We start from the raw sequence: 72,089 nt of genomic DNA, 5'->3' as shown, positions 1-72,089 counted from the left end.
TCAAGGACCGAATTTACGTACCTCCCGCTTTCAGAAATAAAATACTCAAATTTATTCATGATTCCCCTCTGGGAGGTCATCCAGGTATAAAAAAGACCCTTGAATTGTCCAAGAGGTATTATTGGTGGCCTCGCCAAGACAAAACCATTGAATCATATGTTAAAACTTGTTCAACCTGCCAAAGATCCAAATATGAACATCATCAACCATTTGGTCAGTTATTGAACCTACCGATTCCTGAAAGGCCTTGGCAATCCATTTCTATGGATTTCTTGGTGGAACTTCCCCCTTCTCAACATCATACCACCATTTTGGTGGTAGTGGACCGTTTCACGAAAATGTCCCATTATATCCCTTTAAAGAAGTTACCCTCATCCTCTGAACTTTCAAAAGTATTTCTTAACAATATTGTAAAACTTCATGGACTGCCTGACGAAATCATTTCGGACCGAGGGACTCAGTTTACCTCCAAATTCTGGAACGCATTATGCGCTTCTCTTCATATCCAACGTAAACTGTCATCCGCATATCATCCCCAAACTGATGGACAAACTGAAAGAGTCAATCAATGCTTAGAGCAATATCTACGATGTTATTGTTCTCATTTACAAGATGATTGGATAACATGGTTACCCATGGCAGAATTCGCATATAACAACTCCTATCATACTAGTAGCAAAATGACTCCATTTTTCTCCAACTATGGATTTCACCCCTCCTCGTTTCCTGCTCAGACGATTCCTTCGTCTAACCCCTCCGTTTCGAATCAAATCTCTCACATGTCCTCTCTATTTAAAAAATTACATGAAAATCTAGAATTGGCCTCATCCAATCAAAAGAAGTTTTTTGATGCTAAAAGGCAACCTCCTCCCACCTATAAGATTGGTGATCTTGTCTGGCTTTCCTCGAAAAACATTTCTACAAACTGACCATCTAAGAAGTTAAGTTCCCTTTTTCTTGGTCCTTTTCCAATATTATCAGTTATCAACCGTAATGTTGTTAAATTGAAGCTTCCACCTACTTTGAAACTCCATCCTGTTTTTCTTGTGTCCTTGCTTAAACCTCATCATCCTGACCCTTTCCGTAGAGATGTAACTACTTCTCCTGATCCTGTTTTAGTCCAGGGTGAAGAAGAATACGAGATTCAGAAAATTCTAGATTCAAGGATTCATCGTGGCTCTTTACAATAACTCATTAGATGGAAGGGATATGGAATTGATGAAGATACTTGGGAAAACTCCTCTGGGATCCATGCTGACAAATTGATTTCCGCTTTTCACAGACGCTACCCTTCTAAACCATGTTGAGATAGCACCCTGAGGTTGCTCATTAAGGTGGGGGTACTGTCAGGCCTTAAGCCTCCCGATGTCTCCTCATGCTTCCGGGTTTGACGGAGCTTAGCCACACCCCCATTGACGCGGTCGGTTATTTAATGCGACCGCACCAGCTGATAGACGCTGGATTAATGAAACGCGTACCTCACCTAACTCACCGGCTCACATACCTCGCTGAGACGACCACATGCTACCGGACCGGACTGGAGGATTATGCAAGTCCCCAACATCTCTCCTCATCACCGACTAGTGCCTGCACTCTCTTCAACCATTCACTGAAGCAACCGCCACAGAGGAGAACTGGGGAAACAATCCCTCTACTTCTGGAAGCTAAGTAACTTACAGTCTCTGAGATAAGAGCTAACAATGCTAAAGCTTTAATTCAACTTACTAAAGTCTGCTGTCAAGTTGTCAAGGAAGCCTGCTACAGCTTTCCTCAAATCAAGTATTATTCAAGATCAGCTGTACCTGTCTTGCTACTGATAATACCAAAGTATACGATCTCTATAATTTGAACTGTTAACAAGAATAACGGACTCTAATTAATTCTGAACCTTGTCATTGCAAACTGAAGCAAACCGTTTATTATTTAAAGAAACAGTACCTGTAATTCTGGAACTGAAGTCTCAGTTCCATTTAAGTGTCTTAATAAAAATATCAAAGTCCTAAGAAATCTGCAGTTGTGTTCCACATCATTTACTGTGAACGTGACAGTAAGTAAATCTTAATTTTTTAACAACTTTTATTTGCTCCTGGGGAGGGGCCCAATTTAGAGAAAGGGAGAGGGACACTATAGTAATGCAGATTTGTATTCCTAACGCTATAGTGTTCCTTTATCTTTTTCACCGGTTTATGTGGTAATTTTTTATTACAACCACATTACAATTTTGCTGGGCATTTTGCTAATCAGATATGTGTCACTGTGGTCAAACCTCCTAACCTATGCTCAGCAAACTCTTCTGAATAAAACAATACCCCCAATGTATGCCTTTGGCACTATCTTGTGATGTTTCATTGCCATATACGAGACCAGACAGCTGGTGGAGAAAGCGACATGATGCTGGGGGGCAGAGATACACAAATGGGGCTATGGAGATAAAGAGACGCACAGATGGGTTGGGAGGGGGAGGGCAAAGAGCCATAGAGGGGATGTGGAAGGGGCAAAAGAGACAGACCGAGGCTTGGGAGAGAGACATCCAGAGGGGCTGGGGAGGACACAAAGAGACACAGGAGCTGGGGAATAGGAAAAAGAGACAGATAGAGGCTTTAACTAAACCCATTAGATTTTAGTTGTGTTGATTTTACTTGAGATTTAGTCGACTAAAACTAAAACAATTCAGATGACTAAAATACAACAAAAAATCAAATGGCTTTTTAGTAAAAAAAAAAAAAACCTATGACTAAAACTAAATTAAAATATACCACCAAAATAAACATGGATTCCAGGTGCTGGCCAGGATGAAACCCAGCAGCTGTGACAATAACTGGAAAACATACACAGAAAACACACAAAAAGAAAGAAAAGTGACAGGATGGGGGAACAAAAAAGGAAAAAGCTGATAGCAAGAAAAAAAGGAGGTGGGTGGGTGAGATCCTGTTCTTGTGCTGCCCAGGACCAAAAATGAGGACGAGTGGTAAGTTGCAACATTTTATTAACTTTCAAAACTTTAGTGCAGCCAATTCACAACTGCCTTGTAGACAGGTGCTACACAGTCATACAAAGCAATCACAGCCCAAACACCTAAACGGTGCATTGGGCTTCCCTGACTATTTCCGATTTTTATAGATTCATTTTATGGGCCTGTTCTGAAATCTTGGGCATTGTAGCAGTTTGACAATCCAAATTACAACATAAATGCATACCAGTGGTGAGAGTAGCCCTATTGTACAGCCATTTTAGGACCAATTATTTTTGTGGGTTTTTTTAGATGCACATTACAATTTAGAATTTGTCATTATTTAGTAAATTTGGAAAGTGATAAAAATCACTAAATTGTGCTCAGCTTTATCTCCGGAGTACATAATCACCCCCTTTGCATATCTTGTCAAGTTCTTGTGAAAATGCAAAGCTGAATATATAACCTACCCAGTGGGGTATAAAAAAACGTCAGACTGAATGAAGATGGGTCCATTAGGGAATTTCTGGGCATTTTAGTAGCACTCATATTTATTTATTTATTTATAAGATATTCCATAAATGCATTGTCAGCTAAGAATGTTCACATTTATTCTTATCAATGTTACATCAGACAACTCCTGTGATTTATTTAAATGATATTATTCCAAAGAACTCCAATTTGCACATTGTGTTTTGCTTATATTATTATACCTATTGTGAAATTCCCCTTGCATAATTCTAAACCTGTTTGGTTACTGCACAATAATACTATTATACAATCTAACCATTTGTAAACAAGCTATGGGTTTACCTCTTGGAAATGCATGAACAAAGTGTGTCATTTGATATCACGCCTTTCACATGTAGGGCAAATATGTCATGTTCACAGGTGTTCATTTTTTGGCAGCTAAGTGATTATTTCTGTCTAACTAAGTGATGCCATCAACAGAGTCTCACGAGTTTCAAACTCTATCCCTACATACCCGGTGTTCTATCAGATTACTATACCTCGTCAGATTTCTATACCAAAAGTGACGCGGCCGCACCGGATGTGACGCAGCCGCACCGGACATGACGTTTCGGAGCAGGAGAAGGAGGAGCAGAGCGCCGCGCAGGCGCAGAAGAACAGGTAGGATATTTTTTTTTACCACGGTACAGAGAGGAGGACGCGTACTGCGCATGCGCGAACAACACACTGCGCTTGGAGCCACAAGGGGGGGGGGGAGGTAGGGGATCTAATGGGCCAGTGCGCACGCGCGCCTAAGTACTCCCGGCGGGCACAGACAGCGCGCGTGCGCACCAGCGGGCAGGGAGATCGATTCTGCCGAATATTCATTCGATCTCCCTGCCCCACACTGCGCACGCGCCAACCCAGCCAGGACAGCCTCGGACACCGCGCATGCGCACTGAGGGGGTATAGAAATCTGATGGCCATATCTTCTGCTAAGAAATCTCCTACCCCCGAGTGCGCATGCAGGGGGGACTGTGCTATATTGGGGTAACTTGCAGTATGGGGGGGGGGTTCTGGACAGTATTGGGGGGAACTTTGCTGTATTGGGGGGGACTGTACAGTATTGGGGGGCTGTGCTGTATTGGGGGGGCTGTACAGTATTGGGGGGCTGTGCTGTATTGGGGGGACTGGACAGTATTGGGGGGGTCTGGACAGTATGGGGGGGACTGTGCAGTATTGGGGGGGTATGTGCAGTATTGGGGGGGTCTGGACAGTATTGGGGGGACTGGACAGTATTGGGGGGACTGTACAGTATTGGGGGACTGCACAGTATTGGGGGGGTCTGGACAGTATTGGGGGGACTGAACATTATTGGGGGGGACTGTGCAGTATTGGGGGGTTCTGGACAGTATTGGGGGGTCTGGACAGTATTGGGGGGGGTCTGGACAGTATTGGGGGGGTTTGGACAGTATTGGGGGGACTGAACATTATTGGGGGGACTGTGCAGTATTGGGGGGTTCTGGACAGTATTGGGGGGGGCTGTGCTGTATTGGGGGGGGACTGGACAGTATTGGGGTGACTGCACAGTATTGGGGGGGTCTGGGCAGTATTGGGGGGGACTGGACAGTATTGGGGTGACTACACAGTATTGGGGGGGGTCTGGACAGTATTGGGGGGGACTGAATATTATTGGGGGGACTGTGCAGTATTGGGGGGTTCTGGACAGTATTGGGGGGTCTGGACAGTATTGGGGGTCTGGACAGTATTGGGGGGGGGTCTGGACAGTATGGGGGGGGACTGTGCAGTATTAGGGGGGACTGCAGTATGTGGGGCCTGTGTGCTATATGTGTACAGCCCTGGTTTGACTACAAAACATTTTGTTTCAGAGATCTCAGACGCCATGATGGCCTGCTTTTTGCTACGAAAGCCCAGCTATCTAGTCAATCACCAGGGGTGGATGAGAAACTGCACCCCAGCTAGAGGGACTGCCCCACATCTGCAACCAAAACTGTCTGTCACTGAATTCTGTAATCTCCGTGACATTGTGCATTGTGTATGTATGGTACTCCCAATTCTTATATTTAATACGGTGTGTCTCTCACAATCTTTGTGTCTGTCTGCTGTAAATATGTGGCACGCAAGTCTGCATGCACGGTGTCTGTTATGCCATTTTACTCTAACCATTATATTTGTGTGTGTGTCACAACTCTGACAAGCATGTTCTCCTATGGGGCACGAAGTACATAAAGAGGAATGAAGAAGTCCACGTTTGAGGCTCGCGTCCAGGGTGGAATATTGAAGTGCCATCTGACAAGTGACAAGTTTCTTCTGTTTGCACGGCGACTTCAACATTGTGTACTGTGATCAGAGGTAGGTAACCGTAGGCAGTCCACATGCTGTGAATTACATCTTTGCCAGCATTATGGGAGGTGTAGTCCAAAACATCTGGAATACCGAATGCGTATGAATGAAAAGTATGGTGTGTGTGTGTGTGTGAATGGTCAGTAACAAGGGTTGAAGCCTTGACGTGGCGTTACTGCTCACATGTGTATTCATGTGCCAATTCAACCAATGTGAGTCACTGTAATACTTATAAGGTAACCAAAAGTACTGTGATTGTGGAGAATGAAACGCCTGTATCACCTACACACTGCTTACACTGTGACCATATCACCTAAACACTGCTTACACTGTGAACGTATCTCATAAACACTGATTACACTGTGACCGTATCTCCTAAACACTGCTTACACTGTGACCGTATCACCTACACACTGCTTACACTGTGACCGTATCACCTAAACACTGCTTACACTGTGAACGTATCTCATAAACACTGATTACACTGTGACCGTATCTCCTAAACACGGCTTACACTGTGACCCTATCGCCTATACACTGCTTACACTGTGACCGTATCACCTAAACACTGCTTACACTGTGACCGTATCTCCTAAACACTGATTACACTGTGACCGTATCTCCTAAACACGGCTTACACTGTGACCCTATCGCCTATACACTGCTTACACTGTGACCGTATCTCCTATACACTGCTTACACTGTGACCCTATCACCTACACACTGCTTACACTGTGACCGTATCACCTAAACACTGCTTACACTGTGAACGTATCTCATAAACACTGATTACACTGTGACCTTATCTCCTAAACACGGCTTACACTGTGACCCTATCGCCTATACACTGCTTACACTGTGACCGTATCACCTAAACACTGCTTACACTGTGACCGTATCTCCTAAACACTGATTACACTGTGACCGTATCTCCTAAACACGGCTTACACTGTGACCCTATCGCCTATACACTGCTTACACTGTGAACGTATCTCATAAACAGTGATTACACTGTGACCTTATCTCCTAAACACGGCTTACACTGTGACCCTATCGCCTATACACTGCTTACACTGTGACCGTATCACCTAAACACTGCTTACACTGTGAACGTATCTCATAAACACTGCTTACACTGTGAACGTATCTCATAAACACTGATTACACTGTGACCGTATCTCCTAAACACTGCTTACACTGTGAACGTATCTCATAAACACTGATTACACTGTGACCGTATCTCCTAAACACTGCTTACACTGTGAATGTTATTTTTTCAAGTTAGTTTTAGTGTTTGCGGTTTTATTGATTTGTTAACCACTGTCCTCAATCTTCTGTTCTGTGTTTTCTTACATTTGTGGGAAGAACAAGGTGATCCTCTCCATTTTACACTCCTTTACTGATGGTTCCAGTGCCAGAGACAAACCCACCACCATTAACCTCGACCTGCTCAAACAGAAGAGATTACCGTACCTTCTTCTATAGAAAACTTCCATATGGCTGCTTCGGAACGCATGCTGCAGACATGATGTAACCTTCATTTTCCAGTGGACCGTCCAGGGAAAGAGACCATTATATTATTAAGATACTGCCTTCCTAATGCCATACAGTCTTTCTTTACATGTGATTGAACTTTCTCCTTCTTGGATACCACAGTGTGACTTTTCTTAACCAGTTTCCAAATTTGACTTTTTCTGTTTTCCACTATACATATAAAAGTGTAAACTGCATATTAACTTTGAATAAATAAAGTATTTTGCTGACACCTTAACATGCAATTTGTGTTACTTAGCTACAAATAATACCAGCACTTGCTGCGTTCCATTGTAGGTTTCTCAGAAACTGCAATATTTAACATTGCAGGGTTAACTCCACCTCTAGTGGCTGTCTTTTAGACAGCCACTAGAGGTCACTTCCTGGGTTCTAGCACAGGTTTCCTGTGCTAGAGCGTCGCTGGACGTCCTCACGCTGTGTGAGGACCTCCAGCGTCGCTCAAAACCCCATAGGAAAGCATTGAAATGATTTTTCAATGCTTTCCTATGGGGAGACGTAATGCGCATGCGCGGAATTTCCGCGCATGCGCATTAGGTCTCCTCGGCCGGTGAGCGAGATTAGTCTCGCCCACCGGCCGACGTAATCGCCAGGAGGAGCGTCGCGGAGGCGGAGACAGCGGCGAGGGACATCGCCGCTGTCCCAGGTAAGTCACTGAAGGGGTTTTCACCCCTTCAGTAACCGGGGATTGGTGGGTGGGAGGGAGAGGGACCCTCCAGTGCCAGAAAAACGGATCATTTTTCTGGCACTGGAGTTTCCCTTTAAGGGGTTACCCGTGTGTCTCACTTCCTTAATTCCAACTCTCTCCTTGACCCTCTTCAGTCTGGCTTCCGCCCTCTCCACTCTACTGAGACCGCTCTTATCAAAGTGACTAATGACCGCTAAATCCAAAGGTCACTACTCCATATTAATTCTCCTTGACCTCTCTGCTGCCTTTGACACAGTTGATCATGCTCTCCTCCTTCAAACTCTTCAATCACTCGGTCTCTGTGACTCTGTCCTCTCTTGGTTTTCCTCCTATCTCTCCCAACGCTCATTTAGTGTCTCCTTTTCCAAGGATACCTCCTCCCCTCGCCCTGTCTCGGTTGGAGTTCCCCAAGGCTCTGTCCTTGGTCCCCTTCTATTTTCTCTTTATACTGCCTCTCTTGGAAAACGTATTGCCTCTTTTGGATTCAACTACCACCTGTACGCTGATGACACTCAGATATAACTCTCCTCACCGGACCTCTCCCCGGCCGTCCTGCAACGTGTCACTGCTTGCCTCTCTTCCATCTCTGACTGGATGTCGTCACGCTTTCTCAAACTTAACCTCTCTAAAACTGAACTCCTTGTCTTTCCTCCTCCTAATACTGATCCTCCTCTCTCACTCTCCCTTCAAGTCAGTGATATCCACATAAGTCCATCCCTACAAGCGCGCTGTCTTGGCGTCATACTTGACTCTGGTCTCACCTTTGAGTCTCACATCCAGTTTGTTGCCAAGTCCTGTAGGTTCCAACTCAAAAACATAGCCCGCATCCGCCCCTTTCTTACGCAAGATGCTACCAAGGAGCTTGTCCGTGCTCTAGTAATTTCCCGCATGGATTACTGTAACCCTCTCCTGATTGGTCTCCCCAAAAGCCGTACTGCCCCGCTACAGTCTGTAATGAATGCTGCAGCTAGACTGATTTTCCTATCCAGTCGGTCCTCTCACACCTCGCCCCTCTGCCAGTCCTTACATTGGCTCCCTGTATCCAATAGGAGTCAATTCAAAGTGCTAACCCATACATTTAAAGCACTGAACACTTCCAGCCCCTCTTATATCTCTTCACTGATCCAGAGGTATGCCCCTCCTCGTACCCACCTCTCTGCCCGCGACCACCTCCTGACCGCTGCTCGCACCCGTACGGCCAACTCACGCTTGCAGGACCTCCACGGGCGGCTCCTCTCCTATGGAATAACTTGCCTACTGCCATCAGACTCTCCCCTAGTCTTCAATCATTTAAGAAGGGCCTTAAAACCCATCTCTTCAGGAAAGCGTATGGCCTCCCAGAGTAATCTCTCCCTTACATACCTGTCTCTTGCTCTCCTATGGGATAGTGCTTTGCTCTCTCCTCCAGCTCTGCTTCACTCCTACTTGATATTTCCTATCCTAATGTTTCTAATACCCCACCTCCTATAGACTGTAAGCTCATTTGAGCAGGGTCCTCTTCAACCTATTATTCCTGTAAGGTTTCTTGTAATTGTCTTATTTATTGTTACATCCCCCCCTCTCAAAATATTGTAAAGCACTACGGAATCTGTTGGCGCTATATAAATGGCAATAATAATAATAATAATAATAATAATAAAACGAGATGACGTGGGCTTTTAAAGAGCAACTTCTTACTATGCTTATTGCTATCTTTTGAAAGTCATCACATTTATAAGCAAAACTATGCATAGGCACAGTGACAAGAGGAGCTATATGCACCATAAATTATCAAATGTTGTTACAAAGCCATATTTCCTAACAGTCCTGGATTGTTTGGTAGAGTCCCAGTTTGGGTTTTCTCTCCACTGTCCCACAATAATTAACAGGTTAACGTTATAACAGACAAATTACTGTAGATTTAAAAATTAAGAGTTTTAATCTTTTTAAAAGTGGCAATATAAAAAAATCAAACAATATTTAATTTCTAATTTAACAAAATTGAAAAAGTATGTTGTCCATTATTTACATAATAATTGCACATGTGGCCTAGTATCAGATATTGTTATTGTCATCCCCCTCTTACTCTGCCATCCCCCTGTCACCCCCTCTCACCCTGTCAGCCCCCCACACCCTGTCACCCCTCCCTTACTGTCATCTCACCTCATCACCCCTTGTCACCCCCCTCTTACGGTCACCTCACCATCACCCCCTCACTCTGTCACCCTCCACACACTATGTCACCCACCCTTACTGTCACCCATACTCTCATATTACATCACCCCCCCTATCTCCTCACCCTCAAACTATGTCACCCTCCCCACACGGCCACCACTCCCCGTACACACGAGCACCACTCTCCACACTCTGGCACCTCCCTCCATACACACTGTCAACCCTCAACACGCTGGCACCCTCCTGCTCTTTTACACTCACCCTGCCACAGTTACCCCTTTACTCACCCTGTCACCCCCCAAAGGCAATCATTATACACACACCGTCATAAAACTTAGCTTCGCCATAAACTCAGTGCCAAAGGCACACATGCTCAGAGAAACATACATACAGATACAAGGATACTCACTGTCAGACACACACTCAGGTAGACAATGAAACGATGTATACAGAGACTAGCTCTGTGTATCCAGTGCTGAAAGCTCTCCCATCAATATATCTACAGCTTCTTATACACAAAGTCAACTGCTATTTATTCTTCAATAATGGTGTTCTTCGTGGGGTCTCATGTATGACTTTCGCCTAAGGCCTCGCCAAGTCTAGAGCCGACACTGCAGTACAGCCCTTCAGTATCCAATAGTCTCTTGTGCAGGGACTCCTCAAAGCGGTTTGCTCCTTCCCTCTGGAACTGTAAAAATAAAAAAAATATTGTTACAACTCACCAAATCGTAATCAGAAAGCATATTACTTATTTTATATTATTACAAACGACAATTTCAATGTTGGAGATTGGAGGTGTAGAATAGAAAGAATGGTCGAGCGCTCTCAATTTTTAATAAAAGCATGTCTGTGCTTACAGTATGAGCAGTGTTTAGGAGATACGGTCACAGTGTAAGCAGTGTTTAGGTGATACGGTCACAGTGTAAGCAGTGTATAGGCGATAGGGTCACAGTGTAAGCAGTGTATAGGCGATAGGGTCACAGTGTAAGCCGTGTTTAGGAGATACGGTCACAGTGTAATCAGTGTTTATGAGATACGTTCACAGTGTAAGCAGTGTTTATGAGATACGGTCACAGTGTAAGCAGTGTTTAGGTGATACGGTCACAGTGTAAGCAGTGTGTAGGTGATACGGTCACAGTGTAAGCAGTGTGTAGGTGATACGGTCACAGTGTAAGCAGTGTTTAGGAGATACGGTCACAGTGTAATCAGTGTTTATGAGATACGTTCACAGTGTAAGCAGTGTTTAGGTGATACGGTCACAGTGTAAGCAGTGTGTAGGTGATACAGGCGTTTCATTCTCCACAATCACAGTACTTTTGGTTACCTTATAAGTATTACAGTGACTCACATTGGTTGAATTGGCACATGAATACACATGTGAGCAGTAACGCCACGTCAAGGCTTCAACCCTTGTTACTGACCATTCACACACACACCATACTTTTCATTCATACGCATTCGGTATTCCAGATGTTTTGGACTACACCTCCCATAATGGCAAAGATGGCAAAGATGTAATTCACAGCATGTGGACTGCCTACGGTTACCTACCTCTGATCACAGTACACAATGTTGAAGTCGCCGTGCAAACAGGAGAAACCTGTCACGTGTCAGATGGCACTTCAATAATCCACCCTGGACGCGAGCCTCAAACGTGGACTTCTTCATTCCTCTTTATGTACTTCGTGCCCCATAGGAGAACATGCTTGGCAGAGTTGTGACACACACAAAAATATAATGGTTAGAGTAAAATGGCATAACAGACACCGTGCATGCAGACCTGCGTGCCACATATTTACAGCAGACAGACAAAGATTGTGAGAGACACACCGTATTAAATATAAGAATTGGGAGTACTATACATACACAATGCACAATGTCACGGAGATTACAGAATTCAGTGACAGACAGTTTTGGTTGCAGATGTGGGGCAGTGGGTGCAGTTTCTCATCCACCCCTGGTGAGTGACTAGATAGCTGGGCTTTCTTAGCAAAAAGCAGGCCATGGCGTCTGAGATTTCTGAAACAAAATGTTTTGTAGTCAAACCAGGGCTGTACACATATAACACACAGGCCCCACATACTGCACAGCCTCCCCCCCCACATCTAACGCACAACCCCCCCCATCCCCACATCTAACGCACAGCCCCCTAATACACAGCACAGACCGCCCCATACTGTCCAGACCCCCCAATACTGTCCAGACCCCCCCAATACTGTACAGTCCCCCCAATACTGTCCAGACCCCCCAATACTGCACATACCCCCCCAATACTGTCCAGACCCCCCCCCAATACTGCACATACCCCCCCAATACTGTCCAGACCCCCCCAATACTGCACATACCCCGCCAATACTGTCCAGACCCCCCAATACTGCACATACCCCCCCAATACTGCACATACCCCGCCAATACTGTCCAGACCCCCCAATACTGCACATACCCCCCAATACTGCACATACCCCCCAATACTGTCCAGACCTCCCCAATACTGCACATACCCCCCCAATACTGCACATAACCCCCCCAATACTGCACAGTCCCCCCAATTCTGTCCAGACCCCCCCAATACTGTACAGTCCCCCCAATACTGTCCAGACCCCCCCCAATACTGCACATACCCCCCCAATACTGTCCAGACCCCCCCAATATTGCACATACCCCCCCAATACTGTCCAGACCCCCCCAATACTGCACACCCCCCCAATACTGTCCAGACCCCCCAATACTGCACATACCCCCCAATACTGTCCAGACCCCCCCAATACTGTCCAGACCTCCCAATACTGCACAGTCCCCCAATACTGTCCAGACCCCCCCAATACTGCACAGTCCCCCCAATACTGTCCAGACCCCCCCCCAATACTGCACATACCCCACAATACTGTCCAGACCCCCCCAATACTGCACATACCCCCCCAATACTGCACATACCCCCCCAATACTGCACATACCCCCCCCACCATACTGCAAGTTCCCCCCCAATACAGCACAGTCCCCCCTCCCCCCTGATGGCTGAGAGTGTTGGGAGCGAGGCTTACCTGAGAGATGTCAGAATGCAGACACCGCGCATGCGCACTCGGGGGTAGGAGATTTCTTAGCAGAAGATTTGGCCATCAGATTTCTATACCCCCTCAGTGCGCATGCGCGATGTCCGAGGCTGTCCTGGCTGGGTTGGCGCGTGCGCAGTGTGGGGCAGGGAGATCGGATGAATATTCGGCCAAATCGATCTCCCTGCCCGCTGGTGCGCACGCACCGCTGTCTGTGCCCGACGGGAGTACTTAGGCGCGCGTGCGCACTGGCCCATTAGATCCCCTACCTCCCCCCCCCTTGTGGCTCCATGCGCAGGCGCAGTGTGATGTTCGCGCATGCGCAGTACGCGTCCTCCTCCCTGTACTGATACCGGAGAAACTGACGGAAGCCAAGCACAGAGAGATGGACACAGGTTTCTTCAGGAAGGAAGAGATTCTTTATTGGATCACCGATCGGGACTCAGAGGGACTAGCGTCACCAAAATACAGCAAAGTCTGAGTACTGAATACATAGAGTACATTCCTTATATAGCACTGTAGCTCCTCCCACAATTAACTACACCCACACATACCCTTAACCTATTTAATGAATAGAGTCTAAACTCATCCATCCGGTCTAACCACGTGGCTCATCTGATACAAAGGAGAGGGACGCGTAATTCCAGTTCTTACATTCCTGCACCTGGTCAGTACAGTGATAACAGTATCTTAGCTACGTGTAATTAACCAACTGATACTTACAAACACATATACATACATATGCCTTGTGGCAATCTTAGCCTGCTAAACTTGTATTTTACTGGAATTACATCACATTCCCCCCTTTGATGCCTCTGATATTTCACAATTACTTGAGGCATCACTTAACCTTGGTTTGCATATACCTCAGGTTACCATGAACCAGACCAGACTTATCTTATGATGTGAATCTTCAACATTCATCTTCTTGCATTGGTTCTCCCTGATCTAGAGCCTTATACTTATATATCGCCATTATCTGTGCAGCAGCCTTCCTCTCTGCTATACTTCCTATCAGGCTTTGCACAGACCTAACTACTAAGGGTATAAGACACGGTAGGAGTAGACACAACAGTAAAATCAGTAGGACTCCACCTACCACTGCCTTAAGCCCTCCAAACCACTCATACCAGCTACCAAACCAACTACTTGGATTGTACCCTTTCCATACCTGAGTAGGCACATGCACTAGTTTAACCATATGGCTAGTAAGCTCAGCTATTGCTTGCCCTTCGTCATCTATTTGAAGACAGCAATTACTTAGGTTAAACTTCCCACATACACCTCCCTCTACTGCCAAAAGGTAATCCAAGGCTAATCTATTTTGGTAGACTGCTGTCCTCATCCTGGTGTTATGCTTCGCTAGAAGATTGAGCGCTTGTGATGTCTCATTTGTGATAATCTCAACCACCGCCTGTAATCTCATAATACGGTTGAGCATATAAATTGGGGTTCTATAACCAAAGGTACCATCTTCTGCCCACGTGGCTGGCCCATAATAATCTATGATACGCTGGGGAGGCCATTCATTATCTTCCCAGGTGCCTATCTCTAAGGGTCCCCTTTTCTTCCTATGATTCACATCATACACTTTAACACCTAAAGTCTCACCTGTTTCAATCGGTAACAAGAAGAAGGATGGTTTGAGCATACCCAACACACATGCCCCTTCCCAGTCCTGTGGCAACTCCGAATAGGCTTTCTTACCACAGATCCAGTACAAATTTGCTGGGGCTCTCCAGGTAGATGTGATGGATAAATCAAACCACACATCCTTTAAACTGGCATATCTAGCAAACGGGTTAGATGGTTCTGAGACATTTGAAGCCGACCACCAAGTTGTATTTTTAGTATCATCATCATAAGCTTTTTGCCCTAGACAAGTTAATTCTCCTACAGAAGTATTATACATTATTCCTTTCCTTGCTATGCAAACATAACCTATGATGGAGGTCTTTAATCTCCACTCAGATTTACCTCTAACACTCAAATGATAATCGGCTTGTGTAGATATTAGTTGGTCAACTGCCTCAGAACCGGACATTACCTCCTTTGCTTCCCAAGGCCATTGGTCTCCCATGTTAGTACCTCCACACACATAGCAGTTGGTAACATTAAGACTACCGGCAATACTTTCAGCTAGGTCAATGAACAGGTTTTTAGCGTTATGGGGGATCTTATTATCTATACTCATCTCTTCATAAAAGGAATGGTATACTTGATGAGTCTGGGAGGATACCGTATCAGTCTCTATTCCTATAAACAATAATGTCCCAGGATCTAAACCCGTCCCGTATATTTGAAACCCAAATAAATTTCCATACTTATCTAGGAACTTGTCGGGGTTATTAATAAGTATATGGACTGGGTTGCATTCCATAGACTTACAATAAGGGCTAGTCGGCAACTTAGTCACTATCATGTCTTTATCTACTGTCTGTCCCCAAGTCGCCCACCCCACACAAGACCAATATGGACAAAAGTTATAGTCTTTATTTGGGCATCTAGGACTCACATATTTATTTTTACTACTGGGACAAATATATTTATCATTAGACCCATACGTCCTCTCCCATCTAAGATCCCCACATACATTCCACGGTTTTCTACCACTTGATATCGCCTTACATGCATCAAATAGCAGAACACCCGAAGAATGTACGGATTCTAACACCGTCTTATTAATTAGGGTCCCCTGAGGATCTCCATTCCTGAGAGTCAACCAAATTGTACGAGGTTGATACTCTGGACTGAAGCACTTAGGTTCTCCTACTCCTAAATGGCACACACTATAGTCTATATTTAGGTATCTACATCTTGATACCTCTCCTTTACATTCGTATTGTGAATGCCAAATTAGGGTTTGGGAAATATGGTTACCTGTTCTCGTAGTCTTAATGCATACCTCACAGCTAGGAGTGTCGGTACCTCTACCTTCCTGAATATAAAAACACATATAAATAAACACAATCAAAAGCACATCTTTCGCCGTCATCCTCAGTCTTCGTCCGTGCGATGGAACCTCAGCTTCCAGGATGTGAGGGCTGCAGGGAATGGAGTTCTGCTCGTCTTCACAGGTGTCCCTTCGAGACTTTCCTGGCTTATACACTATGTGTTGGTAAGCGGACAGGCTTTATTATGGCCTTCTCACTCACACCTGTAACAATAAAATTTGTAATCCACAATAATTCCTCGTTACTCCGACTGAGTAGTACGTTTTAACCGGATCTTGCAGGGATTCTCTGGATCTGCTGTAACTTGCCAAGAATCGACTGCTGCTGGTTTAACCCTGGAGTGATGTATCCACGGAGTCACTTCTGCTACTTTTATTGCTGTAGGGGTAGACAAAAGAACAACATAAGGACCTCTCCACTTGGGCCCTAACGGTACATTATTCCACTCTTTAATCCACACTTGATCTCCTGGATGATAACTATGAACAGGGGGATAAATATTCACAGGTAATCTATCTTGTACCCATTTCTGTACCTCCTCCATAGTCTTACCCAACTCTACAACCTGCTGCCGGGTAATTCCTTCTCCCAACTGACTCAAGTCCCCCCTTAAGTTACCAAGTACGGGAGGTGGTCGCCCATACATGATTTCAAAAGGAGAGAGGCCCATCCTTCTGGTAGGGGTACTGCGGATTCGCAATAAAGCTATGGGTAAGAGAACGTTCCACTTAAGTTGGGTTTCCTGACACATTTTAGCCAACTGGTTCTTTATAGTTCTATTCATTCTCTCTACCTTACCAGAACTCTGGGGTCTATATGCAGTATGAAGCCTCCACTTTATACCAAGCATATGAGTCAGTTGTTGTAGGCACTGATGAACAAAAGCTGGACCATTGTCCGATCCTATAGAACAGGGTAGTCCATATCGGGGTATTATTTCTCGTAGCAGGAATCTTACAACTTCTCCTGCTTTCTCTGTACGAGTAGGACATGCTTCTACCCAGCCTGAATAGGTGCACACAATTACCAGCAGGTAACGATGTCCACCCGATTTAGGCATCACTGTAAAGTCTATTTGTAGATCGGACATGGGGAGTCCCCCCATAAACTGAACTCCTGGTGGCTTTACTGGTCCTTGTCTTGCATTATTCTTAGCACACGTTACACATCTGCGTACAATGGCCTGAGTCAAGTTGGACAATCTTGGTATGTAGAAATGTTTCCTGAGAGATTCTTCAGTACTGTCTCTCCCAGAATGTGTCCCGTTGTGATAATTTTGGACAATTTCTACCGCTAGTGATGCTGGTATGACTATTCTTCCATCTTCTAGCTGATACCACTTGTTCTCCAAATACTTTCCCGGTTCAGTCTTTAACCACTCCTCTTCTTGAGCTGTATAAACTGGAGTCCATTGGGACAGTGGAGTTGGTATAAGAGCAGCTATATGCCCTACATACTCCTGTCTTCCTGATTCAGCAGCACGCTTAGCTGCACTATCTGCCATCCGATTTCCCTTGGTTACATCACCATCTCCTCTCAGATGCGCTCGACAATGTATGATACCGACTTCTTTCGGCTCCCACACTGCTTCCAATAGTTGTAGGATTTCAGCTGCGTACTTGATTTCTTTGCCTTCTGAATTCAGTAGTCCTCTTTCTTTATACAAAGCTCCGTGGGCATGAGTGGTTAAAAACGCATACTTAGAGTCCGTATAGATATTTACTCTTAAACCTTCAGCCAATTGTAACGCTCGTGTTAGTGCTATTAATTCTGCCTTTTGTGCTGATGTTCCTTTCGCCAGTGGCCGAGCTTCTATCACCTTGTCTATTGTTGTCACTGCATATCCTGCATAGCGGATCCCTTCTTTCACATAACTACTGCCGTCGGTGTAATATTGAACATCGGGGTTCTGGATGGGAAAATCACGAAGATCTGGTCTACTTGAAAATACTTCATCCATTACTTCAAAACAATCATGTTGACTTTCAGTAGGTTGCGGCAAAAGGGTAGCTGGATTTAAGGTGTTTACAGTCTCTAAATGCACTCTTGGGTTTTCACACAACATTGCTTGATACTTGGTCATACGGCTATTACTAAACCAATGATTTCCTTTGTAATCCAACAACGTCTGTACTGCATGTGGGACTCGTACATAAAGTTCTTGACCCAGAGTGAGTTTATCGGCTTCAGCTACTAGCAGGGCGGCTGCAGCTACGGCTCTTAGACAAGGTGGAAGTCCGCTGGCCACTGCATCCAGTTGCTTAGACATGTAGGCAACAGGTCTTTGCCATGATCCCAAGTACTGTGTCAATACTCCCACAGCCATTCTTCTTTGCTCGTGTACATATAAGTAGAATGGTCGTGTGTGATCAGGTAGACCTAATGCTGGGGCACTCATCAAAGCCTTCTTCACATCTTCAAATGCCGTTTGCTGTTCTTGGGTCCATAAGAAGGGGTCGTGCTCTGTACCTTTGATAGCTGCGTACAGAGGTTTTGCTAGTATCGCATAACTGGGAATCCATATCCTACAGAAGCCTGCTGCCCCCAAGAATTCTCGCACTTGTCTTCTATTCTTGGGTATTGGTATTTGGCAGACAGCTTCTTTTCTCTCTGGCCCCATAATTCTTTGACCTTCAGAGATATGGAATCCTAGATACTTGACAGTTGGCAAACACAACTGAGCCTTCTTTCTAGACACCTTGTATCCTGCCTTCCAGAGAATGTGTAGTAGATCGTGCGTTGCTTGCTGACAGATTTCTTTTGTAACTGCTGCTATCAACAAGTCATCTACATATTGTAACAATACACATTCTCCTGGGATAGACTCGAAATCCAGTAGATCTTGACTTAGAGCTGAACCAAATAGGGTAGGTGAATTTTTAAACCCTTGGGGCAGTCTTGTCCAAGTCATTTGGCGTTTTGAGCCCGTTACAGCGTTCTCCCATTGGAAAGCGAAAATACATTGGCTTTCTGCGGCAATTCGGAGGCAAAAGAAGGCATCTTTGAGGTCTAAAACTGTGAAGTAAGTAGCCCCGCCCGGAATTAAAGCAAGCAGGTTATATGGATTGGGTACAACTGGATGTATGCTAACAACCGCATCATTGACTGCTCTTAAGTCCTGCACAGGTCGATACTCATCTGTGCCGGGCTTTTGAACAGGCAGCAATGGGGTGTTCCAGGGGGAAGTACAGAATTTTAGGATACCATACCGTATGAACTTATCCAGATAGGATTGGATGTTCTTCTTAGCCTTCTGCGGAATGTGATATTGTCTTAGGCTCACTGGATAAACCCCATGTTTCAGTTCAATTTTTATTGGTGGAATATTGCGGGCCAGTCCTGGTGGGTTGTTCTCTGCCCAAACTCCTGGTATGTTAAACAATGTCTCATCACTCCTAGGGTTTTGGCTAGTCAACACTGTATAAAGTCGCCACTCTTCTTCCTTTGGTACGGATAAAGTCATAATACCTGAAGGTCCATTAAACTTTAAGGATGTTGTTCCATCTGGTAGGAACGTAATCTGCGCTTGTAATTTGGATAGCATATCACGTCCCAGCAATTGGACTGGACATTCAGGCATATAAAGGAATTGGTGTTTTACTACGTGGCCTCCCAATGTACAGAGTCGACTTTTAAGAACCGGTCTTTCAGCACTTCTTCCAGTTGCTCCTATCACAGTAATAGTCCTTCCAGATGGAGGAGCAACTAGATTAGTCACCACTGAATGTTCAGCACCAGTGTCGATCATGAACGCACTCCTTTTCCCCCCTATTGATACATCGACCATAGGCTCCGCTCGACCAAGGGGGATGGAGCCCGGTCGGTATCAATAGTCCTCCATGACAGTGTCAGCCAATCCTACAAAGTCCCTACCTTCTCTATCGCGAGACCTTTGCGCTGCTGGAATATACCTGTCTTCCCTAACACTTCCTCTGTTCCCATTACTCCCTCTATAACCATTACTCCCTCCGGGGCCTCCTCTACCTCTCGCTCTACCTCTAAAGTTTCCGTAGCCTGCCCTGGGTTGGTCTCTCTCGTACTGCTCTCTTTGCGGACATTCGTTCCTCCAATGCCCTTCTTCCTTGCAATACGCGCATTGATCCCTACTCAAAGGCTCCCTACTCCATCTATTATTGCCTCTATCTGGGCCCCGTTTATCTACGCCTGCGATCGCTACCGCTAGCATATCAGCCTTTTTACGCATCTTGCGCTCTTCCTCTTTCTTACTTTCTGTATCCCTGTTCATATAGACCTTATTTGCTACCTCCATTAGTTGGGTGATGGACATACCTGCAAACCCTTCTAACTTTTGTAGCTTGCGCTTAATATCTCCGTATGCTTGGCTGACAAAGGCGGAGTTAACCATTCGGGAATTGTCTGCGTCTTCCGGATTAAAGGGGGTATACAAGCGGTATGCCTCCAATAATCGGTCATAAAAGACACTGGGCGCTTCATCGCTTTTCTGGATCACCTCAACTGTCTTCGACATGTTAATGGCTTTCTTTCCTCCGGCTTTCATGCCAGCAATTATAGCGTCTCTATAGGCTCTGAGTTGAACCATATCAGCACCATTTACGTTCCAATCGGGATCAGTGTTGGGATAATGTGTTGCGGCCCATGCTGCTGGATTAGCTTGGTTCAAAGCACGGGCTCTATCCTCTAATGCTTTAATGGCTGCTTGATTTATTCTTGTCCTTTCCTCATTGTTAAATAAAGTCATTAGTAACTGCTGGCAATCAGCCCATGTCGGATTATGTGTCTGTACTATTGAGGTGAACAGATCAGTCATGGCTTGTGGTTTCTCAGTATACGAGGAATTATGGGTCTTCCAGTTTAAAAGGTCGGTAGTGGTGAAAGGGACATATACGAAGACTGGGTCAGCGTGTGCCATTTGACCTGCGGCATCGATATAAGCTGACCCGGGATTCAGACGAAGAGGCATCTGATAGTGCTTTAATTGTTGGGCACCAGTCAACTGTCGGGTTTGGATGGGGCTACGTAGAGAGGCGTCAGTCATGGGTTCCGGTCGGGGAGAGATAGGGTATGGGGATGTGGGAGGTCGGTTTTGGGAAAAGGTCGTAAATAAAACACTTCGAGCCGAGCTAGATGAAGCTTGACCGGAAGTCTGAAGTGGCGCCAAATCAGGATATTCGTTTCTAATGGGGGTGGATTCTGGTTCCGGAAGGGGAGATTTAGTATGAGGGGGGGTGGATCCTGTACTGGAGGAGGAAGCGGAAGTGGATGAGGGTAATGAGGGGAGGGGTGCAGGACTTCCTGCGTTTGCGTCACTTCTTCTTAACGGAAAGTAAGGGGGCGGCAAAGGGATCTCGGACTCAGGGGGCGTGTCCAAAATGGGCCTAACACCAGTCCTAGTGGACGAGCAAGTCCTAGCTACCATGAGGCGACACTGCTCCTCGTGGCATGTCTGGAGCCATTTTGGCGAGTCATTTACGGCCTGTCTCCAACAATCAATATAAGGAAACTGGCCGTAAAGTTCAGGCCTACCTGATACAGCCACGTGTAAGCGCTGTACCAGAGTTGGATCCAAACTGCCACGTGGCGGCCATGCCGCAACCAAAGTAGGCCACTCCCTAGTGCACAAAGTGACCAAACGTACAGGGGACATCTTAACCCCAAAATCACAAACTTTGAATCCCTTTTTAAAATTCTTAACCATACATCCTAAGGGATCCGGAATCGTTGACTGCGACGCACCCATACTTAACAATGGAACGTCGTCGACAACGAATACTATACACGCGTACTATTCAACAGTCACACCCGTTTCCTCTGGCAACAGCACCACGTGGTACGGTTACCAAGTGAAACGTACACAATAACAATAAACACTCAGGGAATTCCCGTACACACACAGCTGTTACACCAGTCACTATATAATCAATATTATGCCCTTTGGCGTAACTATACAGTCACCCACGCTATAATTCTCTATATACGAATTACCCGTCTATAACACACCCCAGTAACATCGTCTTTTACAAATAGCGGTTACAGTACGGTTAGCATAGGTCAAAGCACAAGTTAAGGTCACAATACAATTATTAGTGGTTATGGTGTTAAACATGCAATGGACGACAATGATTAGTACTTATTATATAATGTCAGTAAATATACAGGGTTATGGTACCGTGCACTATAATACAGCAACACACTATTAACACTCTCGCTAGACGGCTGAGCTCGCGCTATCTAACAAGATATACACTTTACTAAAACAATCGTTAACACATTTACAATTCCCAACTAAACTATTGGCCAGTACCTTGAATGGACTACCTAAAACTATATACACCCGTTTTGGTTAGCCACACTGCCCAATCACCACATATATAGCGAGCTAGAGAACCGAATTTACACAGGCGCCTCTTAGTCGCACTATCAAAAGTCTAGTGGGTTCCAAATTTACACGCCTTCCCACTTAGCCCAGATAGGATGAGAACTAGCGAACCGAATTTACACAGGCGCCGCTTAGTCTCCCGGTCCCTCCGACCTAGCGAACGTAATATACACCCTAGAACGCTAGTCTAGACAAGACACCGGTGTCCGGCTAGGGCTATTTACACCAGGACCCCGCCTGACTAACCAAATCAAACGGTCTGACTAAAGAGCGTTCGATCGAGCGGTGCGCCTTCGCTCCTTCCCTCCGACAGAGGGGGCAGATACACAGATTCAAAACCCCTTTGGGCCTACCGCACAATCGGTATACCCCTAGTGGGTCCTGCCGTCTAAAACAGCAGTTATCTTACCTCCTCGTTCCTGAACCTGAGTTCACACTCATCGACGGGGACACCCCAGCACTTCTCACGTAGAGGCCGATGATCTCCTGGACAACAGACCAGTGGCGCCGAGACGAAGGGAGGTCCACGCAGAAGTTCAGGGGTGCAGCCGTAGAGAACGTGGGCAAAGATAGACCGTCTCACGCCTCTGCCTCTCAGCTACCGTTGAACGATGAGCTTCCCGGCCAATGCACCAAATGATACCGGAGAAACTGACGGAAGCCAAGCACAGAGAGATGGACACAGGTTTCTTCAGGAAGGAAGAGATTCTTTATTGGATCACCGATCGGGACTCAGAGGGACTAGCGTCACCAAAATACAGCAAAGTCTGAGTACTGAATACATAGAGTACATTCCTTATATAGCACTGTAGCTCCTCCCACAATTAACTACACCCACACATACCCTTAACCTATTTAATGAATAGAGTCTAAACTCATCCATCCGGTCTAACCACGTGGCTCATCTGATACAAAGGAGAGGGACGCGTAATTCCAGTTCTTACATTCCTGCACCTGGTCAGTACAGTGATAACAGTATCTTAGCTACGTGTAATTAACCAACTGATACTTACAAACACATATACATACATATGCCTTGTGGCAATCTTAGCCTGCTAAACTTGTATTTTACTGGAATTACATCACAGTACCGTGGTAGAAAATTAATCCTACCTGTTCTTCTGTGCCTGCGCGGCGCTCTGCTCCTCCTTCTCCTGCTCCGAAACGTCATGTCCGGTGCGGCTGCGTCACACCCGGTGCGGCCGCGTCACTTCCGGTATAGAAATTTGACGAGGTATAGTAATCTGATAGAACACCTGCTTTGTTGCAAACAAATAAAAGCAGGTTGAGCTTTCCAGGATTAAAAGTGGCATGATAGATTGCTTCTTGGTTTCCTTAAACCATTCTAGAAAACATGATTTTAACCCCTTCACTACTAGAATCATTTAAACACAGTTGTGCTTTAATTTGCTTCGTACAATGAAATTTAGTCCATACGCCTTATTTGCCTATATTTATACTCTAGGAATGATTATCAACCTGTAGAGCAACATATTATCTGCCAAGACTTCAGTCCACCCATTTGATGTTGAAAATGACAGCTCTACTCCTTCCAAACAGTAAAGCAAAGTATGAGGATTCTACTTCCCATTCATTCAGGTAGGGGAGTGGGGTGAATTGTATCTCTTATTGCCACTTAGCATTACATAAGTATTACAAATATTGCAATAAAACCTGTTCAAATACCTATATTTCAGAAGTAAATGATTTAAAGGGACACTATAGGCACCTAGGCCACTTTAGCTCTTAGTACTGCAAGGTAAGGCGCCATTAACAGTTTAATTGATACGCTTTGGTGAAGAAATTTGTTTTTAAAGATTACTTACATTTATCAAACACCAAGACTCCCTCTACACTGCTTGCCTCCTTACCTCACTTGTCATAGTTAAACATGGCATTTTATTCGAGGTATCTCTAATGACTGTCAGTGTGAAAACAAGCAGTCTGCTGACATCATCAGAAGTGGTCCAATCACAATGCTTCCCCATAGGATTGGCTGAGGCTGACAAAAAGCCAGATATGGGGCAGAGCCAGCATGATTCAAACACAGCCCTGGCCAATCAGCATCTCCTCATAGAGATGAATTGAATCAATGAATCTCTATGAGGAAAGTTCAGTGTCTGCATGCAGAGGGTGGAGATACTGAATGTTTGGATGCATTTTAGGCAGATATGACCCAGAAAGGATCTCTGACAGCTATCTGAGGAGTGGCCAGGGAAGTTATCACTAGGCTGCAATGTAAACACTGCATTTTCTCTGAAAAGACAGTGTTTACAGCAAAAAGCCTGAAGGGAATGATTCTACTCACCAGAACAAATTCAATAAGCTGTAGCTGTTCTGGTGACTATAGTGTCCCTTTTACTTAGAGTACATGAGTTTATGGTTGTATTTTATGCCTAAATGCAGACATTCTTCTTACATTCTGTTGCCATTTTTAGTAAGTTGTGCTTCCAGTCATCCCCAACAGGGCTCCTTATAAATACCAATTTTAAGTTATCTATGTTTGTCACAATTGTATGTAAGACAAATAGTTTCCCCCCTTTTTTTCTAATAATTTAGGGCCTGCAAAAAAATATTTCAAGATAAGTGATACTATATACTGTCCACGACTTTTTATTCTATAAAATTTAAATGAATAAATTAAAAATAAACATTGTGTAAACTTGAAGTGATTATGGTGCATAGAATCCATTGGCTCTGGGTCCCACTTAAGTCCTAGATGGTTTACTCACCGTTTAGTAGTGATTCTTGGTACCCAGAAGCCTGGCATCCAATGGTGACATAGTGTGTTTATGGTGCCTGCAGTGTTCCTCTAAATAGCTGTAATAGCTCGGGCTGCACCATTCCTGTGGAACTCCTCCCTCACAACCCCGCTACCCCAGCATGTAAAGGGTTTAAACCCTTTGTTTACTCAACCGTTTCCAGTGATGTTCTCCCTCAGTGCTGGGTCGTCGCTACGCCTCCTTCCATGTCATGCGACAGAGGGGTTAATGCACATGCGCGGCAAGCACCATGAGTGCTATAGGCCCTCCCCAGAGGAAAGCATTGCCTCATTGCTTTCCTTTGGGGAATTTACTGACGCTGGAGGTCCTCATGCAAAGTGTGAAGACGTCCATCGTCTGTTAGGTGACCAAAGTCAGTAATCCACCAGCAAGTGCCTGTAGTGGCTCTCTGATTGACTGCCACTATAAGTAGTCTTAGTCCTGCACGGCAATCATTGCAGTTTCTTTAAAACGGCAATGATTTACATTGGAGGACTAAGTGGGACTGGGATCGTGCACCCAGACCACTTGAATGAGATGAAATAGTGTCCCCTTAATACTGGAAACATTTCTATCTAGCGTATTGCATTGCAATAAAAGCCCAGAGAAGGATATATATTTTTAATAATCATATCAAATGAGGATATATTATCTATGCAAACAATAAACGCTTCTGGAGAACTGAACGTAAATTGCACTTTGTTTTAAATGCATGTAGAAACCAAAAGTGCTCACCACTGAGTCTGGACCCAAGTTTGGGTCCCAAGCAATTTAACCCCTTAAGGACCAAACTTCTGGAATAAAAGGGAATCATGACATGTCACACATGTCATGTGTCCTTAAGGGGTTAAGTGGATTCTCAATGCTTCAAAATATTCACAAGATTTTATGCGAACCTCTCTAATATATTATTTATTGTAGCACTGTCTTCCCTGTTGACGTTGAGAGCCATTTAACATATGTATTCATATACACCCTCAATCAGTCAGAAAGCCTTATGCATATTTATAGACTGGAGACTTTTTTTTTTTTATAAATTCTTTATTTTTCGTTTTCAGTAATGTGTGGGTAGGGGGTACAGAAGAAAAAGAAGGGGAAGGGGTGGGTAGGGGTAACATAATGCAATCACAATTTATAATCCCTGCGTCTCAGGTCGGGCTCGTCTACTCGGAGCCGAGGTCGGGTTTGGTCGTGGGTAGGCTGCTACCTGCGCTGACCCTTGCCCTATTACTTATTTGTGTGCCTGGTTCTAGGGTCAATGTGCGGTCAGGTCTTGTTGGTTCCGGTAGGGCCCATCCTCAAGACTTTGGTTATGTGAGGTACCCCTGGTTTTTCGGAGTGCCTGTTAGCATATTGTCGGGTGACTCCTTTGGTTAGGTAGCCTTGTCTAGTGTTCTGTGTTTGGTTCTAGGGACTACGGTTTTCCATTGTTAGTTTTGTTGCATCAGTGGTTTAAAGGTCTCGCGTGTTTTCTGTTTGGAGCTGGGTGGGTTCGTCTAGGGGTAATGGGTCGAGGGTTGTGGGGTAATGTGGATGGTGTTTGGTGTGTTGTGCGGGTCTGGGGGCTGTGCCCCCTGTGGGCCTGGTTCCTGTTCTGTCCCCACTCTTGCACTGATCTGTTGGTGATCTAGGTGTCTTCTTTCTGGTTGGGGTTGACCGTTTTGGCCCAGGGTGGGGGGTTCGTGTTGTCGCGTGGTGTATTGTGTAGGTGTTGTCTCGTGGTTGTGCTGGTGCGGGTGTGGTGGTGTTACCTCCTCTCAGTGCCCTCGCTCGTTCCACTTTCTCTCTATTAGTGGCCTGAGAGTGTGGTGCGTGGTTGGTGGGTCCCGCCCTGTGTCTGCGCGTCCACACCGACCGTGCCCCTGGTCCGCTGAGGGCCGTCAGGGCTCTCTGGTCTGGTTATTGTCAGACTGGAGACTTAATGACACCATTTGGGTAAGGGTAATAATACCACATATTATTAATCTTGAATCAGAGACACAGCAAAGCAGAGGTTATTGAGTTATAAGATTACATAAAAGGAAACCAAGGAATATCATAATTATTATTAGCATTTATAAAGTGCCTGTGTTTTTTTTTTTTTTTTTTAGAGAGTTTTACAAATTTGGTGGTTTGAGCAGGTTTTCTGGTTATATGGTTCCACTGCTCTAACCAGCCAATATTGGGCATACATTTTCTTCCTCACTGTTAATATTTATTTCTTAAAACAAAACAATATAAGGAATATGGAGGAGGTTATTGTAATAACAGTTCTCAAAAGCATTTTCTATTTTTGAAGAATATATGGAAAAAATGGAATATTGAAAAATTGTTGCCAGATATTAGTTGTACAATTGACACATTCTATGTAATTCCAAAGAACTTTCCCTCGCTGTGTAAAATGGCACAGATCACTCTGATTGGTGGATTTCAAACCAACCAATCAGAGTGCTGTGACAGGTAAATGTAGAGACTTACCTGTCAGTCTCTTCATTTACCTGTCAGAGCACTCTGATTGGATGGCTTAAACCCACCAATCAGAGTGCTCTGAGTCTAATTGCAGGGCGGGGCAAGGCTTTAAAAGCCTTCCCCTGCCCTGCGGAGCTCAGTCTGCGTGGAGCCCTCCATGGGTGAAGAAGCATTATTTTTTTTATTATTATTTTTTTATAATTGCGTCGGTTATTATGGTTTTTTATTTGGCCTTTTTTGGGGCTGAAAAAAGAAGATTTTAGAAGAAAGAAAACATCGAATGGTAAGTTTTATTTTTTTTTACAGGTACATAGTTAAAGGTCCCCCCTCATTATTTTTAGGGTGAGAGGGGTAGGTAGGGGGATCATTTTTATTGGGAAGGGGGGGGGGGGAGAGGTGACTAGGGGTTTGGGGACCCCTAGTCACCTGGGGGGGACATTGTTTTTAGGGCCCCCACCCGCCGCTCAGGGGTGGGGGCCAGGGGGGAGGACCTTAGGTCCCCCCCCTTATTAGTATTTAGGGCCCCCACCCACCGCTCAGGGGTAGGGGCCACGGGAGAGGACATTAGGTCCCCCCTTATCATAATTTAGGGCCCCCATCCACTGCTTGGGGGTGGGGGGAGGGGGGAGGACATTAGGTCCCCCCCTTATTCTGATTTAGGGCCCCCACCCACCACTCAGGGGTAGGTGCCCGGGGGGAGGACAATAGGTCCCCCCCATTATTTTACATTAGGGCCCCCACCCGCCGCTCAGGGGTGGGGGCTGGGGGGGGGCAATAGGTCCCCCCTTTAGTTTGACCGTATTTTTTTTTTTTTTTTTTACAGTGAGCAGCCACAGGCTGTTCACTGTTTAATAGACATACCCCTACTCACGGTATAGCGAGTAGGGGCATAATTTACTAATACTAAGTAATCTTTACTTAGTATTAGTAAATTTGGCTGAAAGACCAATTAGGTTTTTCAGCCTTTTAGTAGATAGCTCCCTAATACCGTGGGAATTAGGGAGTTATCTACTTATTCATTCCTGTCATTACACTGACTGGCCAAGTAACTTACATTTTATATGAATGTATGTTACTTGATTGTTGTAAGTGTTGCAAATGCTTGCAGCTGAATCCTGGCTATGTTTGTATACTTTTTATGTAAAATTGTTTAAAATGTAACATTCTTCTTCTTTCACTGGGTAAGTATATTAGTACTTAGGCAATACTGTGCTTCGGAACTTCGGCACTTTGACACTTCGGCAACTTCGGCACTTCGACACTTCGGATATTCGGTAATTTCGGAACCTCGGCAATTCGGACATTCGGAAGTAACCGAATGTCTGAATTGTCCGAAATTCGTCCGAATTCATATTCGGACCGAAACAAATTGCACATGTCTAGTTGAGTCTAATTGAATACCTAGGAATGTGATATTCGTGTCTGGCCCCTCCGTTTTCTTAGGGGAGATTGGGACACCTAGTTGCTCGAATAGCTTGGTGGTAGCTTTGAGACTACTGGGAGGGGAAGTATTCTCCTCAACCAGTAAGAAATCATCCAGGTAATGTAATACCGTAGGGCACGGGTGTCAAACACAAGGCCCGCGGGCCGAATCCGGCCTGCCAGACCTCGTCATGTGGCCCGTGTAGCCAGGGCCGGCGCGTCCTTAGGGCGCACCGGCTCTGGGGGCGCAAAATTCAAGTGACCGGCAGGAGGGAAGTTCTCCCTCCTGCCTGGTCACCTCCTCGATCCCCGGAGCGGCGCGGCATTCAGCTGAGGTGGATTAGGAGGCGGCGAGGGAGCTCTGATCTCTCTGACCGGCTCCCTCGCGCGCCTTTTGCTGATGCCGCGGGAGCCGGAATATGACGTCATATTCCGGCTCCCGCGGCATCAGAAAACAGCCTGCGAGGGAGCCGGTCAGGGAGATCAGAGCTCCCTCGCCGCCTCCTAATCCACTTCAGCCGCACGCCTCCCAGCAGCCTCACTGGACCACCAATGAGAGACCCACGCCAGCACTCCAGGTAGGGAGGCTGGGTGGGAAATTTAAATTTAATTTATTATTAATTACTTTATTAATAACTGTGTGTATGTGTGTGTGCATGTGAGTGTGTATGTCAGTGTGTATGTGTGTCTGTCAGTGTGTGTGTGCATGTGAGTATGTGTGTCTGTCAGTGTGTGTGTCTGTGAGTTTGTGTGTGTGTGAGTGTGTCTGTCAGTGTGTGTGTGTGTGTGTCAGTGTGTGTGTGTGTGCGCATGTGAGTATGTGTGTCTGTTAGTGTGTGTGTAAGTATGTCTATGAGTTTGTGTGTAAGTGAGTGTGTCTGTCAGTGTGTGTGAGTGTGTATGTCAGTGTGTGTGTGTGCATGTGAGTATGTGTGTCTGTCAGTGTGTATGTGTGTTCCAGTATGTGTGTCTGTGGGTTTGTGTGTGTGTGTGTGTGTGCCTGTCAGTGTGTGTGTGTGTGCGCATGTGTGTGTGTAAGTGTGTCTATGAGTTCGTGTGTGAGTGAGTGTGTCTGTCAGTGTGTGTGAGTGTGTATGTCAGTGTGTGTGTGCGCATGTGAGATACAACCGGCCCTTTGAGGGTGACCAAACTGCTGATGCGGCCCCCGATGAATTTGAGTTTGACACCCCTGCCGTAGGGCATCTGGCCATGTTCAATAGTAACCAGCACAATGCTTCGGCAAATGTGTCGAAAATAGCTGGGCTACTTTTGGACCCCTGCTTGTATGATAGCCGTAATGGCGTGATCTATGGTGGTGTATTGCAGGGAGAATTCTTCGGAGGGTATGAGGAAATTAAGACTGGGGTTGGCCGATGAGTGTGGTGCAGACAAGTCAATGATGAGTCTCTGTTTAAGGGAAGATATCCCTGTGACAATACCAATGGGGTTAGTGCGCCATTCTTTGAACGGAGGAGCCTTGAAAGGCCCCAATAAGAAACCCTCAGAAACTTATTGGGCTATGAGAGTGTCAACAGCTGTGGGGTGTATGTTGTGCGGATTGTAGATTAGGGCATTCCAGAATCCCGGACGGTATGTGTAGAATACCCGTGTGGAAGCCTTCTTTTAAACCAGAGATAAGAAAGTCCACCAAGTGTTTACACGGGTGATGTGACATAAATGCAGTAAATACTGGAATATTAATGGACGTTAGGTAAGGCTTAGAGTACATTTTATTTGGACACATGGTTTTTGCATGTGCCCTAAAACATTTTAAACAGATATGCAATAATCTGCAACATTGAAATTATTACATACCTGGGACTTGCCCAGAAACTTGATCGGGCGTCCCAGTTTGTCTCTGGTCAATTTCTCTGGAACACTAGAGGAACTAGCTCCTTGCGTGGAGGCATGTTCGTCCGCCGTGTTGGGACAGAAATTTGTCGTATGTGCCGTAGAGGAGCAGTATGCACAAGCCGGTGTTCTTAGACCTGCAAAGTGTCTGCAAAATATGACGGTATCAATCCTTCCCCAGTTGGATCTTGTTCCATACTGGGAGAAGGCTCCAGACACTTTTGCAGAAAAAGACCTATGGTAGTCATAAAAGTCTGATCCACCATATTTGTTGCCCAGGTCTACCAGCTTGTGCATATAAAGATCAAACTCCTCTCGTCTATTGGGATAGACCGCACAGATGACATCCCGGTAAATACCAAAGGCCAGTACGAACTCGGGGATAGTCAGTTTCCTCAAACAACAAAATAAAGTGTCAGCGCTATACTTGAAATTTAGGTGATCACTCTCAATCTGAAGTAAAACACTTTGTGATCCTTGTCTGTAGATAGCACGGTCCTCTAGGGCAAAAACATGCACAGTCCTTTTATTTTCTTTTAATCCTAACAACTTTATTCGTAAATTTACACATGAGGCAGCAGCAAATGTAACCATAAATGAAATAATGTAACACAAATCCCTATAACAAAAAGCCTAGCTCGTCTGAGCACTAACTCACATCAGAGTCCCTATCTATCAGGGTTTAAACTATAACATAATTTATTGGATTAACCAACCTAGTGTCTTTGTCCACTCTCAGCACTCCAGTGCTCCAAGCCAGCCTTGACTGCTTCCTTTTCTGCACTCCCAGTGCCTCAAGCCAGCACTCCCAGTGCCTGGTCTCCTTGACTCTCTTACTGGAGAGAACACCCTCTCTCCTACCTGCTTCCTGAGAGGAAGCCAGCAATCCCCCAGTACCTGCCTAGCAGGGAGTAGTTTATTCCCACTGCTACAGCTGATTATCTGCAGCTGAGCAGTGGGTTGGAGACAGTCCAAAAAACCCTGGCCTGGATCTATGTCTCCCATGAAAACCACTAAACTGTGGAGTGGAGCATTGGCCCACCCTTCTCTCCAAATGCTCCACCCCAGGGGCCCATAACTGAACATAGCTTGGTGTTGTACAAAACACAAACTACATATACTCCCCATGGGGTTAAATGGCTTCTCTGACTTCACTTTATCACAACTTATAAATGCGGATTTATGGAAATACTTCCAAGTGCAATAAAATAAAATACAATAAAAAGTGTAGTACTCAAATAATCATAAAAAAGTCTTGCTATAGGGTCCAATAAATCTTGGGTGATGATCTTTTACAGGGTTAAGATTAGTCTTGCAGCTATGTCACAGCATCTGTAGGTACATTGTTGCACTGTGGGCTTTTAACCTTGAAATTATACAAAAAGACCTATCATAGCGTAATACTGCAATTTAATCAAGTTAACATACAAAACCCTTCCCCCAAATTAAAGACCCTTACATCAGCAAGTTGTGGTACTCATTTCCAAGATACCACGATATAAACTTTAAAATACACAGAGGCTTGGCAGCCGTTGCCATCAGCGCACACATCCGATAAAATGAATATTCAAACGGAGAGGAGGCTGTGGCTGGCAAACAATGCTGACAGACGTGCATCCACCTCTGGCAGCAGGAAGCTGTTCACACTTCGATGCGTTTCGCCCACAATACCAGGCTTTCTCAAGATAGTTGCTTGATTAAATTGCAGTATTACGCTATGATAGGTCTTTATGTATCATTTCAAGGTTAAAAGCCCACAGTGCAACAGGGTTAAGATTAGTCTTGACATAGCTGTAAGACTAATCTTAACCCTGTAAAAGATCATCACCCAAGATTTATTGGACCCTATAGCAAGACTTTTTATGATTATTTGAGTACTACTCTTATGCTGGTCTGTTTTATTGTATTTTAATTTATTGCACTTGGAAGTATTTCCATGAATCCGCATTTATAAGTGTTTTACTTCAGATTGAGAGTGATCACCTAAATTAGGTTTTCAAGTATAGCGCTGACACTTTATTTTGTTGATATATTATGTGTAAAGTTTTTAAGGATCTTTATATGTGTATAGCTGCTGAATTTACTCACGTTCTTATTTATATTTAGCTTTATTTACTTTTAAGATCTGCGCTCTCCTATTTTGTCTATATCGATAGTCAGTTTCCTGTTTAGGCGGGCGATCTGACAACAAAAGACACATCATCATAAGCATAAGTCTCCACAATATCCTGGGAGGCAATCAACAGGGAAGCCAGGTTGACGTCTTTACCTTCCAGGAGATCTCTTTTTATGTGCTCAGGGATCATATGAGCAGGGCTAACTTCCTGGTCAACAAGGGTGATGGCTGGAGCAACTAATAGCAAGTCGGCTGGTGCTTGTGAAGCAACAGCAGGTGGCCCTGCTAGAGTAAGGGCCGTGGTGACCGACTCAAGTTTCTCCAGCCTGGAGTTGACCTTGCTCATGGACGCCACGAGTGATGACAACATGGAATGTATGTCTCCTGGGTTGGACTGGATAGGTCCTTCCCCGTCATCCATGTTGTTAGTTGAAGTACGTAGCAGTTTGACAAGTTCTGCTTTCCTCGCTGTAGCGGGGTAGGGGATTTGTCGTCTCCTCAATTCCGTAGTTATACGAGGGATCGCCCAGGATCTGATCGATGCTGGACTAGTTACCTCTCCTCCTTGTGTAGGAGTGATAGCTCTAGCCGGAGTGCTAGGCAGGGAGAAATCATCTACCCCTTCCTGAGACATACTAAAAACAAAACAATTAATTAGTGTAGGAAAACCACCAAGATCGTACTGGCAGGCTAGCTAAGCCGGATGGCGAAACATTACACTTATTTGGTGACAGGTGAGGCCCTACTAGTTGCCAAGTGGCTTGAGAGCCTCTATCTATGCGTTGGCGCAAGGGGATTTGAGGCCACCCGTCGTAGTGGCAGGAATTGTAGGCCTCTCGGTGACTGTAACACAGAAAAACAGGGAAAGGGAGTGACAGGTGAGGCCCTCTCTATGCGACAGGCGAGGCGACTAGCGCACACGTGGCCCGATGGGTGTTTGCCTTCGAAACGTTGAGGCGGGGTGTTGGCCTTGCGGAACCACTAACTGATGGCAAATGCCAAGAAGGGGTAAATACCTATTGGGAAGCCTGGGACCCTATTGCCAGTACTCTAACCTAGGGGGGAGAAATGCAATGTATGGCAGAATACCATATGAGCAGGCGTACGTACCTGGTAGTATGAATATCTCACAGCGAATTTGTGTGGTGAAATATATATAAACCTGGACAGCCTGAAACGGGTAAAAAAGGGTAATATAGTGAGTGTGGACTGTGTGGGAATGATGTAGACTGTGTAGCCCGTACCAGCGGTATTTTTTAAGGGCTTGATTGTGGAGTTTTAATTGGTAAATAAAGTGTAGTGATATACCATGACAATATAAATGTGTTACCAAGGCAAAGTGGTGCCGTGTCTTTAATGCAAAATTCTGGCTAAAACAGGGGGGGATGTATGATGGGTGTCAAGTGAAAAAGGGTGAGGGAGGCCGTGGCCTATATGTAAAGCGTTATGTTGATATATAATTGACTAACAACAAAGGGGCAGGGATGAAAACAATTCTTAAAGTGATGTAAATTTGTATATAATATTACTGTAATGTAAAAGACGTATGATTGGTTGGATCAGTACGTGTGATTCAACCCGAGAATTCATTACTTGGAAAAGGAAACTGTATCCTTATGTATATTTTGTGTCGTAGTTTAAAACACAGAAATGAGGCCTGTAATTGTAGGCTGAACCAACTTGACTGAAATGGATAAGTATGGAAAACCCCTGAAAGCGTGGGAGTCAAAATGATCCGTACAGATATGTGAGCTGGTTTTGTATAAAAATTAATACAATACTGATACCTTTAACCCCTTAAGGGTGACATGTCATGATTCCCTTTTATTCCAGAAGTTTGGTCCTTAAGGGGTTAAACAGTAATAGAATTAATCTATATCTATGTAATCAAAGCAAATCATTAACCGAATGGTATATACATGAAATGATGAATGTAATCCACGAAAGGATTTATGCGTAATACATTAGCAAGAAAAAACGAAACCCTATGGCAAGGGAAACAGAAGGTGAGACGAACAGTTTATACGCATGAAATTTTTATGCGAGCAAGCGTGTTTAAGCATATCATGAACAAGTGCCGAACCGCGAGACAACCGAAAGGATAACTTGTTTCACTGTAACACGGAACAGTTTTATGCGAAATGACAACCTTTAACTAATATACTGATTTAGCCGAATACCGCACAAAATGAAACCGCGAACGGCTTGTTCAATTTGCGACATAACAGGGAAAAACCGTAAAGCGAGGACCCGTGCTGTACCGGACGCCGTGGGAACCGATCCTGGCGTGACAGGTAGGTCTAACTTACGGTTAAGGAGTCCCTGGGACGCGATCTACGACGGTGACCGGGGTCAGAAGAAGCTGGACGGACGGAAAGGCCTGAAACAGGATTCCTGGACACAGCTTGCCGCGGAAAACTCGTGGATAGTGAAAAATCAAGATGGCATCTGAGAGAACCCGGAAGTGGATCCTCATTCAACGCTGACCTCGAACGGTAAGGAGCAAGGTAAGGGGTATGCCTTAAGTAGGCTAGGAGTGGATACCAAGCACCTCCCACAAATACAGGCAAAATTGCCTTAATACATATATGAATATTAAAATACACTTAGAATAACGTTAATTATATATATATATATATAATAAAAATAATAAATACATTTTAAAAAAAAATCGCATGCAATAGGAGTCTATGGAGCTGCCAGCAGGGGGACTGTCTGAGCTGTCAGGCAGTCCCTCAGGCTGCTAAAAAGTAAAAAAAAAAATATATTATATATTATAAAATAATTAAAGCATTTTCTGATATGTTATACATATATAATGCATATATATGATTTCATTATAAGTGTACTTTGAGACATATACACAGAATATATTCTAAAATGCTTTAATTATAATATAATTATACATATATAGGTAATAGAAGTGGGTTTTAATGATTTTATGAAGAAGTGGAGACTGGGTGAGCATCTAATAGAGTAGGGAAGTGAGTTCCACAGGAACAGTGCAGCCTTTGAGAAGTCTTGAAGGCGAGCATCAGAGGTGGGAGTACGGACAGAAGATAGAGTTAAGTCTTCAGCAGAGCTTAAGTGCCTAGACGGGACATTATTGTGTATTAGGGAGGATAGATAGGTGGGAGCAGAATTATGTAAAGATTTGAAAGCAAGGACCAGAATTTGAAATTGAGCCCTAAATCTTACAGGATGCCAATGTAGGGACCGACAGAAGGATGAGGAGTGGGCTGTGCGGGCGGACAGGAAAATGAGCCTCGCCGCATTCATTGTGGACTGTAATGGCGCAAGTTGGGAGCACGTAAGACCACTTAGGAGCGGATTACAGTAGTCAAGGTGAGAAAGGACAGTGGAATGGACCAGCACCTTAGTCGCATCTGGTGTTAAGTAGGGTCGGATGCAAGCAATGTTTTTGAGATGGAAGTGGCAGGATTTGGCGATAGACTGAACATGAGGCGTGAAGGAGAGGTCGGAGTCAAAGAGAACACCTAGGCAGTAAGCCTGCATGGTGGAGCTGATGTTAGCACATTTGACTTGGAGGGAGACAGACACAGGAGTTGCAACACTTGAGGGAGGAAAGACCAGAATTTCAGTTTTGGTCAGGTTGAGTATAAGGAAGTGGGCAGCCATCCAGTTAGAAATAGCATAGAGGCAGTCAGAGACACTAGTCAAGAGGGATGGGGAGAGATCAGGAGAGGACAGATAGATTTTCATTTCATCCGCTTAGAAATGATATTGGAAGCCAAAGGAGCTCATGAGTTTACAAAGGGAGGCAGTATAAATGGAGAACAGTAGGGGGCCAAGGGTTGAACCTTGTGGGACACCAACAGAGAGGAGTTGGGGAGAAGAAGCAGAACCATAGAAAGAAACACTGAAAGAACGCTGGGAGAGGAATGAGGAGCACCAGGAGAGAGCAATATCTTGTAGACCGATATTGCGGAGGATGAGAAGAAGCTGTTGATGATCAACAGTGTCAAAAGCTGCAGAAAGGTCAAGGAGAGTAGTGACCACGAGATTTTACAGCGAGTAGATCATTGGAAAGTTTGGTCAGTGCCGTTTCCACAGAGTGCTTAGCGCCGAAATCATTCTGAAGCGGGTCTAGCAGAGAGTTGGACTCGAGTCTGTCAATCTTGCATACACAACTCTTTCAAGGATCTTGGATGCAAATGGCAGTATCGAGAGACGACGGTAGTTGGACAGGGAGTTAGGGTCAAGGTTGGGCTTCTTTAGAATTAGGGTTATCGTGCGGTGGAAATTTGCCACAGAAGAGAGAGAAATTGAGAATTTTAGTGAGAGGTAGACAAAGAGAAGTAGACAGAGTACGGATGAGATGCAAGGGAATTGGATCTAGGGAGCAGGTAGTGTGACGGGAGGACTGGAGCAGAGCAGAATCCTCTTCTGCTGTAGCGGGTGTGAATGAACATAGAACAGCAGAGGGAGTGAGGATAGGGGAAGTATTGAAAGGGGAAGAAGAAAGATGAGAGATCTCTTCCCTGATTGTAGAGATTTTGGCAGTGAAGTGAGTTGCAAAGTCTGAGGCGGTCAAGTTAGTAGGTGGAGGAGGAACAATAAGGCGGAGAAGAGAGTTAAATGTGTGAAATAGTTGTTTGGGTTCATGGGAATGGGAGAGTGTGGTTATGAGTGTATTGAAGTAAATTACTTTTGCAGAGGAAAGAGCCAAGCTGTATGAGCGCAGCATAAATTTATAGTGGAGAAAGTCAGACGCACAGTGAGAGTTTCTCCAACAACGTTCACCAGTTCTGGAGCATTTTTGGAGATATCGATTCAGCTTGGATATCAGGCTTTTTTACAGCAGTATTGGGGCTTGATAATTCTGAAATCAGGCTTTGCTTATTGCAGACAATTATATGTGTGTGTGTGTCTATATATATTTATATGTATGTATAAATATATGTGTGTGTGTGTGTGTACACACGCACATATTATATATATATATAATATACATTTTAAAAAATAAAACATTTTATAAAAAACTAATAAAATCGCTAATTTTGGCCAGCGTGTGTGGCTACTACAAAAGACTGGAAATACTCCATTTTAATACCCTGGGTTGTCTACATTTGAAAATGGTATGCTATGATGGGGTTATTTCACATTCCTGGGCTACCTTATGGTCTCAAAAGGCAACACAGACCCAGCAAACCAATCTGGGAAACTGAATTGGGCAAGCCCTATATTGGCCCTGTAACTTTCCAAAACACCATAAAACCTGTACATGGTGGGTATTGTTATACTCGGGAGACTTTGATCAACACAAATATGAGTGTTTAAAACAGTAAAACTTATTACGACAATGAAATCACCAGTAAAAGTGCAGTTTTTGGGTAAAAAAAATGCAAAAAACAAATATGAACGCTAACTTTGGCAAGCGTTTGTGGCTAAGTGGCTACTACAAAAGACTGGACATACCCCATTTTGAATACCCTGGGTTGTCTACTTTTTCAAATAGTATGTCATGGTGGGGTTCATTTTCATTTCTGGGCTGCCATACCGTCTCAAAGGCAACATAGCCAATCTGGCAAATAGCAATTTACAAAAACAGAAATTGGCAAATCTTATGTTTGACCCTGTAACTTTCCAAATCACCATAAAACCTGTACTTGAGGGGTACTGTTGTATTCGTGAGACAATACTCTACACAAATATGAGTGTTTTAGAGCAGTAACATTTATTATACTGATATTATCAGATCCAAAAAAACAAATATAAATGCTAACTTTGGCCAGGGTTTGTTACTAAGTGGCTACTAAAAAAGACTGGACATACTCCATTTTGAATATCGTGGGTTGTCTACTTTTACAAATGGTATGCCATGATGGGGTTAATTTTCATTTCTGGGCTGCTATATGGTCTCAAAGGCAGCATAGGCCCCGCAAACCAATCTGGCAAATTTCAATGTGCAAATATGGAAAAGGGGAAAGTCCTACATTTGACCCCTGTAAGTTTGCAAAAACCCATAAAACCTGTACATTGGGGGCACTGTTGTACTTAGGAGATGTTGCTGAACACATATCGGGGTGTTCTTTGTCAGTAACACATAACAGGAATTAAGAATCCATGCCTAAAGTACAATGTGAGAGAAAAATGACTACCCAAAAATTTGACAAAGACTGATGGTAGAACCAGTGCATGAAAAGTGTTAAAATATAACCATTTGAAATACCCTAGGGTGTCAATTTTTCAAAAATATATGGTTTGATGATGGTAAATTACATTGGCCGACTTCAAAAATGTCCCAAATAGGACATGGGTGCATGATGACCAGCTGTGAGAATTCCAATTTGGAAAACTGGAATGTGCACCCTTCAAATAAGGTCTTTTAGCCCCCAGAGAACCAACACACCTATACATGAGTGGTATCACTGTACTCAGGAGATGTTGCTGAACACATATCATGGTGTTCTTTGGCAGTAACCCTTAAAGTTCTCAGTACATGTATTCTTAAATTGTGTGTCAATTTTTTTATTTTTTTTATTTGGCATAGATTGGTGGTAAAATGGTTGCATGAAAAGAGTCAAAATACCCCAAGTTTAATACCTTAGGTTGTCTTCCTTTACAAAATATATACATGTGAAGGGTTATTCAGGGATTCCTGACATATATCAGTGTTACAATGTAATTGCGTTAATTTTGAAATAAAAAATGGTTTGGAAATAGCAAAGTGCTACTTGTATTTATTACCCTATACCTTTCCCAAAAAAACTAAGAACACGTTAACATTGGGTATTTCTAAACTCAGGACAAAATTTAGAAACTATTTAGCATGGGTGTTTTTTGGTGGTTGTAGATATGTAACCGATTTTTTTTTTTTTTTTTAAAGTTAGAAAAAGTGTATTTAAAAAAAAAAAAAAAGAAGGGGCGGGGCCTGGTGTCCGAGCCGGCTGGACGTGTTTCTCCAAGGCTCCTGCTACCTGGGCAGGCACGGACCGCGGCGAGAGGCGACCGATCTCCCGAGGGGGTGCCTTGCTCGAGGTGCTTCACTTCAGGAGCCCTGTTCCCCCCCCCTTTGGGTCGGCGGGGGTTATCCCGGCCCCCACTGGGAACCTACACCTACCATCCATCTGGAACACGAACAAAGCACTGAAAGCCGCGTGGCGAAGACAAGATGGCCACAGCAGCGGACACCCTGGAGATACGGCAGTGGAGAGAAGCGTTTAATGCCAAGTTTGAGGTAATCTGCCAGAAGTTCTGGCGTCGCCTCGGCAAGCAACCACAGCCATCTACCACTCACGCCACAAAGCCGACACAGCAGGAACCCAAGCAGGGCGATCCAGGCGCCCAAAAGCCTCCTCATAAAGCTCCCTATCCGCCAGGACCGAGAGCCACTCGCAGCGCTGCCCCGACCCAGCAACAACGGGCATGGAGACACAAGCACAGACAACGTACTGCATCACTCCGAGCCTCTGCCCTCTCTGGGGGAATAAAGAACCCGACCACCAGGTGCACCCGAATCAGCAGACCCACAGAGGAGACCTCACTGTGGGCCAAGGGGCGGAAGAAACTCTCAACCAAGCACGACACTTTGCACCCGACGTACCCTACCCACATGATGCCAGCACACTTACTCCGGCACGAGACCGTGATGGGAAAGCAGAACCCAAGTGAACTCTCAACATACACCCTGCACCTGCCGACTAGTGGGGTAGGCTGACCACGCTCCACTCGCTGCAAATGGGTCCACATGCTGAACCAGAGACTAACAGACGCCATTTGCCATGTAAAACGTGCTCGCATCCATATACCATAAGTCTGCTCCCTATTCGTGATAGACCCAGTGGCAACAAAGCCCTGTACGACTCTATAATAATCTCTTACATTAAGCCTGGTTGTTTACTTTAGCTGCCTCTAGTTTAAGCTGCTACCAGTTTGCATGTTTCTATGACCTTACTAGTAATGTATTCGCCTAATGTGATTAAGCTGGTTTTCTTAAAGATAAAAAGTGCAGTACATCTTGACCTTACTTGTTTAAACATTGTCTTTACACCTCTTGTTATAAGTTATAAAGTCAATACCAAAGCTTGTAATTAACACTGCACAGCTAAAATAAAGAATAAAAAAAAAAAAAGACATTTCATCATATTTTATTTTAATTTTTATAGTAAATTATATGATATAATGGGAATAATTGTATCTTTAGACCATTTAAGGGTGAGAAACGGTATATAATATGTGTGGGTACAGTAAATGAGTAAGAGGAAAACTACAGCTAAACACAAACACCGCAGACATGTAAAAAACAGCCCTGGTCCCCCACAAAAAATTTTTAAAAGCGGTCTGGTCATTAATGGATACTACAGTGTTGGGAATACAAATATGTATTAACGACTCCCCCCCCCCCCCCCCTCCAGTAAATAAAGGATTAAAAAAAAAAGTTATTTACTCACTTGATGGACATCAGCGCTGGGTCGACACTCCGCCTCCTCCGACATCATCCGATGGGGGCTAATGTGCATGCATGGCAAATGCATGAGCACATTAGGCCATTCCCATAGGAAAGTATTAAATCAATGCTTTCGTATGGGATTTCACTGATGTTGAATGTCCCTATGTAGAGCGTGAGGACGTCCAGTGTCATTAAGGGGACCGGTAAACTCCAGGATTTGTCTCCAGTGGTTGTCTGATAGACAGCCACTACATGCTGTCTTAGTGCTGCAATGTAAGCATTGCATTTTCTGAAAAATGTTAATGTTTTTCATTGCAGGACTAAGGGGGTTAGGGACACTGCACCCAGACCACTTCAGTGAGCTGATCAGGTCTAGGTGCTTATAGTGTCCCTTAAAGACAATGACATCATTATTGAAACCTGAATAGATAAAAATGATTGCTTTCGTGTTTTTTTCCATTTGAATGCTTTATTCTGTGCTCTGCAATTGTTTGCCCTGAGGTTTTTCTGTACACTGTCATCAAGCAGATTATTTTTATTCTGTAGGAAAGAATGTGTACGTGATATTTCAGGTGTTCAGTGTTTCTCTCAGTGAGACAATGGGTGGAGTTTCTCAGAGCTGAGTTATCAGGAATTCTATCTAAGTCACAGACACATTGAGCTGTCACTGTATATATACATTGACTTCATTCATTTATCAGCATGGTTTGTGGACTGAGTGTTTATATTCTAACAATGAGAAGATGCAGAAACAGGCCGCTTATAATTAATTGCAACCTGAAAAGACCAGCTATCTTGGTAGGTGCTTATCTTATTGGTATAATCTACTGGGTGCAGTTTTTTTTAACCAGTATTGTTTATACAGGCAATTTATTTTTTAACCTTTTTTTTTTTATTTTTGCTATAATTGACTATTGAGCAAATAGTCAAATATAATCTATTTGTATCTACTGTGCATTTTGTGAATAGTTGTAGTTCCACAAAATGTATTTAATAAAAAAATACTTCCTAGAAAATAATCTAATTATCTAACAATCTAATAAATGAATGTATAATTTTTATATATGTTAGCATATGCTTTCTTTTATTTATCTTTTTAAATGTAAAATGATGTAAAAGTGAAATATATACTAATAGTGTATTACAATTTATTTTAATCGGAGAAGACTTGCTACCGAGAGGCAACCTTGACAACGTATACTGGTGGTTGCTGTTACAAGATTTGGGGTGGTTAAACTCAATTTCACAATGCCTCGATTGACTTTCAAAACCAAACAAGCCAAGACGTCCGGACAGATTTTACGCACTGAGACATTTAAGAAGTCTCTAAGGATTCAAAACCAAGACTACCAGACCCTTGTAGAGAAGCATTTGAAGTGTAAGCACTTATTTGAAGATGATGCCTTTCCAGCAGATTTAACATCCATTGGAAGTGAAAATCTTTTACAGAATCTTCCACCATGTGTCACATGGAAAAGGCCACATGTAAGTCGATAGCAGTAGTAATATCTGGACTATTACTACAAAAACTTCAGCATGCTTATGATTAACAGCTGATGAGAGAAAGGTTGTCTGCCATACCTGCTGCATGCTTCCAATAGTTGTGGAGGCATTGCCAGATAACAGTAGCTTGACCTGGATCATTGGAGGTATCGTCAAACCTGGGAACATGGATGAATAGTGACTTTTAAATCTAATCCTTCCTCTTCCTATAGAGACAGGAAGTTGGCTCTTTTGGTAAAAATGGGGGGCAGCTGACCGCAAAAGGGCCAGTCCTGTTATGAATGTAGACAGTAATACCCAAAAAGTTGCAGACCTACTTCCCACCAGCGGAAGAGAGGTCTGGTCTAAACCCCTACAGGGACCTGAAACTTCTGTTGCTAGCCAGGCAAGTTCCATTGGGGGGGTGTTACACTTCACAAAATAGCTAGAAGTATAAAGGGGGTAAAACCATGATTTTCCCTAATCTATTGAATATTGATTAGCATGAGTGGATAAAGCAGAGGGAATATTCACTGGTAATGCATTCGGTGACCATAGAGGTTCCATTAATCATAGTGGTTCTACATGGGCCAGGGTCTTCTCAATACAGGATATTATAACCAGCCACGTAAAAATAAATAGTTCCATGAATCATCCATTTGTCCACAGGCCTAGTAGAAGATGATAATAGACAGCTTATTTATACTGGTGTATCATTGCATGAATTAAATGCATATCATTAGAAAAGAAAAAAAGAAAAAAACTTACATTTTTCAAATTTTCCAGGAACTGGTAAAGAATCCTCAGTTCTTTGCTGATAATGTGAGCAGGTTCAATTTACATCAAGGACTCACACAAAACTGCTGGATGTTGGCTGCCCTATCATCACTTACCTTGAACAAGGATATATTAACCAAAGTTGTGCCTCAAAAGCAGAGTTTTCAGAAAAACTACACTGGGATCTTCCATTTCAAGGTGAGTACGCTCAATCTGCACTACTTAACGTGGAAAGCAGCACAATTTCATGAAGATAACTCTTGGGTTGCCCTTGTGTACGGAATTTCTTGTGTGTACTCATAAAATATGTTGTCTTCACAGTTCTGGCGTTTTGGTGAATGGATTGACGTGGTAGTGGATGACCGCCTTCCTGTAGATCAAAACGGCAAGCTCATCTTTGTATCGTGTGCCAAAAAGAATTTGTTTTGGGGAGCACTCCTGGAGAAAGCCTATGCTAAGTAAGTATGCCTCAGATACTGAGTCTGGTATTAATGCATTATACATTTTACATCATGCAGGTTTGAACAACAATGTTTGCACTTGGCTTCCAATTTATAATAAAACAAAACTAATCAGCAGTCTATACAGAGGTAACTAACATGGTGAATCAGACGGTATCCTAAAGAATTCCATCTATATGCTATTAATGCAGGCGTTATCTTCCTGTGTCTCAGGCTATGTGGCTCCTATGAAGACACGCAAATTGGTGAAGTATCTGAAGCATTAGTGGATTTTACCGGTGGAGTGAACATCACCATAACATTGTCCGAAGCCTCCGCAGATCTCTGGAATATCATGTTAAGGGCAGCAAACAGTGGGTCCTTAATGGGATGCCAGACTCACTCCGGAGTAAGAGCAATATTTATTATTTGTATTATAAATATTATGATCTATCACACATACTGTATAGGTAGTAAAACATCTAGACCCCAGGAGGGACTTATAAACTAATTATTATTATTAATCTTATGATTATGTCAACATCATTACCAAATTACGTTATCATTAATATTATTATTAACCTTATGGTTGCATCAACATAATTACCAAATAATTGTATTTTATTATATTTATATATGTAATATACAAAGTGTTGTACTTTACTGTAGACTGTACTGAACCAGGAATTGACAGCAAATGTTCTTTAAATTTATATATTATTGTAGTTATGATATGCAGACAGTAGACATCCTTACCCTTGTAGACTTTACAGACACAATTAGATGAAACTATAAAATAGTAAATTAATTTGAATAAACACAAATGTATTGTGTTCCATGTTTCATACTACATTTATTAAATTCCTTGTCTCTTTCATTTAGCCTGAAATGATAATGGAGAATGGATTAGTGGCAGGCCACGCGTATGCTGTGACTGGAATCAGAAAGGTACGGGTCTGGCTGTGAACCTCAACTATCGGGAACACTAGAGAAACAAAATAAAGAAGGACAAAACATGGATCATCCATCATGGACACATAGAGTTACAATCTATATTGGAAGGGATGTGTTTTTTGTGGTTAGTTGAGAAATTGTCTAAATCTTTCTACCATTGATAACTCTTCTTTTTTCTCTAATCAAGGAATTACATTAAATCATCAATTCTTCAACCTAATGCTTCTACGATATGGCAACTCATCCCTAGAAGTCGATTTTGAAAATTTTGTCTGTTTAATGTTGAGGATGGAGATCAATAGAGGTAAATTAGATCATTATATGTTGCAGTCATTACAATGTAATTATTTTCCAGAAGACATTTTCCCACTAGAAGTGCAAATCAGCCTTGGTAAATGGCGTGCAACAAAACTAGACTTAGAAATAAAATTGCATCTTCCATGTTCTTCAAGTAGAAGTCTACAAATCACAAAGTCCAGAGTAGCATTGGTTAAATCCAAGCTTTATGCTCGACTATAGAGTAATTTGCTTTTTAAATAATGTACTGGCCAGGACTGAGTTTCCCATGGGTTGACCTCATTTATTTGCCAACTATAGAAAGACATTTTTTTTTTAAATATTCATTGCTTGTATTTTTATTTTACTAATCTGCTCCAACCATATTGAATATTTTATACCAATCTCTTTTTTATTTTTATTTTCCAGAGCTCTTTCAAAATTTGAGCCATGATGGAAAAGGAATCTATCTGAGGGAGGCAGAGGTAAGTTTCATACACCTTCAGTGTTGGTTGGTATCCAAGCATCTAGAACAGGGACAGGCAACATTTGGCAATACAGATGCTGTGACCACATCTCCCATAATGCTCTCACATCAATAATACTATCAAAGCATTATGGGAGATGTAGTTCACAATATCTGGAGTGCCGAAGGTTGCCTGCCCCTGATCTAGAACGTTCACTGGCCTATGTCTTAGCCTGATCATGATAGTTGCACTTGATATATTTTAGCTTGTTTGTAGCTAAGGTTTTCAGAAGATAATTTGAGTTGTAAAATAAAAACAATCACAGTTGATTGTTTTGTTTTTTTGGAACATTCAGTTATTCTAGTATTTGCTAAAAGTGACCGCATACTGAAATGAAGGCCACACTTGGGTGAAATTGTCAACTGAAATCAAGTGAGATCCTCCGGCACATAACCTCTCAGAATGACTACTGACCCATGTAATCTGTCCTAGACACTACTTAGACACACTGGCAGCTTTAACGTTTTAAGAAATATTAACATAGTTTTTTGTTTGTTTTTTACAATAGAACAGACTTCCTTTTATGAAAGGTGCACCGCAATGTTTGAGATTAGGGCAAACTCCCTGAAGTCTGAATTAGTCTTTGTTTAATGTAACTTGCTGTGGAGTCTTTTTGGTTCTGTTAAAAAATAAAAACTGGTTAACACATTGTCTCCTCTACTTACCCACAGTGGATGTTGTTGACTTTGTACTCCTAAGAAATTCAGTCATCCAACGATACAACATTTGCACGATTCCTCAGAATATCTTATTTTTTTTTTCCACATTTGGTTTGTTGAAACCTGGACTTACTTGAAATGTCAACTCCCATGGACATTGCATGGACATTTCTGACATACTATGGACGTGTTTATACTGTTTGTTTACATTTTGCTGTTTTTACCTTTTATTATGGTTTGATATATTTATTTTGTAAATAAAATGTCCTTTTAGCTGCTCAAAATAACCCAAGTAATGGAATTATTCTGTGTTTACAGACACATGTTTACTGTGTTAAAGGGTTCAGAGGTCCAGTTAGTCTCAGTAATCATAATGCAGTGATTAAAACCTCTGTAACTGGTTAATATATTGTGCTTCATTCTATAATAATTGAAGATAGATTAGGCTTAATATGACTTAATCATTTATTTTTCAAGGCCACAATAGTTCGCATTAATTTTACCACGTCAATGTTCGCTGTTTTTCTCTTCTCCACAAAATGATACACAGCGCATGCAGCATTTTTAATATTTTTTGTTTCAGATACAACAGTATAAATAATTAAATTAAAAATGTTAACATGTTGAGAGATGCAGCTGGATTCTGTTTTCCTCTCTGTTGTGAAATTTTAATGAGTTTTTATATTAAACTTCAAGGTGTTTCTAATTTATATTTTGCAGTTAAAGTATCATCATGTATAATCTGTTTTTTAATTGTTATTTTATATATTTTTTCAATAATTGTTTTTATATGTTTTTGCTATTTTTTATGGTTAAACTATTTCTACCTCTATTTGACAAATGTTTTTTGAATGTGATGCTAATTATGATTTTACGTCTGAATTTTTTTTAAATGTAATTGTACAGCACTGAGGTCAATGTTGGCACTATGGCAGTGTTAATAACATTGTACGTAACTACAATGTGCTAAAGTATTCTGTATAGTTGATACATTATCATGCACACAAATTTTTAAATATCATTTTAATAATGTATAATTACATTTTGTTACCGCTATACCTTTTATAAGAGCTGGTATCACTATTAAAAGGTTTTGAAACAAACAAACTACTTTTGTATTTTTTGGAAACTATGGCGAAATATCAAACTAAACGCACTAGATTCTGCTATAAGTAGTCAAAGCATACAGAGAGCAAAGAGCTACCAAGGAGATGGTTAACCTTTGGTGCAAATTATATTTCCCATGATACACAGTAACAGTTTTTGTTATTAGTGATAATAAATTAATAATAATAAACACAATCTCTAATATTAGAAAATAATACAACCTTCATAAGTTGATGTAACACCTACATGACAGAGAATTGAGCAGTGAGACTGCAGGGGCATGACCTATACACCAAAACTGCTTCATTAAGCTAAATGTGTTTTGATGACTATAGTGCCCCTTTAAGCCAATCATGCTATTCACTAACTTAGACGCAATATCAATTGGTAAACGATTCTGCCTGGAGCGAGAGACTTGTAACTAAATGGAGTTGCAGTTTCAGAGACTCAAAAAACATTTGTTGGCAGAAATGCCGTTCATAGTGGATCATGTATAAGGTCTCACTAGGTTAGTGCTGCCAGTAAAATTAACCCTTTCACTGCTGCAGCTGGAATCAGCACAATGTGCAGCTCTCCTTGTAGTATAGTTGTACGTGCTTGGCATATGATGAGAGAGAACAATCTGCTGCCTGATACTAGAGTTGCCACCTTTCCAGGAAAATAAAGCCACAACTCTGCTAATTTGCACAAATAATAAATACATAACATCATAGGGTGTGACATAAAAGAAAAAACTTCAAGATACTACAATGGATGCACTATGTCTGACTGTGCATTTATCAGTTGTTTGTGTATATTGTATCTGTGTGTGTAGCAGTGTGTGTCAATGTATATACTAAATGTGTGGCAGTGTGTGCATTCCGTGCCTGAGTGTGAGTGTATAGCAATGTGCCATTGTCTATACTGTGTCTGAGACTCTGAGTGTGTGTATAGCAATGTGACATTGTGTGTATACTGTGTCTGAGTGTGTGTGTGTATAGCAATGTGGCATTGTGTGTATACTGTGTCTGTGTGTGTGTGTGTGTGTATAGCAATGTGTCATTGTCTATACTGTGTCTGAGACTCTGAGTGTGTGTATAGCAATGTGTGTATACTGAGCAGGACTCAGGAGAGAGTGTGAGAGAGCAGGACTCAGGATACAAAAAGAGAGCGCAAGACTCAGGATACGGAGAGAGCGGGCCTTAGGATACAGTGAGGGCAGGCCTCAGGATAAGAGACAGAGAGAACAGCACTCTGTATAAGCAAGAGCAGCGCTCAGGATACAGTGAGGGCAGGCATCAGGATAATAGGGAGCAGGACTCAGGATACAGAGAGCGAGCAGGACTCAGGATACAGAGAGAGAGAGCAGGCCTCATGATAAGAGAGAGCAGGCCTCAGGATAAGAGAGAGCAGGACTCAGGATACAGTGAGGGCAGGCCTCAAGATACAGTGTATGGATATCTATGATTATGTGTTTGTATGTATGTGGTTGTGTGTGTATAGGTCTGTCATTTTATGTGTGTGTGTAGGTCAGTGATTGTGTGTGGGTATATGTATATTATTGTGTGCATAGGTCTGATAGATCCCTAATTTGATATCCTTAAATATGGCAATCCAACAAAAGGATAAAAAACAAGGGAGTTATCTACTGTGACGGAACCAATCTCGCCACATTGTTTTGGAGGAGCCTGATTGCCCGCCTGCTGCCTTTGGACTATGGCCCTGGGAGATTGGGCCCCTTAAAAACAGTATTCGGCCATACCAGAGTGTATGTCACTCATTCTGGCCCTTTACATACAGTGGGGTCATTTGGTACTTGCCCTGTGTGAGCTGTGGTAACCCAGATAGCTATGCCATGGAGCCTATTCGTGTGATTAAAGACTTTGGCTCTATGGCGATTAAACTGTATTCGGTTGGTCTGAGTGCCGTTCACCTAATAATGTGCACTCAGACCTGAGCTATCTGGGGATATGTGAAATGTCTGTGTGTTATGTGTAAAATGTGACTTTATGTATTTTAAAGTGTTTTATGTCGTTTTGCAACCATGTGGTTAATGGAGTCTGCCTCTAGTCCTGGATAATTGGATTACTTCTCCAATTATCTCCAGGGCAGAAGGGAGGAAACCGGGATGCATTGTGGGGATGTTTTTATTCTGTTTGAGCCAGATTTTGCCATGCTGCAAGCCAGGGCCCAAAAGATACTTTTACTAACTTTTGAACCCCTGGACTGATTCATGCAATTTTTGAGTATGTTGTTCCCCCGAATGGATTGATTGTGAATATGTATTTTTATGTGAATGTGATGTATGGTTTTAAAGTTATGAAAGTTGTGTAAAAGTATATTTTGAACTGTATGCATAATGGGATTATGTGTCACACTAAGGGGAGGGGATGTGTGGGATGTAACATCAATGTCATTGGTTATTTTATGCCTCCCCCTGGGTGTGGCCTGTATGTGTACTCATGTAATAAAAACCAGGCTGGGTGCCCCAGCACCTCAGACCACTGCTTGACCTTCAACACGGAGCCTTGTCTCGTTCTTGGGGGGATTCACTGTATGCTGTTGGAGATTGACTGCTAGGAGTGTAAGCTGATGTCTGCTTTTCCTATTCATCTGCTAGCAGCTATTCGTGAGGTTCCAGCTTGGAGTGCTATCTTATTCCCTGGTATGCAGTTCGGGAGTTTGATGCATTCGCCTGTATCTAGTTCGTGAGTTTTTATGTTCTGCAGTAGCTGTGCCTTTCTGAGAAAAGGGGATTATCGCCTAAACGGATTTTAACCCCTCATATGCTGAAACGGTCCGTTACATCTACTAAACAACTGAAATATCAAAATTAGTGAAAGGGTTTTAAAGTTTTATTACCATTATCCACTACCTATATTATATACTTAATTTATGGGGCACGACAATTCCACTTTGCTCAATGCGGCCCAGGGAGGCCAAACGGTTGGACACCCATTGCCATAAAGCCTCACTTACCTTAAGTTGTAGTCCAGGAATGAGTACCAGCTGCAGAGGAACATTTTCAGACAAACATTGGTTGGTGGTAAAGGGGTTAAAGAAAGCTTTATATAACACCATATTATCAGTTACAAGAACTGTAAATAGCACAGTACTTACCTGATCTATTTTATATCTATGGAAAGTAGTTATTTTCTCACACATTACAATCATATACATTCCAATGTTACTGAATACCAAATGCTGTCCCTAGGGCAGAGGAGCAGGGTACAGAGAACCAGATACAGAGAACAGAGGATTTCCTCAGCTGACCCAGAGTGCCCTGTGCATGGCAGAGCATTGCCGCAGGTTACCATGGCATGTTCTGACTCACTTGTAAAACAATGTAACGGAGTGAAGGAAGCGTCTGCACCCATGGAAAATGTAGACTGTGAGTTGCAGCACGGGACCACCAGGGATTAATGAGGATTCATGCTCCCCTCCCTGGCCAAAGGAAAGCAAGAGAGGGGGGCAAAAATAAGTTAATATGTTTATAACAAGTTTGTTTTTAGTAAAGAGTCCCCACCCCAACTCTCATGCAAAAAACACCACACACAACATACATATAACAGTACAGACAGCCCCTCTTACAACATCACAGACAGCCCCTCTTACAACACCACAGACATCCTACATACACACAACACCACAGACATCCCACATACGCACAACACCACAGACATCCCACATACAAACAACACCACAGACAGCCCCTCTTACAACACCACAGACATCCCACATACACACAACACCACAGGCAGCCCCCGACAAATATGCACACATAATGCAAACAGAACACATTTACACACAAAACCTTACAAGCCAAACACTCCACACACACAGATGTGCACACGCACACACACATAACTACAAACCGCAATGTAATATTCAACATACATGCAATCCAATATACACTTACATAACACCGCACACATCCCACGTACATACATAACATACACAATACGTACAGCCCACATGAATGCATATGCAACCCCACAAAGCATCCACTGCACCCAAACATTGCATAAGCCTCAAGGGATGCCTCCCGAAGGTGCTTCACAGATTTACTGCCCTAGATTGTGGTATTTCTTATAGCCTGCCTCCCAGACCAAAAGTGAACTCAGGTCAAAAATATTGGCACTCACCACTAGTTCATTATCATAAAGGAAGCAAGTATATTATTTTAAACCTGTTTAACCACTCAATATGTGACTCAGTGTGTTCTTAATTCTCACTCAATTTCCTCATTGTTTCGATGGAAATGTATGTAACACCACTCCTTTCACCAGAAAATAAGCATGTTTTGTTTATAGAATAATATTTTCCTGTTAGTGCAAGTCACATAACCTGACTTTAAAGAATAATAATTAAACAACACCGAAAAAATACTTAGTTGGTATGTCTTATTTATTATTAATAATATTATTACTGGCATTTATAAAGTTCCAACATATTCTGCAGCGCAGTATAAGTGCGGAAAATACATTATAAACAGATATTATAAACAGACTAATACAAAAGAGGGCCCTGGCTATGAGCCGAGATTAATTCATATAACTTTTTGAGGAGCACGGGTGGGGGGTATTTATTGTGCAAAAACAAAGTATTTAAATTATCTGCAATCCAGCCCCGAGTGAAGTAATATTACACCATATAATACTAACCCATATTTCGTTTTTCTCCTCTTTTTCCCCATATTATGTTAATTGAAGACTTTGTTAAAGGCGCTGCTTCCCTGCACCCCCCCCCCTTTTTTTTTAATAAACAATTGCTGATTGATGCATTCACTCCAATGAAGCTGATGTTTGCAGCATATTGAGATATTTGTTACTCACAAACGTATATATATTGACCTCTTTACAGTCAAAAACGTATCCCTCTTCCCTTTTCGCAAATTATTGTATTTCTCTCTCTACTGATGAAAATGAAAATATAGAATTCTATATATATATATAAAAAAAAAAAAAAAAAAACTTCATGGGATTGGATCTAAATAGCTGCAAATGAGATACAGATGGTTCGGAGATATTTGTTTTTCTCAATTATTTTGATCTAAACATAGTAAGCTGGGTTTTAACTCACCATAACTTGCTGTTTAGTTAACAGATCCCAACGAGAATAGGAGGCTATGTCGGAAACAGTGATTACGGTAATCACTGGGGAATTCAGAATTTAAAAAAAATGCATTTCCGTTAGAAGAAAGTTCTTTAGATTTTATCTCTTTGTATTAGTCACAAGTCTTGAGGGAAACACCTTGAATTTAAAGCACAATTCTCTGAACATGACAGTTACTCATTCCCTTACACCGGTAAACAATCTAAAAATATTTTCTCAGGTGAGAAGTGCAAGTCTTCTGCCAATATTGCTCCGAGATAAAACATGCACAGTTGAGTACAAATATAGTACAAGCACAGGTCTCCATCATTCCTTGCAGTGCCCTACGATACCGTGGGCGTTAAAATAAAAGGTACCCTGTGGCAGTTCCTGGATAATGAGGTATACAATGTAAATTTAAAAAACTAAATGGTTTGCATTTTTTTTTAAATATCAAATCCCAAAGAAGTGGACTCGTCACCTCAAACTATGCAAATAACCCACTAGTGACAGAGCTGCTTTAACTACCTGAGAGATTTGCAATATTACACTCTACTCTACTCTAAAATAAATAAAAACAAATACCATTTATTTTAACACAGCCACTGACATTGCATCGCAGGAATTTTGTTTAGATGTGAGCACTTACCTGCTTCCAAGTTTAAAAGTTCAATATCTAAATTTAGCACCTTTAAAATTCTACTTTACCTTCTCTACAATGAGAAATAAAATGGGGGTACGTTTCAATGCTTACAGCATTTATATGCTAATCTACATTCCTTCCTACTTAATTTTAGAACAGATATATCAGTAATTACAAAGGCCAACTGATAATCAGAAAGCATTTATAAACGTAAAAGGCGCCAAAACAACTGAGTTAAATCAATTTGTTTATACAGCCCTTGCTTGTGACTTAACACAGCCATTATAAAAATCTTCATGTAAAGACAGATCTAATGTTTAAACTTTGTTTTATAGCACAGTCTGTTTACTTTAGAATTTTTTTTATCTCCTGCTCTGTTTGTAGGCTGCTAAAACCTGCATGAGCCTCCTGTGTGTGATTAAAATCTCCACTGCACCAGAACTATTTTTTATCTTGTTTCTAGATAAGTTACAAAGGAAGGTCCAATAGATTTTATTGATGAAAAGTTGATAATTATCTGTCTGTCTTTTAATACACCTTTACAAGGACATATAAATTCATCTGATATAACGGTGTAATAGGATTTCTCTTGTTATATGTAACAAGTAAATAAATAAATAACTACGCATATAAATACTTGTTTTCTTCATTGTACTCTTCATAAAGAGACAGATTTGGGCAAAAGCTAAGCAGTTTATATCATTGGTCAGCCACAACATTATAACCCTGTGCCTAATATCGTGTAGGTTCCCCCTCATGCTGACAAAACAGCTCTCATGTGTTGAGGCATGGACTCCACAAGACCTCTGAACGTGTCCTGTGGTATCTGGTACCAAGACATTAGCATCAGATCCTTTAAGTCCTTCAAGTTGCAAAGTGGGGCCTCCATGGAGCACATCCCACAGATGCTCAATCAGATTGAGACCTGGGGAATTTGGAGGCCAAGGCTTGAACTTCTTCTTCCTTAAACCACTCCTGAATAATTTTTGCAGGGTGCATTATCCTACTGAAAGAGGCCACTGCCATCAGGGAACATTGCTATGAAGGGGTGTACTCGGTTTGCAACCACCTCTAGGTAGGTGGTACGTGTCTAAGTAACATCCACACGAATGCCAGGACCCAACGTTTCCCAGCAGAGCATTGCCCAGAGCTTAACACTGCTTCCGCCGGCCTGCCTTTTCCCTATAGTGCATCCTGCTGTCATCTCTTCCCCAGGTAAATGACTCACATGCATGCGGCAATACACCTGATTTAAAAGAAAATGTTATTCATCAGACCAGGCAACCTTCTTCCATAGCTCCATGGTCCCCATTAAAGGCACTTTCGGCGGTGGACTGCAATGCAATGTGTGTTCTGACATCTTTCTATTATGTCCAGCATTAAGTTTGTCAGCAATTTGAGCTACAGTAGCCCTGCTGTTTGATTGGACCAGATGGACTAGGCTTCACTCTCCATATGCATCAATGAGCCTTGGGTTCCTATGACCCTGATGTTGGTTAACTGGTTATGCTTCCTTGCACTGCTTTTGGTAGGTACAAACTAGACTGCTAAAATTCTCATTGTATCTGAATACAATTTGGCTGAAATGAATTCAGTTTTGTCCAAAACAAGTTTTGTCTATTTGTTCATTTGTTTTTAGATGAAATGCTGCCATTATTTTCATTTAGGAATTTAATTTAGTGGAATTAAATTCTGAGGCATGCCATGGCTGCATCTTCCGGCCATTTTGGTACCCTTAAATTGCCCTAAATTGGTACCCTTATGGGATTACGATATTTAAGTGTACCAAATTAGCAGAGTGGATCCTGAAGCAGTTTGTAACTAGGCAGGGTGTGCAGCGCTATTCTCCGCCCCTCCCGATATATCCAGCTTAAGGCTGCACACCCTGCCTAGCTACAGAGCACCTGGGCAGTCTGTACCCCCCGCCCCCTAGGATCAGCTCAGCAATTTAGGGAGCTGTTTAGTAGATAGCTCCTTCATAGGCGTGTGCAGCCTATTGCATTAGGGTGTACACCCTCAAGACCAAGCACACACAGCGTGTATATATATATATATATATATGTATATGTATGTATATATATACACATATATACACACACACACACACAAAGCTGTGTGTGTGCTGTGTGAGGGTGCTGTTAGTGTGATGTGTGTGTGCTGGTAGTGTACTATGTGGGTGAGGGTGTTTGTGTGTGCGTGCTTGTGAGGGTGCTGTGAATGTACTGTGTGTCAGGGTGCTGTTTGTGTGTGAGGGTACTGGTAGTGTTTTGTGTGTGTGTGTTTGTTAGGGTCCTGTTTGTGTTTGTGAGGGTGCTGTGTGTGTGGGTGCTTTATGTGTGTGTGGGTGCTGTATGTGTGTGTGGGTGCTGTATGTGTGTGGGTGCTGTGTGTCTGTGGGTGCTGTATGTGTGTAAGTGCTGTATGTCTGTGGGTGCTGTGTATGTCTGTGGGTGATGTGTATGTCTGTGGGTGCTGCGTATGTCTGTGGGTGCTGTGTATGTCTGTGGGTGCTGTGTATGTCTGTGGGTGTGCTGTGTATGTCTGTGGGTGTGCTGTGTATGTCTGTGGGTGTGCTGTGTATGTGTGTGGGTGTGCTGTGTATGTCTGTGGGTGTGCTGTGTATGTGTGTGGGTGCTGTGTATGTGTGTGGGTGCTGTGTATGTCTGTGGGTGCTGTGTATGTCTGTGGGTGCTGTGTGTGGGTGCTGTGTATGTCTGTGGGTGCTGTGTATGTGTGTGCTGTGTATGTGTGTGTGTGTGCTGTGTATGTGTGTATGTGTGTGGGTGATTGTGGGGGGTGGAGGTGGGGGTACATTACTTAATATCCCCCCTCCCTTCTTACTTTATGTGGGGAGGGGGGATTATTGTTCCTTGTCCCTGGTGGTCCAGTGGAGGTGGGGGCAGATCAGTTATCCCCCCTCCCTTCTTACCTTATGCCTGGGAGGGGGGATCCTGCTGCTGCTGCCATCCCTGGTGGTCCAGTGGAGAGTGAACTCTAGCCCCTCTGCCGCGGCAATGCTCAGATCTCGCGAGAGGAACCCGGCGGAGCTGCTGGCAAGAGCTCCGCCGGTCCTCTCCTGCCTCCCTCACTGCCTGTGGGTCGGTGGGGAGGGAGGCTTAGAGCAGAGCCGGCGCTCGGATAGCGCCGGCTCTGCATGGACCGACAGGGGGGATCCTGAGATCTCCCCTGCCGGTCTCAATGCATAGGCGTGCCGCGGGGATTAGGGTGTGCCCAGGCACACCCGGCACACCCCGTGCGCACGCCTATGAGCTCCTTTTTGGTAATCCCACACGTTTTTGGGAGCAAGCTACTAAGAAGTTTAAAGGAACACTTTCAGCACCCAGACCACTTCAGCTTAATGAAGTGGTCTGGGTGCCAGGTCCCTCTAGGATTAACCCTTTCTTCTATAAACATAGCAGTTTCAGAGAAACTGCTATGTTTATAATAGGGTTAATCCAGCCTCTAGTGGCTGTCTCATTGACAGCCACTAGAGGCGCTTCCGCGCTTCTCACTGTGATTTTCAGTGAGAATACGCCAGGCTCGTGGCGCGCATGCGCATTCAGTCGATGACGACGATAAGGAGGAGGAGAGGAGGAGGAGAGTCCCCCGCCCGGCGCTGGAAAAATAGGTAAATTTAACCCCTTCCACTCCCTAGAGCCCGGCAGGGGTGGGGGGGACCTATAGACCCTGTAAACCTATGAAAACGAGTATGTTTTCCTGGCACTATAGTGGCCCTTTAACCCCTTCCCGACTGCGGACGTATCAGGTACGTCTGGCAGAAAACAGTCCATAATGACCTTGGACGTACCTGGTACGTCTGCACCTATTTTGAGCTCTGGAAGCTCTGATAGTATAGCAGTGATGTACTGCATGTGATGAGTGCCTTGAGGGGTCCTGGCACTCCGTGCATATAAAATAATATATATAAAAAAATAAATATAAAATAAATAAAATGATCACTATTAACTCCCCCCCCCCCCCCTTTTTTTCGAAAGGCAGTGAATCATGGGGCTTCTGGGGGCGTCCCTAGCATGCCGCATCATAAGGGGCATGCCGCATCATAAGGGGCAGGCAATCACAGCTTGCCCCATTAGCAATTTCATCCCAAGTGTGTTCCCCATTTCTCTGATTAGTGTGGATCTGCCTCCCTCTCTTCACTTGTGTTTTAGTGTGAGAGAGAGAGAGAGAGAGATCTGTGGTTTAGCTAGAGAGATTTAGGTATTTATAGGTAGGGATTTGTAAAAAATCTTGAGACCCAAAGGCTCTTTTCAGAGCCATTAACCCCTGTCTTGGCAGTGATCACTATAATCACTGGCTCTTGCACAGCAGATCTTTTCTGCTGTTTGTGCCTTTTTTTTTTTTAAGGGTTCATTTTTTTGTGATCTTTTTTGAGACCAAAAAGCTCTTTTCAGAACGATTAACCCCTGCCCTGCCAGTGATCACTATACAGATCACAGGCTCTTGCACAGCATCACTTATTTTGCTGTCTGTTCATTTTTTCAGGGGTTATTTTTTTTTTTTTTGTGACAGGTCACTAAGTAAAGCAATTGTGATCATGGCACACGGGTCACGGAAGACAACCCGCGCTGAGCAGTCATATGTCAGACTCTGACCCTGATTTTGACCCTGCCAGGTGCTCAGATACATCATCACTCGATACAGTGTCTACTGCTAGTGATGTATCTGGTGATGTTGTATCTGTGCCTGCTAGTCCCCCTGCCAGAAGGAGACGTGCTGCTCCAGCTGGCAGAACTGCTGAGGAGTGGGTAGTGCCTCATAACCAGAGGCCAGACATCCCATCCTTTACTGCAAATCCTGGCATTAATTTGGATGTCACAGGATTTAGCCCTCAGCAGTTTATGGAGGTGTTTCTGGGCGATGATGTATTGGGGAACATTGTCGCCCAAACTAATTTATATGCCCATCAATTCCGAGCTACAAAACCGGACTCTTTTTTGGCAAAGCAGCAATGGGCCCCCATCGATGTGCCAGAATTTAAAAGATTCTGGGCATTGACTATGCTGATGGGCATCATAAAGAAGCCCTCCATCCGCTCCTACTGGAGCAGTAGCCCCATCTGCTCTACCCTGATTTACTCCCAATGTATGTCGAGGAAGAGGTATGAAATGATTCTGCATTTCATGCACTTCAGCGACAACAGCCTGTGTCCCCCTAGGGAGCATCCCCAGTTTGACAGGCTGTATAAAATCCGCCCCCTGATTACCCACTTTGCTGCCAGGTTTGCAGAGGCTTATACACCTGGAAGGAATATATGCGTGGATGAATCCCTGATGAAGTATAAGGGAAGGCTGGGATTCAAGCAGTATGTTCCTTCCAAGCGTTCTAGGTATGGTGTAAAGATGTATAAGCTCTGTGATAGCGAGACTGGGTATACTCAGGCCTTCCGGGTGTACGAGGGAAAGGATAGCCACCTTGACCCTCCAGGTTGCCCAGAACATATGGGAACCAGTGGCAAGATTGTCTGGGACCTGATATTCCCCCTGATGAACAAAGGGTACCACTTGTATACTGACAATTTTTATACAAGTGTCCCTTTGTTCAAGCTACTGTACTGTTTTGATACAGTAGCTTGCGGCACAATTAAAAAGAACAGCACAGGTTTCCCAGGACAACTTGCACGCACCCGGCTACGGAGGGGGGAGACCTCAGCTCTGCGCCAAGAGGAGCTGTTGGCAGTTAAGTACAGAGACAAGAAGGATGTGTACCTTCTTACCACCATCCACACTGAGGGGACTGTGGAGGTCCCTGTACGTGGCAGAGCTGAGAGAACGAGGAAGCCAGTGTGCATCAATGCCTATAGCCGTCATATGGGTGGGGTTGATCTGGCAGATCAGCTGATGCAGCCCTAACTAGTTATACGAAAGACAAGGGCCTGGTACAAAAAGGTTGAAATCTACCTAATGCAGATTGCAACCCACAATGCTTTCTTGTTGTTCAAAAAAGCAAACCCCGGGACGCAACTGAGATTTTTACAGTTTCAGCTCCAGATCATTTCGGGGATTTTGTACTGTGATGCACCTGCTCCCTGGGCGGTGATGGGAGAGAGCAGAGTTGGGGCTACACATTTTATTTTTAAAATTCCCCCTACTGCGGCAAAACAGAATCCCAAAAAAAGATGCAGGGTCTGTTCTAAGAGGGGGCAGAGAAAAGCAGGGCCGTCTTTAATATGATTAGGACCCTGGGCAATGCATTTTCTTGGGCCCCCTGGGCCCTGCCCCTCCTATCCCTCCCCCCAATTACGCCCAATGTGCAATCACACTGACAGACGTACTGGCACATACAGACACAGACAGACATTAAAACATTCACAGATACACACTGACACACAAATATATACTGGCAGACATACTGACACACACACACACACACACAGACGTATTGACACACACACAGGCATACTGACACACACAGGCATACTGACATACACATAGGCAGACGTACTGGCACATACACACAGACAGACATTAAAACATTCACAGATACATACTGACACACACATACACTGACACACAAATATATACTGGCAGACATACTGACACACAGACATACATACATACACACACAGGCACATACACTGACATATATACTGACACACACAGACACATACACTGACAGATGTATTGACACACACACACAGACATACATACACACAGACACATACACTGACAGATATACTGACACACACAGACACATACACTGACAGACGTATTGACACACACACACACAGACATACATACACACACAGACACATACACTGACAGATATACTGACACACACAGACACATACACTGACAGACGTATTGACACACACACACAGACACATACACTGACAGATATACTGACACACAGACACATACACTGACAGACGTATTGACACACAGACATACATACACACAGACACATACACTGACAGATATACTGACACACAGACAAACACATACACTGACAGATATACTGACACACACAGACACATACACTGACAGAAGTATTGACACACAGGCATACTGACATACACACACACATACATACATACATACATACACAGACAGACATACTGACACACACAAACATACTTACACACAAGCATACATTTAGCCACCCTCCAGGTTCTTACCTTTTCCTGGAGGGTGGTTTCCCTGGGGTCCAGTGGCAGGCTGAGGCAGATGGGAGTTTTCCTCTGGAACTCCCCTCCCTGCCATTCTCCTCCCGCGCGGCTGTGTTCTCCGTCGGGAGGAAGTTTCACTTCCTCCCAGCCGGTACAGGAAGGGGCCCGGTCGCACTGTTTAAGTGTCACAGCGCCAGACCGGGCCCCTGCTCACACATGCTCTCCGGGTGGCCCTTAGTGCATGAGCCACCCGGGGAGCCTCCTCAGCGTGCGGGCCGGTGCGGCTCTGTGCAGCCGCACCGCCGGGTCCAAGGGGGGCTGCGCAAATCGCGGGGCCCACAGGGCAGTTGCTCTGGGCCCCCCAGGAGCAACTGGGCCCGGGGCAGCTGCCCCGTTTGCCCCGCGTTAAAGACGGCCCTGGAGAAAAGACAGTGTATATTACTGTCCTGATTGCCCTGGGCAGCCTGGACTCTGCATTGGAGACTGTTTCAAACGATACCACACGCTGGCTCATTTTTAATTTATTTTTTGCCGTTCAGTTTTTTTTTTTGGTGTCTTTTTCTTTGGGGGGCGGGGGTTGTTACATTTACCCCGTGCATGGGGGGCATGGGTGTCCTTAGGAGGCCTTGCAGAAAACAACCCTCCTCCTACCTGTCGGCGAGCGGCGTCTCCTCTCCGCCACTCGCCGCTCGCATCCGTCACGCCTCCCAGCGGCAGCATGTATAACGCTGCACGCTGGAAGGTCGTTGATTTATGCAAACGCCGGGGTCACGTGAGTGACCCGGCGTTAAAGCAACAGTACCACAATCACAGTGGGAGGCTTAGATATCTCCCACATGTGATTGTTAATTCTGATTGGAAGTTATCCAATCAGAATTTAACCTAGGGTATTTATACTCACCTTTCCTGTTCCTCCCTGCCCTGTTGTGGTCTTTGCTGTATAGTATTGATTCTGAACTTGTGATTTGTGGTTACGTACTCTCTGGCTTGTTAAACTGACTTTGTGACTTTCTCCTACCCTTTGACCTCGGCTTGTTTCTCGTTATTCTGTTTTCTGGTTCCCCTGACTCGGCTTGTCTCCTGACTATTCTGTGTGTGCTTAGCCCGGCCACTCTAAGGTCCGGTATGGCACCTTTTCTGTGTGTGTGTGTCTGTTAGCGTGTTAGGTTCCCGGAATCGTGATAAACCCGGGGTGTGTTCCACAGTCAAAAAGCGGTGTGCGTGTCTACGTTTCAAGTATGTACCCTTTTGTGGCTATATATAAAACTGGGGTATGTGATAAGCCCCAAGCTAAAGATAGGCCTATCAGAAGACATACTCTCAATTTCAACTCAAATGGCAAGTCATTCAATTGTAACCGTACCTTCCCCAAATCCTGGCAGACCTATGCATGGGGGGGCATGGGTGTCCTTAGGAGGCCTCGCAGAAAACAACCCGGGGTGTGTTCTTGCAATAACCAACAGCGGGCTCTCCTAAATCACAGTCAAAAAGCGGTGTGCGTGTGTAAAATTGAGGATTGAACAGTTACCTCCACACACGTTCTTCAACTTGTTTTATCTTTTGTCTGGCTAAAAAAAGTTGCATCAAAGCACTCCACATACATGCAATACCTCGGGGTGTCTACGTTTCAAGTATGTACCCTTTTGTGGCGATATATAAAACTGGGGTATGTGATAAGCCCCAAGCTAAAGATAGGCCTATCAGAAGACATACTCTCAATTTCAACTCAAATGGCAAGTCATTCAATTGTTACCGTACCTTCCCCAAATCCTGGCAGACCTATGCATGGGGGGGCATGGGTGTCCTTAGGAGGCCTTGCAGAAAACAACCCGGGGTGTGTTCTTGCAATAACCAACAGCGGGCTCTCCTAAATCACAGTCAAATAGCGGTGTGCGTGTGTAAAATTGAGGATTGAACAGTTACCTCCACACACGTTCTTCAACTTGTTTTATCTTTTTTCTGGCTAAAAAAAAGTTGCATCAAAGCACTCCACATACATGCAATACCTCGGGGTGTCTACGTTTCAAGTATGTACCCTTTTGTGGCGATATATAAAACTGGGGTATGTGATAAGCCCCAAGCTAAAGATAGGCCTATCAGAAGACATACTCTCAATTTCAACTCAAATGGCAAGTCATTCAATTGTTACCGTACCTTCCCCAAATCCTGGCAGACCTATGCATGGGGGGGCATGGGTGTTCTTAGGAGGCCTCGCAGAAAACAACCCGGGGTGTGTTCTTGCAATAACCAACAGCGGGCTCTCCTAAATCACAGTCAAATAGCGGTGTGCGTGTGTAAAATTGAGGATTGAACAGTTACCTCCACACACGTTCTTCAACTTGTTTTATCTTTTGTCTGGCTAAAAAAAAGTTGCATCAAAGCACTCCACATACATGCAATACCTCGGGGTGTCTACGTTTCAAGTATGTACCCTTTTGTGGCGATATATAAAACTGGGGTATGTGATAAGCCCCAAGCTAAAGATAGGCCTATCAGAAGACATACTCTCAATTTCAACTCAAATGGCAAGTCATTCAATTGTTACCGTACCTTCCCCAAATCCTGGCAGACCTATGCATGGGGGGGCATGGGTGTCCTTAGGAGGCCTCGCAGAAAACAACCCGGGGTGTGTTCTTGCAATAACCAACAGCGGGCTCTCCTAAATCACAGTCAAAAAGCGGTGTGCGTGTGTAAAATTGAGGATTGAACAGTTACCTCCACACACGTTCTTCAACTACTGTGGGGTGTAAACTTTTCAAATATATGCACGCTCATTGCAAGAAAATACATTGGGATATCTGATAAGGCCCTCAAAAGCAAGATAGGCAAACAAGATACATAAAATTTGAAAACCGCATATCAGACATTTCGCTTTGCACCCCCCCAGTGAACCCGACAAACGTATGCATGAGTGTTATCGCTGTACTCGGGAGATGATGCCAAGTACATATTGTGGTGTCCTTTGGCAGTAACACCTAACAGGAGCTTAGAATCTATGCACAAAGTAGAATGTGTGAGTGAAAAATAACACCACAAAAACGTTTGACAGAGACTGGTGGTAGAATTAGTGCATGTAAAGTGTTCAAATGCCACCATGTGAAATGCCCTAGGGTGTGTACTTTTCAAAAACATACAGTTTGACGGAGGTGAATTACATTGGTCGGCTTCAGACATGTTCCAACTGGGACATGGGTGCATGATGGCCAGCTGTGTTTTTTTTTGTTTGTTTTTTTATCATATTTTACTTTTTTTATTCTAGTAAATTATATGATATGATGAAAATGATGGTATCTTTAGAATGAACATTTAATAGCGAGAAAAATGGTATATAATATGTATGGGTACAGTAAATGTGTAAGAGGCAAATTACATCTAAACACAACCACTGCAGAAATGTAAAAAGAGCCCTGGTCCTTAACGGTAATACAATTGAAAAATGGCCTGGTCACTAAGGGGTTAAAGACCAACATTTTGAAAAGAAAGGGCGTTTTGTAATTTAGTTTTTTTTCAGACAACTATACTAATGCTGTGTAATATAATACTTAGTATTTGTAAAACCCTCCCTCCTGTCCGTACCTGCTGTGTTTGAGTAGGGGCATGTCTACTAAAGTGGCTACTTACTGTTATAAAAACAGCCTAGTAACTAGACGGGTATTGCTGCCCAGTCGCTAATCCAATAAAGGGGGATCAGGCAAAGGTCCCCCATGCCCTCATGGTTGGGCACCTATTTAAATAATCAACTGGGGGGAACTTTCTGCAAATGGGGGCTATTAAACTAAACAGTTGACCGAGTGGCCCCCCTCCAGCCATTGGGAGAGGTCTGTTAAATAAATGGAACAGGGGGCCCTCAATAATAATAGGGAGACCTATAGTACCCCCACAGCCCCCACACATTGGTAACTGGTGAGGGCCCTTAACAATAATTGGGGCTGACTTATTGTCCCCTGACTTATTGTCTCACCTGTTGTCCCCCTCCAGTCCCTTCCACTGGCGGCAAGTAGGGGCTAATAATAAAAATGATCCCCCCTCCAACTAGGGGTCCCCAAGCCCCTTGCCACACCCTTCCCCAATAAAAGAATACCTACCTAATACCCTAATAATATTTGAGGTGTGGGGGCAATAAACTAATAGCTGTAAAATAAAAAAAATAAGACTTACCATTAGACATCCTTTTTGTTCCATCTTCTTTTTTCAGTACTAAAAAAGCCCAAATAAAACTCATAAGGTCATATCGAACTTTTAAATAAAAAAAATGGACCCGATTTAAAAAAAAGGAAAAAAAATGTGCAGGGAAAAAAAGATATCCATCTTCACCATTTAGGAGTTAAATTATGTTTTCTGTTTATGCAGCCCTAGCCACATCTCCCCTGGCTGTGACTCACACAGCCAGCAAGGCATGAAAAAAAAAAGGTTGTATCTTGTTTTTATTTTCAAGCAGATTTTTTTTTTTTTTTTTAAATTCTTTATTTTTGTAGTGCTTTGCAAATTACACAAATGAACATAGACATTACAAGGTATCAAGAGAAAATATCAACCATTAAACAGCATCACATGTCTGATTCTCTGCATTTTTTATAGTTATAATATCTAGATGTATATTCATGCTTGTGAGATATAGAGTAGTGTGAATAGTGGTACTTTGCTACATCGCTTTCAATCATGCTGAGGGAGATGAACAGAACATGCTCACAAATTACTTTTGGTTCACGCATGGGATAACAATCAGGTCTGCTACGCCACAACCGCCTTAGGAGACTATTTGACAGCATATTGTAACATGGCATAGGAGATACTGCGCACAATTTTTCAAGTAAAAAATAGTAAGGAAACATGCTATGCAATTGTTAGAGACAATAATAACATTGTGTATGGTGGACAATATAATCAGCTTGGCAATAGTAGTGATAGGTTTAGTGAGTTATCGGAGACAAAAACACCCTAATGCATGGTAGACAGTATTGGCATCCTGACGGTCTAAATAAGGGTTATATGTTTTGTGTATACTTATGGTGGGTTAACAGTGAACATAGCAATACAGTGTGAACAGTTTACCGGTTGTGATGAAAGTTATGTACACTATGGGAGCTTATAGCGGGTCGATAGGGATTTCATAGTGCTTGCTAGACTATTACAACCACTCAACGGTAATGGTTAAGGTACATGCACTGTGTGTGCCTATACTGAAGATAATAAATCCCAAGGGCCCCCCCCCCCAGGTACATAGGTAGCGAGAGCTACATTCATGCGGTGTTATGATATACCTATTGAGGGTAATAAGCCCCTGAGCGAGGCATGCATTTCTATTATAGTGTGAAAATAGGAAAGTAAAAGGAAAGAATAACCAACAAACAAGCCAGGATAATTGTAGTCAGCATGTAGATTGAACCCCTGAGTATGGAGTCACAGCAGGGTTGTAGACGCAGCTCTGTGGTACGTCTGAGGGAGACTGTCAGGTGTCTGTGCCTTGTGCTGCGCCTGGGTACCTGCAAAGCGTCCATAACAGTGGGCACTTCCAGGCCTTGGGAGCCTAGTCAGCCTATGCCCGCAATGGGAACTCTATTGTCCTGTTTTGCATGAAGGCAGTGTCCCAGATTGCCATGTGAGCAAAGTTCACTAGGGTGGGCGATTGTGTTTAGGCAATATGAGGCAACATTCTTGCTCCTGTCGTGTTGCAGGATTGATGCCTCACTGTCCTGCGTTCGGCATCTGCTGGAGGCCAATGTTAAGCCAAGTTGGTGTCTCTCATCTTGATCCCGTTTCCTTAGGGGGGTTGCACGGCGACGTTTAGGCGGGGTTTCCCCTCTGCCCCAGGACTGTATGAGATCCGGTGCCGTCTTGCCACGAGCCTGGGTACCGGTATGGGCCAGGGTCGTCCTTTTCGGGATAGTGCGGGGAATCTTGCTGATCGATGTTGGCCGTCGTCTTGTCGCTCTCCGCTGGTGTGGCCGGCACCCATGGGTTATGCCCCCTGCTACTCTCAGCCTGGGAGGGCCTTTAGTGTGGGAGTTAGTCGCGTGGGACTTCTTTGTGCCCTGAGGTGGACTCCCTGATTTCCCCGCGCCGTGGACCTTGTCCCGGGTGAGAGGTTTGCGGTGGGTCATCGCTGGTTGTAGACGCAGTGCCAGCTTGGCCCAGAAGCGGTCAAAGATTTCTTCGATCGGGTCTTTAATATGGCCACTGGGGCCTGATGTTGTATGTTGGTGCAGTTGCGCGTCTTTTGTGGTTGGATCAGGCTTTTCCGCCATCTTGGAGGCCCCCGCTCCCATGCTGCTTGAGGGAATCGCCAACTCTGTTGTGTGATATGGAGGGTGGGGTACCCCTTTTGGCAGGGACCGGGATATCCCCCACCGGTCCACAGGGGGGGGGGGGAAGCATTACTTGCTCGTGTGAGGTTTTCAGTGTCGGGCGGGAAGGCGGCCGTCCTTCCCCCTCGTCTCTCCCAGTAGGCCTGAACCGGCTGCTGTGGTTCCCGGACAGACTGGGCATCGAGTAAGGTGTCTCCGGGTCCGTAAAAACCACTCTAGTCCAGTGGGCTTTGTTGTGGGTGAGTCGTGTCACTGTACCCCGATTTATCGGCATAATTGAGCTTTTGTTGCAGGAGCTCACACTGAGTGCGTCTGGTCACCTCGCTAGCCCGGCTCCGCCCCCATTTTCAAGCAGATTTTAACTTACTTTAGAGGTTTTTTTTATCTCCTCCTCTGTAAATTGAACCACACAGGAGGTTGCTTCTGTAAGGTCTAGCAAGCTATTAACAGTGCAGGAGATAATAGATTCTAAATTTAAAAGCTATTTAAAAACATTATAACTTTGCAAAGTAGAATAACATATGCTACTACAACCTATCACATCTACTTTGTATATTACTTATTTTTTAATATTAGTTATGCTGTAACATTAGAGTGATGAACTGCAAATACATTGGAGGGAGAAAGGGGAGTAAATAGTAGTGGTATTTTCATTTTTAACACGTGTTAGTGAGAGTTATCTTTAATGAGAATTCGGGATTATTCTAGCTCCTAGTGACCGAATAATCTAAATTTTATTAAAGACAGGAGGCGAATATTTGCTTATCTTTCTTTACTGAAACTCCCAGCAGCAAAGAAACAGTTAACAGCAGTGTAAAAAAAGTTTAACCAATCAGAGTGCATCACAGCAATATAAACTGTCATCAGGCTCCTCCCAATTCCTCTTTCTTGATGTAGCCGATCAGTCGTAGAGTCAACCATGTAAAAGTAGTCATTAAAACGATGAACAGGTAACGGTGAAGGTATCTTTAAGGATGAAGGTAGTGATCAACCCGCAGGTAGAGTCAAGGCAGAAGGCAAGCGATCTTCACACTAGGAGGAAGGAGAAACATCGTGAAAGTATGGTCTCTTTGGCAAAAGAAAAAACCAAATAAATGCAGTGAACTGACTTCCAATTTAGTGCAAGCTCTAACTATGGTAATAACTGAGTGGTATAACAGTAAATGACCATCTAGAATTTAATGAACTAAATATAATAGAAAAAAACGGGTTATAATAATAACGACCTAATGAGTCTAGGTTAGCGAAAGAGAGGATGTAAGTCATAGTTAGAAATTGGAGATAGTACAGGATACTTACCTAGAAGGGTGGGAAAAGAAATCTAGGGTGGGAAAATATTCGCCTCCTGTCTTTAATAAAATTTAGATTATTCGGTCACTAGGAGCTAGAATAATCCCGAATTTTATGGCAAGACAGGAGGCTTCATATTTGCTATTTTAACGCACAGATAGCAAGGACAGAGAAACGTGAGGAGAGTGTCTAAAATAAAAGGTACGGAAGGTGGATTCTCTAGACCAATCAGCGGAGGATAGAATTTCCGCTAAGGAACCTCCAGCTAAGAGTGCTGAAGAGGCGGCTGCGCCTCTAACCGAGTGAGCCCCGAAAGATGCGTCAATGCCAGCCAGGGCTAGGAGCCATTTAATCCAGCGTGCAATGGTAGGGCACGAAACTGGTTTGTGAGGCCGTACATAGGATACCAGGAGGGGCCCGGTAGGTGCTCTGAGAAGGGTAGTGCGAGCGATATAGTGTCTTATGCACCGGGCTACGCATAGGAGTGGTCTCTCCGAGAAGTAAGGGTAGCTCACGGTAGATGAGTTGGTCTTAGTGCGTCTAGTGATGTGAAAGTGTACCCCTTCTGGTGTGAAATCGAGGGCGTGAAAGTCGAAAGCCCTGATGTCGGAAACTCTTCGGAAGGAGACTAAGCAGAGGAGGAGAGCTAATTTGGCTGATAATTGGCGTAGGGAAAGCGCTTCGTTGTCCGGCCAAGCTTCCAAGAACGTGAGCATGACGGCAACGTCCCAGAATTGATTATATTTGGGATTCGGGGGTCTAGCGATGCGGATGCCCCGCAAGAGTCTGCAGACAGACGGGTGTTTGCCCACCGAAGAGCCTTCTATAGGAACGTGCGCTGCAGAAATAGCAGACCGAAACACGTTAATGGTCCGGTAGGATTTACCCTGGTCGAATAGAGACGACAGGAAGTTAATAATATTAATTATAGGTGTTGAAAAGGGATCAAGGTTCCTTTCCAAGCACCAGCAACTCCATAGGCGCCATGCAGAGATGTAAGAGCGTCTGGTTCCTGGGGCCCATGAGTCCCAAAGGAGTCCCTGAGCAGTTGTCGAAAGGCCTGAGACATTCCACGATCCCCTGAAATGGTCCAAGCCACTAGTTGGAGATGGTCTTGGATCGCCAATGGGTGAAAGTTGCCTATCGAGTCTCTGAGGAGGTCGTGGGTGCAGGGTAGCAGCAGGGGAAAGTCCACTGACATTTCCAGTAGGTAAGGGTACCATGGTTGGGCCCGCCATAGCGGGGTCACTAGAGTTATCTTGACACCTTGAGTTCTGAGAAGTTGTAGCGTGCGTGGAATCATGGAGAATGGAGGGAACGCATATGCCCCTGACATCGGCCACTTCTGTAGGAAGGCATCAACTGCAAGGCACGCTGGGTCCGGTAACCGGCTGTAAAAAGCGTCTGTCTGCCTGTTGAGGCGAGATGCAAAGAGGTCCAGGTTGAATGGTCCCCGGCAAATCTGGAGATGTTGAAATATTTGTGGATTCAGTTGCCAATCGCTGGAGTCCCTCCAGTGGCGGGAGAACCAGTCTGCGACGAGGTTGTCTGTTCCCGGCAGATATTCCGCTCGCAGGGAGATATTCCTGTCTAGGCAGAACTGATATAATTCCTTGGTCAGATCTGAGAGCATCTTTGATTTGGAACCTCCTAGATGATTCACGTAGCGGACTGCGGACACGTTGTCCATCTTCAGCACAACTGAACAGTTGTAGACATCTTTGGCGAAGCTGCGGATTGCAAATGAGCCTGCAATCAGTTCGAGGCAGTTGATGTGAAGTGCGCGTTCTGAGTGGGACCAGAGTCCTCCTGTAGAGGTTTCCGAGCAGGTTGCGCCCCATCCGAGCAAACTTGCATCTGATTCCAGGATGAAGTCTGGCTGGGATCCGAAAATGGCTCTTCCATTCCAGGCATCCATATGTTGTAGCCACCAATGGAGCTCGAGCCGGACCTCGTCTGGTATTGGGTCTTTAATCGTTGCAGTGCCCGGTAGTGCAGTGGGGCAGGGAATATAGCCTGTATTGAGGCGGAGAGCAAGCCAATGGTGCGGGCTAGATCCCGTAGGCGAAGGTGTGGTGATATCAGTAACTTCCGAATGTCTCTTTTTATGGATTTTATTCTGGGTGCCGGAAGTTGAAGGACTGCTTGAACGGAGTCTATCTGGAATCCCAGGAATTGTATCGTCTGGGACGGTGTTAGAGATGATTTCTGGTGATTGATCACGAAGCCAAGATTCTGCAATAGGGCGGAGGTCATGTTTGTATGATGGAGGAGGGTTTCCTGGTCCTGTGCCATGAGAAGGATATCGTCCAGATAGATTATGGAGCGGATTCCTTGGGACCGCAGTAAGGCCATCACTGGTTTCATTAGTTTGGTAAAGCACCAGGGTGCGGAAGATAGGCCGAAGGGGAGGCAGGTGAACTGCCATAGTGTCTGTTCCCAACGAAACTGAAGGAGGCAGCGGTGTGCTGGTGTTACCGGCACCGTGAGGTATGCATCCTTTAGGTCGAAGCGAGAGAACCAATCTCCCTCGGAGAGTAGGTCTCTCAATAAATGGATCCCTTCCATTTTGAAGTGACGGTATACGATGAAATTGTTCAGATCTTTCAGGTTGATGACTGGTCGTAGACCCCCTGATTTTTTTTCTTTACCAGAAACATGTTGCTTACGAAGACCTGTGGGCCCACAACTCGTTCGATCGCACCTTTGGTGCATAGATCGTTGAGTTCGCTCCGTAGAGTCGACTCGTCTAGCAAAGACATTTTTATTGGGGTAGGAAGGGAATTTTGAATTGGTTCGACTGAAAAATCCAGGTGGAACCCGGACACCGTTTGAAGGATCCAAGGATCCTGAGTTAGTTGAGACCACTGTTGGGAAAAAAGGGTTAACCGGCCGGCAATAGGAATAAGAGAATAAGGAAGGTCCATTACCTGTAGCAGAGCGACCGCGTAGGGAAGCGGATCCACGTCCTCGGATTGCTCCGCGAGAGGGAAAAAGTTGTCTGTGTTGGAATCGGGTATTGCCCGAGTTCCAGGTGTCTGAAGGTCGAGGCCTGTAGCCTGTGAAGGCGGCTCTGCCAGTCGCTCGGCCTCTATAGCGACCAGCTCTTCCGGAAAAACGCTGAGAGCGAAATACCTTGCGAATAGAGGATTGTGCCTTTGTCAGTGTTGTAAAAACAGAGACGTGTTTACTTAGTTCTTTTATGAACTTGTCTCCAAATAACATGCCTTGAGCCTCTGGACCAAGTTCTTTGGTGCCTAGTTCGGCAAGTTTAGCATCAATTTTATAAAGGACGGCTTTCCGCCGCTCTGTTGATATTGCCACATTGGCATTGCCTAAAAGGCATAAGGCCCTTTGTGCCCACTCTCGCACCATATGTGCGTCAAATGTGCCACCTGATAAAGCCTCGTCTGCAATAATGAAGATTTGTATGAGCGGGCCCGCCACATCCATCAACTTGTCTTGAGCAGTTTTAAGACCCTGTTCTAGACCTTTACGGGGGTCTTTCCCTGACTTGGTTAGAAAGGTCACAAGGAAGGGGTCGAATTCTGGTGTATTGGCCACCTTGTCTGGGATGGTGGGGCGTGGGCATTCAGCCCTTAATTTGGCTCTCACCTCTTTTTCTAAAGGCCGACGGAGCCACATTCTACAATATTTGGCAATGTGGTCTGGGGGTGTCCATTCGGCCGATCTAGGGTGCTTAATGCACCTGGGGTCAAATAGAGGGCGTCCAGAGGTGTCAAATAAGGTATCCATGGGGTCAGACTCCGATTGGAGTTCCTCTAGAGGTATGAGGGGTTCATTAGTTGCAGAATCGGATGGATAAAGGTCTCGGAATGTCTTATGAGGCGCAGCCTCAGTATCAGAGTGTTCTGCGTAGTATTCGTCTAATACTTGGA

General features: G+C 44.0%; 1 protein-coding gene across 1 annotated transcript; it reads left to right on the top strand.

Annotated features, from left to right (window-relative positions):
* The first annotated feature begins 24,049 nt into the window (after positions 1 to 24,049).
* On the top strand, positions 24,050 to 45,196 carry LOC134586442 (calpain-14-like). Its single transcript, XM_063441952.1, has 6 exons — positions 24,050 to 24,118; positions 42,698 to 43,016; positions 43,800 to 43,988; positions 44,112 to 44,248; positions 44,465 to 44,639; positions 45,113 to 45,196. Exons 2-6 carry the CDS (start codon positions 42,780 to 42,782, stop codon positions 45,194 to 45,196), a joined length of 822 nt encoding a protein of 273 aa, XP_063298022.1. The 5' UTR covers positions 24,050 to 24,118; positions 42,698 to 42,779.
* Positions 45,197 to 72,089: the final 26,893 nt, after the last annotated feature.

The sequence above is a fragment of the Pelobates fuscus genome, chromosome 2 (assembly GCF_036172605.1).
Source record: "Pelobates fuscus isolate aPelFus1 chromosome 2, aPelFus1.pri, whole genome shotgun sequence".
Classification (NCBI taxonomy): Eukaryota; Metazoa; Chordata; class Amphibia; order Anura; family Pelobatidae; genus Pelobates; species Pelobates fuscus.
The sequence above is the reverse complement of the archived record's forward strand: the minus strand, read 5'-3'. Positions and strand labels throughout refer to the sequence as shown.

Bases quoted from the DNA above. Each gene is read 5' to 3' on its own strand.
- LOC134586442 (XM_063441952.1), top strand. From the start codon at position 42,780: ATGCCTCGATTGACTTTCAAAACCAAACAAGCCAAGACGTCCGGACAG. The intron at 43,989-44,111 runs GTGAGTACGCTC...TTGTCTTCACAG, and splicing joins CTGGGATCTTCCATTTCAAG to TTCTGGCGTTTTGGTGAATG. The intron at 44,640-45,112 runs GTAAGAGCAATA...TCTTTCATTTAG, and splicing joins GATGCCAGACTCACTCCGGA to CCTGAAATGATAATGGAGAA.